This window comes from Pagrus major, chromosome 16 (assembly GCF_040436345.1).
Source record: "Pagrus major chromosome 16, Pma_NU_1.0".
NCBI lineage: Eukaryota > Metazoa > Chordata > Actinopteri > Spariformes > Sparidae > Pagrus > Pagrus major.
In genome coordinates, this window is record NC_133230.1 from 27,700,917 (window position 1) to 27,773,005 (window position 72,089).

The window sequence follows — 72,089 nt, forward strand, 5'->3', positions numbered from 1 at the left end:
GGATGAATAAACTCTCTTTGCTTGTGGTGAGCACCATTGAACAACCACCTGATTAATATCTACCAGATGTGACTCAGGCACAGCTTTAGGACAGGGTAATGTTTTGGCTTTATTCACGGTATGCTGAGTCACATTCACAGACTTCCTCTCTTACACTATCCTGGAAGTTGTTGTGCCACGCAAACAATTGAAAGGCATTGTTAAAGTGTAACTCTCGCCAAAATGCAACCTAGGCTTTTTTTGTGAATGTACCCGAGTCAAACCTTCATGTAAAAGCATAATTACGACAACAAAGCCACTTTTAAGATTTACTGTAGTTTTGTTTTCGGGTCAAATCATTCCCTGGTGATACTACGAGCAAAGTTTCATGTTGTGTCAAGTCTTCTAAGTGTTTTAAAAATATCGATTTTGATGCTACCATAAAGCTGCCCCTAGCACGCAATTGAAAATGATTTTGACCCGAAAACGAAACTACGGTGAATCTTAAAAGTGGCTTTTTCGTCATAATTATGCTTTTACACAAAGGTTTGACTAAAACATTGTGTACATTCACAAAAAAAGCCTAGGTTGCATTTTGGCGAGAGTTACACTTTAACTTGAGTAAACTTGTGGATTTCTTTGGGTTTGAACATTGTTAGAAAGGTCCACAAAGGTCCAACTTGCATTTACATGATAAAAAAGATTATTTTAATAAAGGTGAGCAGTAGAAGAAAGACATTTATATTTCTAAGTATTGTGAATTAGCATCACCCGGTCTTTTACTAACCTGCATTCATTTACTTTTGGCCACTTGGGGACAGTGTAACAAACTATTAACACAAACTTGACATATTATCACCTTTGCTATGGCAAATTCCCTTTTTACACGTCTGGCAGACACATAGCAACATTAGCATTCATATGGAGTTGTATTTGTGTCCACCTGACGTTCTTTTTTAGCTCTGTGTTTGGTCCCCACCAACCTCTGAGGGAAATCCTCCATCATATCAACGAGCTAAACGCTAACTCAGTCACCTGTTTGTCTAGTGTACATTTATTAGTGCTTTTTCACCTGCAGCTGTAAAATTGCCTTGAATTGAGCAGTGAGAGTGAACAAAAACAGTAGTCTTTGTCTGTAAAACAAAAGAAAGCTGGAAAAAGTTCAAATGCTTGGTAGAGCTCGAGAGAACCGCAGAGTCAAGCGCTAATTGAATTTGTCACTGCAGACAATCCCTTTCAGATTACAAGTAGCTTTAAAATGAAATATTGTACAAACACACTTAAATTAAGCAAAATCAAAAAGGCATTAAGTTTAGGTAATTAGGTTTGATTTCATGATGGTTATGTGGGGTTAATTTTTTAAAACTTATGAAAGCAATATATATAGAAATCAACAAAAGTGGTTGGTACAGGTAGACATACGGAAAAATAGAACAACTCAACAGAGAATCATTAATGCAGTCAATCATGTGCAGCAATATTTACATTTAACGCACAAAGTAGTTAAATTGAACGTGTTGTATTTTATATTTTATTCATTAACACCTATAGCAAATTGAGTTACCATTACAAATACACACACCCACACAAATACACAATAAAACACCATAAACACACCACACTGCTTTGATCCTGTGAATTTCCTCTTCCTCCTCTCCTCCACTGCTCCCTGTTGCCCCAAACCAGGAAACACTGGATTGATCAAATAAACAGCCGACTCAACACACTTTGATCTTTCACTACGCTGGCCCATCTCCACTTCCTACTTTGTCTCTCTGCCACAAATCTCTTATTCTTTTCCTTTTATTCTCTTGCCATCTCCCTTCTTCATATTTCCTCATATTTGTTCTCCCAGCACACTTTCTCTACCCTTCTTCTAGACTTTCTTGTCCTAAAGTGTACTTTACAGAAGTGCGTTCTCATTTCTTCAGTGTTTTCTATGTCTCCTCAAGACAGCATTTACTTGGTTCTTTTCTCCCTTTCAGTCAACGAAGAGGGTAAAATGTGTCCTGTAGCTCAGTTTGCAGTGGAAAGTCTGACTTGCGTGTTATTTTAAAATGTATAACATCAGTTATGTCGCACACAGACAGGGCAACCCAATCACCAGAATAAGTAGGTTTGTGCAAACCGGACATGTTGAACCATGTTTGATATCTTGAATGTTAGCATTTCTTTATGTCGCAGCTTTACGTTTCTTCAGGTTCAGTTTTCAATTTTATGGTGCAACAACACTGTGCTTATGGTCTGGTTAGGTTTCGGCACGAAAAACACTTGGTGAGGGTTACAGCCCTGAAACACCGGGCCGACAGTCCATCAACCGATGACAAGGCCATCAGTAAGTGTCTGTGGTCTATGTTTTCGTGGCATGTCCCTCATCACTGGCTTTTCAGCCAACTGAGCATGTTGAATTGGAAATGAAGGCTGTGAGAGAAATCACAGCTAAGTGAATCAGTGCACAAGAAGAGAAACAGAAAATAAAAGGGAAAGCTGCTTGAGCCTGTCACTGTAGTTTATCATACATATTCTCAATTAGAAGTGGCTAAATTAGTGAATTAGTAAAAATGATAGGCAAAAGGTGCTTTACCATAACAAGGATTTGTGTATTGGGAATCCAGAGTCTTCTGGTTTCCCTTAAAGCACGGTGCTTTCAGGCTTGGTAGCTTTCTCGTTTTGCTGTGATGTCACCAGCATCCTTTACTCTTCTACACATATTGAAGAAATGTTGATATGATCCGGGGAGTGTAAAAAATGTATGTATCAGTGATTTGCAGAAACGTAGAATGCCAACATTTTTATTCTGGCAACTGGACACGTTTGTGCTCCGACAAGGATGTGAAGGAAAAAAATTACAAATGAGGATGATGCAAGCCTCAGCTTTAGGGGGAAATTTCCTCACAACATGTCTAAAAATATGTAAATTGGCATTTTTGCCATGTCTCCCAGCTCACTCCTTGTCATCTCCGGCTCTAAAATCACAGAGGAGCTGTAAACCACCATGAATTTTAGCACCTGAAGAACAATTTCTCCTTTTTCCTTCCTCTCGCCATCGCTCTTGCTAAGTGTTCATCGAGTTTAAAAAAACATGTATTCCTCCTTTCATCTTTCATTCCTCCCATCCACCACACTCTGCTCACCATCCCCCTCAACTTAAAAACATGTATTCAAGCATCCCCCCCCTCTCTCCTTCTCTATCAGTGTATCCACCCTCCTCACCTCGAGTCCACTTTCTATTTAAACATCTTTTCACTTCATCCATCCATCTGCAGAGAGCGATTGAAGAGCATGGTCACAGTGCAGAGTGGGGTAAATTGGCAAACAGAGATGGAGGGAGTTGGTGAGGAGAAGGACCGCGACGAGAGGAGAGGAAATTAGAGTAGAATGGAGAGCATTTTGAATGTAAAGGGAGAGGCTGCCTCTGTTTACCTTCTCCACATTTTTATTCCTTCTTTCTCCACCTCGCCATCGATTTCTCTCCCTCTTTCATGGTATATTTATCCCACAGCTCAGTATGTTTACCCATGTTTCCTCCCTCCGCCGACTCTACACACTCATTCATCATCTAACTCACTCTCCCACTAATTCCCTCTGAGGTCTGAATATAAATGTTGCAAAAACCTGCCAATCGACCAGTATTGTGAGATCAGTTTCCTAAAACTGTTGATGCTTTTAGCTGCCTTGTTTTGAAGCATTGAAGCTTGATTCTAATAAGCGCTGGCACATGAAACTGCATTGGAAACAAGGGGAATTATCTCACCCAAATGGTAGATTTTTTTCACTTGGCCATGAGAAAAATACATTTCTGTTTTCATCTTCTCTCCTTCCATCACCACAGTATCTTACTTCTCTTTCCCAAAGGTGTCTCTGTGTTTGTGAGTTTACCTCCATCTCAGCCCTCTAACCATCTAAACGTGGGGGAGTAGACAGGGAATGAGGGCGGCTGTGTTAACATTCAGCCAACAGCTAATTGATCCACACAACACACAGTTTAGCAGTCTGGCCACAAAGTAAGCCTGCGACTCCAGTTTTACTGTCCTCTCTCTTCTACATTAATACCTGCAGGCAGCCATAATGAGAGGACTGAGTTCTCCCAGTCAAACAAAGGCTCCTTCGGAGAAACAAAGACAAAATCTATATCAAAATCTATCAAATATTTAAGGTTTTAAGATGGAAAAATTGGTCGCACTTTATTTTACACTCACTCACTGCTGAGATGTAATGAGCTGAATTTTGTATCAGATTAAACAAAAACGAGAAATAATATGTTCTTCACAGTAAACAAATACAGTTATACCCTAATTATCCCTAAGAAAGTCTCATAAGGGTCTAACAGATAGAAATTAAAGATGGATTTTGCTTTATCTTACAGTACAGTTCTGTTGTAGCAAACTATCCTAAAAAAACAGACAAAAAAACAAACTAATAAGGGTCTAACAGGGAGGAAATAAAGATGGATTGTGCTTTATTCTGCAGTACAGCTCTGTTGTGGCGTGTCACAAATTAACCTCTTAATTAAAGTCTAACAAGGCACCAACAATAGAAAATAAAGATGCAATGTTCTGGCACTTGACATATAATTTTTTTCATAAACGTCACTGGGCTCAGATAGTGACATGACATTAAATAGTCTGATCTGATGTCTTACACAAATGATATGGGAACAGAGCGTCACAGTAGCATGTGGCTATGTACTGACAAACTTCATGGAACACTGGAGAACATCCATGTTACGAGAGACTACAATGTTGTTCGACCTTATTTTACAAAAAAAGTACCCTGTAAGAAAGTCAAACTATGTTAGGCCCAAATAAATGCATTGTCCTCTGAGCTTTGTTTTGTCTGACATTACAGACAAAACAAAGTCATTACATGTGTCTATATAAAGCCTGTGTTGTCAAACCAAGCTATCACAGTTCCATGTTGGGAGCTTTATCCACTATGTGGTGTGTGATCACAGCATTATTTGGCAATAAGGATAAAATACCATCTAACTAATATATTTTTAATCTGAAATGTCATTGTATTTAATTTCTAATTAGGCTATAATCATGTAAAATTGTCAATAGTGTATCATGAGCTCCTTTTTGGTTAAACTATGGTATATTTTGGATCTAATATGGTATTACATGCAGTTTCTAATTAAAGTATGATTTAGGTGTATAATGTCTAATTAAGGTATAACTGTTTCTTGACAGTCCAATTGAAAATAAACTATTCCTAGTTTGTGTTTAATTTGATGCAAAATAGAACTTAATAAGTCTTACTAGTGTACTGTGAAATATAGTGAGACTAAAATAGTCATAACACATAACATTATTCTTCAGTTTGACCAGTTCATATGTTTAATATATTCTATTCTGTGCAGGAAAAAATATATATATGTGGCACCACACAGAGTATACCACTCAACACAGCCTTAAAAAAAGTATGTGATTTTGCTTTTCACATTCAGGGTCAGATAGCCTTGCTGAGGTGAATGGGAGGAATATTTTCATTGTCATGATTAAATCTTGACAATACCAAGAGGGCTTTAAGGTTATACACTTTTTTTGTGTTGACTTCCTGCTTGATGCTAATAATTTAAGTGTCTCCTGGAACTAGCTTCCAACGTTTGACTGCAGAACGCTTTGAGGTACAACCTCTGTAACCCTTTGTTTCATTTCTTTGATTACTTTCATTTGAAGGGCTGTCTTAGAATGTTTTAGAGAGTGTTTTTATCGACACACATAGAAACACATAATAGGCCTTCAAGTGCTCCATACGCATTAGCTTTACAATGCAGTGTGTAAGCAGCCATGTTTTGTTTGCATGCATAGGTAATGCTGCATCTTGGACACACGCTGTGTTGACAACACTATATTTACCGCAGATGTGTTGGAAATTACACCCTTTCCGCAGTGCAGAGCTTCATCCACTTAACTATTCATACCCCTGGTTAATAAATATGTATTCAAGCCTTCTTACTTCTTCCCTTCCTCACCACACTCCCCCTTCTCCCCAGCTGCCATCCCTCCTTCTCCATGCCTCCTTCATTCCCGTTTTCGTCCCACCTTCACCGTCTTCCTTATTGAAAAGAAAAGGAGAGCGGCAGTTTATGAAAAACCAGACAGCATGGAGTATTCAAACGGTCCCCGGGGGAGAGCTGCAGGAGAGTGTACACTTAAGGTGCTTCGGGGAGAAGGGGTGGAGAAACGGATGAAAGAGTGGCACAGGGGTTGTACAAACACCTCCCTCATCCTTTCATCCCTCACCCCCTAAAGCCTCTCGAGTGTATTTGGTGCTCGGCTCTGCCTCCGATTTCTAACATTTCGCGGTTTATGAGCAAGTCAGACATCCTCCGCACAGCATGGTGCCGCAGGAAGGTGTTTGTTCACTCATTTCACCCATTCATAGTCTCTTTAAGGCTCGGGCTGTGTGACTAATTGGTTGGCAAGTCAAATTCAAGGGCTAACTGCAACGCCGAGCAACAGTGTGTATTTTGTTTGGAGGGATACAGCAGAGCAGCTTCAAGGGAACACGATCTGCTACTGAGCCAGTCTCTTCTTTCTGCTGTCATCCTGTTGTTGGCTGCAGTGTGTCAGCACACTCGCAGAGCCTTTTTAGTAGGACGGCTTTGGAGTTGGAGAAGAAGTGAGGAGGAGGAGTTGGCTACCAAATACCGGCAGGGAATTAAATTAAGTCTAAAAATACATATTTATATGTGAGAGTGTTTACTGTATACAAGTCTGGGACTGAGAGTTAATCTTGTAAGAAGCTGTTTTTTTTCCTTTAGCAACTTTTGAAAGCAAAACATTCAGTTAGTGGAGTCATTTCTCAGAGAGTTTGCCTGGAATGTACAGGAAACACTGAGCTGCACCGACAGCTCACACTTCAAAAGTATGCCTCCTGACACACCTGGAGAGGAAACACTGTTTAATAAATGCAGCAGGAAACATCTTCTCTCCACGTCTTCTGACTTCGTACACTGTTCACACCTGATGTGGTGCTTTGTTGGTGCAGTGCTGCACACCAGATGTCAATCAGTGAAAGGGTGTAAAACCATCAACAGGACTGTGTATGTGCATAATGTCCTTGTCTCGCCCTAAATGTTTTCAGAAACGTATTTTAGCGTGCTGTTTAGCTGCAGCAGAGAACATTTGCAAACTGGAAGTGACCACCATGTTGTTGCTGTCAAAAAAACCCTGTAAAACAAGGCAGTGCCGATCAAATATGAGTCACAATCCTGTTCATTGTCTATTTCTCGCCTAAGATGTTTAGAAGAACTAATTTCAGTGTCCAGTCCATATATCTTACATGAGTGGCATGTGCTTCAATGTCCATATCTGCAGAATATGTCACAGATATTAGGTACAATGACGTATTGTTTGTTACCAGCCAGCAGCCTAACTGTTTCCTGTTCAAAATGGGGTACGAGTGAAAACCAAGCACCACCTAACTCGCAGTATGTCACCCACCAGCGAGGAGTTTATCGGTCATGTGTGATGCAGTGCATTCTGGTTGTTGTTGGTTTTCTACCTTTTGAGCAGAAGGGGATACCACAGTACCTTTTTCTGTCTTTTCTCTGGTCATGTAATTCCAAACAATATTTGCATCTTTCTACTACGACAGCCCAGTTTTCTTTAAGAACATTCATCTGTTATGCTCAAACACTCCAAAGGTTAGCTTTGACATTTATATCATGTCCATATGAGCTTTACAAGCTCCTTCTGAGACATGGAGAAGGAAATGAAACAGTAAAGTAAAGTGAGGCGCAGCATGACATGCTATGACTCATGTAATCACCTTTTTAATTTCCTCTCTCGGTGGCTTTCTAATAAAGTGAGTGTTAGGTGTGACTATTAATACAATTCCTGTTCACTTGTAATAAGTGTGTCGCTAAAATAAACTAGACAGATTGAACAATGGAACCAAAGCGCAGGTGTGGATACAGCCACAACCTTCAATCACTTCTGGAATGACAGTCTTTAAATTAGGTTTCTGATATTCTGAGAGTGTGACATATGTTCTGCACATAAAGGGTGTTTCATTAAATGAAATATTGGATGCAGAGTAACAGTGTGTTGTGTGATACACACCATGAATCCTGACAGCAGTCTGGTTTCAAATGTAGTTGAATTTTCAAAAGTTCTGCAAAAGAGATAAAATGGGAGCCACTGATTCTTCAGTCAGATGACATTAAACCAGGACAGAATAAGAGGAAACAACATCTTGATGGAATTAAAATAACAAATTAATCATTTAACTTCAAAGCAACCTTCAGCATTGAAGAAAACATCAGGAAATGGTGGCATTTCTTTTATTTGATGGAGTAATCTGAGGAAAGTTACAGCCTCCTCGATATGTTATCATCTGCTGCAGTTTTTTTGGTCTCTCCAGCGAGGTGAGGTGTCAGTGGATGTTTCAGTCAAATGTTACCTCTTGATTTCACTGGGCACATCTTTGTCACCTTGTCTGTGTGTGATTTTTGTGTTTCCATTGTGGTTGAATGGGCTAAGTAGTTAATATTTCTGACTTTGTTGTGCTGTAGATCCTGAGTCTACATAGCATTGTAACATTGAACAGATGCACTATGCTGTTCTGATGTCTGACTTCCTGTTGGGCTTGATATGCTCTGTGCAGTTTGGCTGCAATCCGCTTCCGTCAAAAATAGACCTGGTGTGCGTTCTCCACGGAGCAGAGCAGAGAGCTGCTTCTGGAGCGCTGCTGAAATGTGCCGTGATGCATCTAGAACGTCCACGATCAGCTGCGGCGGCCGTGTTTTCTGCTGTAATATTTTCACTCAGGTTTTTTCAATGCAATCATTTTTTTAATGTGAAATTAAATGTAATGTTACTGTAAAACAATGTATAACAAAAATGGGTTGGAAACGTAATTGTAATGTAAAATGTAATGTAAAAATGTACATAACGATGCCTTAGTGGAGTCATGCAAATATCTAGAAACAGTCAGGTTGGTTTCTGGACCCAAAAGCGGATACCAAGACAGGGGGACAGGTTTGAAGGACTTTATTGTTTTGCTCAGGTGAAAGGAGGATAGTGGCTCAGGTGAGTGGCACAGCTGGTGGTGCGGCTCGGGCTCACGGTACCGGGAGGCAGAGGTGGAGGTGATGGCACAGGTGAGTGAAGACGCAGGTGGATCCACAGATGTGTTTGTCTTGACGCAGAGGTGCAGGAGGCTCGGAGGCAGCACAGGCTCTGAGAACAATGAGGGGAATTCAGGATTGAGACATGTGGTTCAAACAAATCAATACGGGAGCAAAACGATGATGAGCGGAAACAATCTGGCAGCGAGTGGAGAGAAGACGGGAGTATTAAAGCCGAAGCTGATGAGTAGATGGGCTGCAGGTGTGTGAGAGGCAGGAACTCCAGCCAACCAGGAAAGCCATGCCCTGCCTGACACAGACACATAACACAAGCAAAAGACACAGAAAAACACCACAAAAGTCCACAATCATCACAAGAACAAGCTCCTTCCCTTTACCTCCTCTCTGTAATGATGTAAATCGATGTAAATGTCACTGCTTGTGCCTGTCCCTACAGTGTGAAACATATCTCAGCGTCAGCAAGTCATTTAACTGTTGCCTTGAGATTTTTCACAGAATGAAAATATAACCCTCCTCGAAAGAGGGACATTCAGAGTAGCACCTGGTTGGCAATCTCAAGGCCAGATGATCTTAAGTAATAAATATGATTCTGCCAATGTCCGACCATTACAGCCTTTTTCCCTGGAGTGAAGTTGTTGTTTTTTTTCTCTCTCTCTTAAATTTTCTTCATCCATTTACTGCCAAAGTGTTAATTTCACCTGGTAAAGCAGCGGTGCTTAAGTAAAATACATCATGGCTTTACTCGCATCATGCATAAATCACATACAGCTACACAAGTCCTTGACAACAAATGATGCCAGATCCACTTACACAACCGTTTATGTAAGCTTCGTCATCTCAAGGATCTTTCACTCATTCTGAGGATGATTTAGTGCTCTGCTCTCTGTCATGGAATGCATTTAAAAGGAACACAAGCAAAAACATGCTAATGTCTTTTTATAAAGAAAAAACAAAAGACTAAAAAAGTTTTACAGCACGATTTGACGACTGCCTGACTATTTTTACTTTGATGATTAGTTGATCAACTACTTTCCTGCAGAGTATGAACCTCATGCCCTCAGCCGGTAACTTTGGAATTCATGCTCAGAGCAAAACAAGATGTAGAGCCTCATTTGTTCCCTCTGCGCTCCATTTGCTTAATACAAGATGATGTTGCTAACTTGACACTTTGCACTTATTTAATAGGATACTGTTCAGAAATGAATCTCATTATTTTCCTTTGAGGTGATGTCGAGGTGATGTGTGCGTCTTCACACTGACACACATGCACACCCACACCCACACACACACACACACACACACACACGCATTCAAACAAAGTCCCACATGCACACTTCCTGCACCGCATACATGCTGCTGCTCACTTTCTCTCGTACACAAACACATCACCACAGTTGGCCAGCACATGCTGACACACTCATTAAGCATTCCTTCTGGCTTCATAAGCAAAGGAAGAGCTGGGTAGAATAATTTAGTTTGTATCCACACACACACACACACACACACACACACACACACGTTTGAGTAATTCTACTCTCGAGAAAGATCCATTTACTTTACATAACGTCCCTAGTTCTGATCCCTCAGTTTGACATTTGATCATGCAGACGTAAAGCAGAGACGAATACCTACACCAAAAATATGTGCACAACCTTGCACACACACAGACACGCACAAGAAGCACACACAGTAGAATAATTAGTGTTCGGTTCATTATACAACACCACAGTCCCTGAAGGCACAGATAATTCAGAGGGAACTCTACTGCAAGAACACATAATATTGTAGGTGTGTGCGTGTGTGTCTGTGTGTGTGTGTGTGTGTGCAGGTGTTCACAATACAAGATACACCTGCTCAGGTGCTCATATAACCATATGGTTTTATGAGCACCTGAGCGTAAGACAGGAGGGGGGATCTGGCAGTGACAAGACTATCAGACACTATGCTGGAGGAGCCCGATACACAGAAACCCAGATAGCAAACAGCTTCAATGAAAAACCTACAAATCATAAAAAAATGAGTAAGAATATGAATCACCACTTGACATTTCTTCCTTAAACTTCTAATAATGTCCTAGGACGTTTCCCAGGATAAACTGCATAAATTACTAATAATTATGGACATAATGACATTGTTCATTCGGTACACTTTTATTTAATTAATTCCAGTTCATTGCTAGAACTTCAATTAGTGCATAAAAGTTCAGCTGAACATTACAAATTTGGAGATTTTAGTTTTCTGTAAGAAATAAAAACTTGAACTGTTAAATTGAGTTACAGTCAAAAAGGGAAAACCAAGCACCACCATTAAACTGTGTGATATTGCCACCCAGGTGCTTTTTCAGTGTTCTGGCAAATTCCAGACCAATCAGATTAATTATAGGGTACAACAATCAGCACAACAGGTACATCCCAACAGGGGGAGCTCCATCCTTATCAAGGGTTTTTTGTCGAAGATCCCTGGTGTTAATTTTCTTTGTCATCACTGTGTACACTGCTACTCCATGATTAAGGGGAATCAATTCAACCACCAGAAGTTAGGTGTCATCATTAAGGTCAGGGGGAGAGTTATAGCTGACTGTAAGCCTGCGGTTTACCAGTTAAAATGCCCAAATCATTTGTATTAGTAGGCAAAGTGTATTCATAACCATGATGATAAATCATCGATGGCTAGGCACTTTTCCATAACCACAGTTTCAGTGAACTACATTACCTGGCCAATGAGGTATTGGGGTGGCTGTGGCTCAGGGGTAGAGCCAGCGTCCTGTTATTGGAAGGTTGCTGGTTCAATTCCCCTGGTCTGCATGTCAAAGTGTCCTTGGGCAAGATACTGAACCAACCAATACAAACTGCCCCTGACGTGCTGGTCGGCACCTTGCATGGCAGCCACCACCATCAGTGTATGAATTATTGTATGTTGCTTTGGACAAAACCGTCTGCTAAATGTAAATGTATCGAGGATGCCACAGAGGGGTGGTAACACGAGAATCCTGTTTCAAAGGGAAGCGTGTAGATTGATTGTGAATTTGCCAGAACACACGTTGAAGAAAGGCGTCTTGTGCAAAACCTCCCTGTAGCAATATGAAATAGATTAATGGGAGTGCCATCCTTGATTTTTCTTTTTTGATTAGACACTGCTTTAAATATTCAGCAGCCCGCATTCAAGTTCTGACGTAAGTCAAGTGCAGTGTGCCTTATTTCAAGGAAATTCCTCTAGAAATCCATGGCAACTTTTTCAAAACAACTTCAAAAAAGGACAGATTATGCTTTTTGGGCTTTTCCTATTGCTGTGTTATATATCTGTGCATGTAAAATGTCTGCACAAAGAGTCCACTCTATTCCTTCTGACAGAACACACTGCTCCTCAACTAAACACCTCATTTGTAGTCCAGCCTTTTCTTCCGTTACTTGTCTTTGTCACTTTGTAAGCATTTGCGTAGTGCCCACCTAGCGGCTAGTTTGGTACGGACTCACACAAAGCTAGGTGGAGCAGGGCCGGTACAAGTTTAAGATGTGGAAGGTATGATCATAAGAGTTAATATCTTATGATCGTACCAACACAAAAGTTTTCATCTACTCCCACCATCTGAGGATGTCAAGACCCAGTGAATAAACTTTATTTTTACTGATTTTTCTGATTGAAAAATGGAATGTGTATGTGCATTTCACTCCAGACTGCCTTGTCAGCAAGGGCTAGTAACAGTACAAGCTCAAGGATGGATCGATACTTTCTGTCTGTGACTTTTTTGGAAGCTGTAAATGTTGCCACTTTTTATGCAGTTTATTTTGTACTTTAGCCTGTTGAACTTGGCATTAGCATTTTCCGTGGCTAAGTGCCTAGCGTCTATTACACCAACAGACTGGAGCAGTGTTGTAAAATTGAGGGACAGTCAAGAGAAACGTCTGAACGCAAAGCATCTTTTAAAGCCAACTAAATAATGAAAGTAGTAGCTGTGATGCCTACACTGCTGCAGCTCAGCTAGCATTAGCTTTGTTGTTAGATGATGCCTGGATCCTTGTCAGGATTTGTGTGTCTTTCTGTTGCTCTTTGTTAATTTACTTGACAGCTATGCCCTGAGAATAACGACATAAAAGAAATGGTCAAACTGCAGATATTCATTTGTTTTGGCAACATGGTGTTACTGTGATTAGCACCCAGCTACTAGCTTGCTGTAACCATAACGCTATAATATAGAGGCTAAAACAGGTATTCATATTCCTTCTCTAACATGTGGTGGTGACATCTTTTGTTTAGAAGCGGTCCTTGTGGTGATATTCACGGTTGACATGCATGAAGGTGGTTTCTACTCAGACCTGTGTGAGTTGACCAATCAGGGCAGACAGGGCTTTCTGGAAGTGGGCCCTTAAAGAGACAGGAGCTAAAACAGAACAATTCAGACAGAGGGTTATTAGAAGTGCAGCTGCAATGTACAGTATGACGAAGATAATGTATTTTTTGAGCATTAAACCTATTCTAGTAGACTTTCAAAAATAAAAATATGAACTCAAAGATGAGCAAAGTATGGCCTCTTTAAACTACATAAACTATATTTACCTTTTAGGGACACTTACCTTTGTCCCTGTATTTAACATTATTTAGGATATAGCAGAACCATAAATTATATAGCATTAAACACACTTTCAAATTACCTTTAAATCACCTTCATAAGAAAAGTTACACTGAGTACACTGAATCAGTTGCCTGATTCTTCTCCTGTAAATATGCATACATTGAGCCTGATCCACCTCAATGATCTTACTTAACAGTTTGACATGGTTCCAAGCTTGCTCTTGTTTCCAGGTTAAGGTTGACACAGAAAGCCACATTGTAAAAGCACCCTTTTTTCCCCATGTCCGCTTAATTACATGTCTAGAGTCTCACCGCTACAGCTTAGCTCCCAGCAGCCTCAGCAAACCACCCAGTCTTCTAAGAGGAATCAAGCCGACTAGCCCTTTCTCATCCCTGTCTAGCCTTTAGCCTCGACCTGGATGTTAGCCTCCAGGCCATTGTCACCCTGGCACTCGTTGCTTGTTCTACTTGTGTATACAGTGTAATTCACACTGGAGAAGAGCGTCACACACATTCTTGATATGCAAAATAAGTGAGATAGACAGTGACATGAAGCAACAATGAGAAAGAGAGGGGGTAGAAAATAGGAATAGAAGGTATTTCTTTCAGAATGCTTTTGTTTTTGCAGTTGCACGTTATGGGCTGTTGGTGATAAAAGCTTTTAATCAGCAAGTTTCTCTTATTTCTTAGCTTCATTTTTGTTCCCCATGCTGGTCTCTGCTCTGGTGTATATTTGCTCCATTTCCTCAAGATTACCTGTCAGTGGACTCACTGTGTTGTATTTCTTTGTATTTCTTTCTGGAGATATAGTCTACAGCATTCTTGCCTTTGTGTAACCCAGATAACAAGAAACCCATCACTTTGTGTGCGTTAGAGCGTTTTTCTTTTTGTTTGTTTTTTTTTTAGCGAAAAGACCTACACCACTCTGAATTTAGAACAGCAAATGTAAGGCTTTCTTGATCGATGTGACCCGGCAGTGTGGAGTGACAAAACAGATATTTACTTACTTTGTAATACCCTTAGTTGAACAATAAAACTGAAGAGGGCAAACTGCAAAGTGATTCGATAATTCACATGGTTTTCACCTTCCACATCACGTTGTTTTCACATTGCATTGTGATACACCGTTGTTAAAAAGAATTAAATTTTAACAACTTTGAGGTGTCGTCACACCTAGAAACGACTGTGTATTGGCACGTCTCCACAAAATAGGCAACAGGAGAGGGTTGATGACATGGGGACTACTCACAGGGCAAATCACGTTCACATTACATGTTTATGAACTAACTGTCCAAGTTAAAGATTTAACCAAGAAGCCTGCCAAGCCAGTGACTGCCATTCAAGGCTGCGTTTCAACATGTGTAATTGTGAAACCACTGGACCTCAGGACAATCTCCAGACCTGTTTTTAGACACCATGTTGACGCAACATTAAATTGAAAATTTTCTACATATCTGTGGTTTGCAAAAACATTCATTGCCAACCTTTATGATGGCAATTGGGTTGGTGAATTTGCCATCTTGGACATTCTTTGTTCCCTGAATGGCTTTTATCAGTCACACTCTAGATTCATGTTGAATTTCACTAAAGATAAAGAATAAAGAATCTTTACTGATCACACAACCATGTACAACAAAGTGAAACTCGTTCTCTGCATTCAGTCCATCCCAGAGGAGCAGTGCAGTCAATATACATCACATAGAGAACAATTCCAGATCTGAGCCAGTGCCTTGGTCTTGGGCACTGAGTGGCGAATTAACCTAATGTACCTGTTTTGATTGTGGGAGAAACCAGAGCAACCGAGGAGGAGAACATGCCAAGTCCACACAGAAGCTGGGATTCAAACCCAGGACCTTCTTTCTGTGAGGCAACGGTGCTAAATGCGCTGCCCAAAAAGAAGAAAAAGAAGAAATTCACCCAGATTTCCTGTATCGTCCCCTGTGAGCAAATCCACGGATCAGAACAATTCCCTGTGGTTTAGATGAATTAATTTCAGTGTTTTAGATGCTGGGTTGACTGGTCCTTTACTCTGCAACAGATGGTGACTTCACCTGGAACCAAAGACCATCCAAGAACAGATGGTCTGTTTTTCAATAGTAGACATCAGGCATCACACACACTTTAAAGGTTTGCTAACACTTAAACATTATCCTGGGTCATAAAGTCTTCAGTTATCCACATTAATCTACCCATAATAAGGATTTTCTCTCTGGTCCACCCTCCTCTCATCTATTTATTCAGCCTTTCTAACAGTTTCCCACATTCTTGTAATGACCTCACTATTTTCCTCAGCTTGTTTCTTCTCTCTGAGGTACCTCTGCCTCCCAGCTGCTTCCACCAGATGACTCAAACTTCTGCTGAGGCTTGATCCGGTGGCCTCCATTAGAGCGCTCTGCCAGGTTCTGCTCCCCCGGCATGAGCCACGTGACACCGGAGTCTCAAGCAAAACTTTATTCATAAGTTCTGCACCTCATTCAGAATGTGGCGGAGTCTTTATTAGTAAGATGCAGTGTAAATGTCACGTATTATTACCTTAAGCCTCTTCTAAATAAACTGCACAAACGCTGCTGCTAAATCTGCAAAATAATGACAAAAAAAGAGAAATGAGAGAAACTGACAGAGAGAGGCAGGGAGGGGGAAGGAGATGGGGGCTGAAAGGGAGAGAAAACAAGGAAGGAGGATATAGAGAGGGATAGTCTCCTCCAAAGCCTCTTACCATTAAGCATTTACAGCTTAAGAAAGGCATTGGAAGGTCAGTAAAGGAGGCGTGAACAAGGATGTTACTGACACACTTTTAAAGGGGAGGAGGATCGCGGCTGTGTGAGCTCCTCTGTGGCGGTATAGGACAGCTGCACAGCAGAGGCTTTTTACACAAATTAAACTAGAAGAATCGTTTCCCCTCTAATCGTCTCGTGTGTCCCTGCAGCGACTTAGGTTCCTGTTTAAATATTCACCTGATGTCTCCTGGCGTCATCAGCTATTGAAATTTAAAACCCGGGAGGGAACCTGAATGTGATAGGAGCAGTCGTGGGGGTAATTTTGGTTTTAATCCCACAGGAGTTTGTATCTCACTCTCTTTAATTAAATTACTGTCATGATTAGGCATGTCAGTCTTGGTGACTTTATTACTAATAATTTAAAGTGTAACTGTTGGGACCCACCACTGCTGGAAAATAAACACTCAGACATGCTGACAGAGGTCAGTAATGATTCACCATCAGTTCAGTCAATTCAATTTGCTTCATTAAAACAGCACTGTCTGATAACCGGAGTGAGAACATCCATTTGCAATTGCCTGTCAGAACAGTTTCATGTCAAACAATTTTCTGTAATTTGATTGCAAACTGAATCAGTTTCCTGCATTGATGTTAACTGATTGTGACTCGATCCATACTGGCTGTGGCCCCCTGGTCATCTTGTTACTGTATGTTTCATACCTAGGATAGAGGACTTTGTGGTGTTTATGATGTGTGGTGCATGTGTGTGTCAGAGCCACGTCTCACTGCTGTGATCACACTACAGTATTTGGAGCAGTAGATGTTAAAGGCACAGTTTGAATTTGTGTTTTTGACACTTAACTAGCACTTGTAGCAATTATTGTAATACTGTCTATGAGAATGTGCTGTCACACCTAACCTGTCTGATTTGACTGGAACCAACTGTGGTGCATTTACACTTTGATTAGGTTGGGATTTGAGCTGTCAGGTGAACTCTGGTGCAGATCGAGCAACTGTACCAAGATCTTTGTTCAGTCCAGAGGTGGGACAAACTATTGCTACAGTAACATATCATATAACTTCCTCTGGACAAACGTCTAGTGATACACTGGCGGCAAATATCAATATTTTAATTAAAACATGCAGCACTGTAAACAGAATCCCCTACTGATTTGCATCACCAGCGTCAATACTTCTCTCTGTGTGGTGGTGTTTATCAGATGAATGGGGGTAAAATGAATGGAAGTTAACATACTGGCGGTGAAGAAGATTCTCACAGAGGGATAATGGCGGACAGCAGGGGAAAGTGAGCCAGAGACCCACCTCATCTTTCAAGTGGAAAGTCTGAACCCACTCCTGCTTTTACAGCATTGATGGGACAGTGAAAATCAATAAAGACTGCACCATATGCAATAACTGTTAACCTCTGTAATGTAAGTTGATGAAGTGTGTCCAGGCCTACATAACACAAGTTGGTTAAGTTTGTTAAGCATGAACTGTGTATTTATGTGTGTATTTGCACATTATTTGTGTTTATTTTTTCATCTCAGTTCACGTCAAATTCTGTGAAACACATCTCTCCTGTACTTTTGCCTTTTTAGGGGTGTTTTGTATTCTTCACTTAAACAGATATTGTGATGCATCATCAGATGACTGTGAATCGTATTGTATTGTGAATTACTCTGTGATTCCCCTATTTCAGTCAGATGCAGTAGATAGTGACAGAGAACAGACCAATCACAGGATTTTGTGGTAGTGCAGTTATGATCTTTGCACAGCTCCGAGAGCTGAATTACTGTTTTATCCATCTGCTGTTTACGGGTACTGTCAAGGATGAGATCTATATAATTATGCATGATCATTTGGTAACCATGGTAACACATAGGTATGCATGTCAGCAAGTGAGTGCTGAGATTTTCCCTCAGTCAGACAGTTAAATGAGTAACATTGCCTCCTAATATCCATATCCAATAATGTCCATCATTATTCATGACATAAGTATGTGGTGCACTTCATAATAAACAAATGTTGTCCTTTTCAAAACCTGGTGCCTACATCACCCACAATGCAACTTAGCCACTGAGTGACATCACTATAGATAATTTATCAGATTAAATGCAGCTTCCTCTGGAATCACAAAAGGCTACTGCTTTTTTTCCACATGTGCAGTAGTGAAATGAATACTTTTACTAAAGTCAAAAGTCTGAGTACTTTTTCCACCACTGCCCCTTCACTTTGGCTGCCCTTGCAATTGCCTATGATGCTCAAATCACGTAACCGGATCTAGTTTTTGTTAAATACCATACAGTTGATTTTCTTCTTTTTTGAAAAATATACCTTCACATAGCCAGAGCAGCATATATCCAGCTTCTTTTCCACCCGTGTCCCTCAACAGGTTTCCTCAAAGCTTGTTCTTTAATTTGTCCCTAGGTTTCAGGTCCATGTTTTACGACTGCACTGGACATTAACATCTGAGCATCTTATCATTTTAACAAAGACAAAACAAGGACTATTTTCGTAAGTACTCAGAAACATATCCCGTGAGTCTTAGACACTAGCATGCTGTCCAGGCCTCATGGGAGCACATTTACAGAATTGTCACACTCATTTAAATGTGTTTGCTGTCAGGGAGAAGTGGGAGGTTTGGAAATTAGATTCTCTTCTCTAAATTAGCATCCAGACAGTGTGTGTAGGTCTGTTTTTTTTGTTTTTTTCAGCTGAACATTGATGTATCAAATCCTAAAAAGATGAATGAAGATGTGAGACATCAACTGTTTTAATTAAAACTACTACACTGTCCTGATTTACAGTGGGAAATTATGTTTTCCAAACAAAATGATGCAATTACTGTATGGAACGATCAATTGATGCCATGAACAGTGATACCAGATGAGAAGTGATTGTGACCTCCCATAAATATTGTCTTTCCTGGTAGAAAGCAGCAATCACAGTGGGAAAATGGATGATGGAGTCATTACTGCTGCAGCTCCGAAAGCTAATTAAGTGAGAACCTCATCTTCACTGCATATGCAAAGATCAGAACATTCCTCTGAAGTATATTTTCAGCATATACACATACATAAAAACACACTTTTCCATTTCCAGTTTTCATTTTATCCCTTTTTTATTTTACACAACATAACAACACAGTACATGTTGTCTTTTTCTGTACAGAAGCTTTCCGGGAGCTTGTGACCAACACAGGCTGCAGTATACCAATGTCAGTGAAAAGCTCACAGGGTTTTTATGCTCTTTTTTTTTTTTTTCAATTCTTCCCTTTAAAAAATATCAATTTCATAAGAGGTACGTTGAAGTCTTCGTCTGTTGCTTTTCGTCTCAGTTTGTGTCTGTCTACATGTCGAGAAACAGCTGTACTCCTCAGTAGGTAAGAAAGGCTATGTGTGAAATCTCTCTCTTCCTGTGTTTGTCCTCATCCCTCTTTTCGCTGAGCGTAGTGGAGTCCTGGATCCGGGTTGTGTCACCTGTCAGAGGGTCTGTTAGTGCAAAAGAAGGCACCGACTGCTATTCTCTTGCCACGGTATGGACACACACTTCTTGTGGGCATGTGAGCGTAAGAATGGTGTGCTTTTCAGTTCTTGGATTGTTTTTTTTTTTTTGTTCTACTTTTTTCCTGTAATAATTCCCTTTTGGTGTTTTTTTCAGATAAGGTGAGTGTGAATCGGGGAATAACGTGGCGAGCCCATTGTCTTGTTTTCTTTTTGTGCTATAAAGTGGAACCAACGAGACAACTGGAGGACGCTACGAGACAAGGCGAGATAACCGCTTGCTGAATGAGCAACTTGCAAAACAGATAGGAAAACTGTCAATGTGAAAAAACTGTAAACGGAATACAAAGAATTGTGAAGACAAATTATAAAAAAAACAACAGGCCGAGAAAAAAAAGAACGCTCAACACTTTCACCCAGAAACACACAATCATCAACTCACACGTCTAGAAACAAAGGTTCAAACATGAACACACACATACACACCAAAAACACACAACACACACGCACCCCATTGTTTGTTAGCCTTCACTCACACACCTCTAAACAAATTTAAACTAACACACACACACACACACACACACACACACACGTAACCGCAGGCACACACTCATACAAAAGATGAACAATAATGAATAAACCAAAGTTTGTTTGATGCTTTCTGTCTCGCTCGAGCTCAAACCGTGCTTTCTAAGATCCAGTCCGATTCACACCGCCCTTTGTCCGAGTCTCCATCCCCGTCTTTCGGGAGAAGCATCCCGCTCATTGATTGGCTCCTTTTGTTCCGCATTATGCGCCCTATTTTTGGCGCTCCTCCTCCTCCTCCCTGATGGGACGAGTAAGTCTTTGAGCTGCCTCCTTCACTGAGCGAGTACCTCCTCCTCGCCCTGCTCCTCCCTCCCTCCTCCACGGGGAGAGTCTGGTACTTGGCGGAGGTGGAGGCGGAGGAGGAGGCGCGAGGAGCCCTGCGCAGGATGGGCGTCTCTCTGAACCGGATGGAGGGGACGGGACTTGGCGTGGTGAGAGGGCTGGAGAAAGAGGAAGGGGCGAAGGGAGGCGGGGTTTGGTTGAGAGAGGCGTAATTGTTGTTGCGGTTGGTGTTGAGGTTGAGGTTCTCCAGAGGGGTGGAGGGGAGGAGAGCGGAGGAGGCGGCGGAGGAGGAGGAGGAGGGAGGGCGAGGGGAGGAGGTGGGGAGGTTGTCAGGAGTAGCCGATGGGTTCGAGCAAGCCGAGCCTGGCTTACTGGGAGCGGGCTTCCGCTTTGGCTTGGAGAGTGAACCGGTGGCGGCGGTGGGCGACGAGACGCCTGCTCTCTCTTCACCCGCTTTTTCCTCGGCTCCAGCTGTCGGGCTTCTGGCTGCCCAAGGCTGGCTGAGAACTGACGTAGCTGTGGAGCAGTCAGGCAGGGAAGAGTCGGACGACTGTGTCATTGTATCCTTCCCTCCTCCTCCTCCTCCTCCTGCTCCGCTCCTTTTCTTTGAGCCTCCGGAGAGGTCTTCTAATCCGATTGAACCATGTTTCGAGACGCTGGGAGTCACAGTGCATCCCTGTGACTGCTGCCCGTTGGTCTGTGAGTGAACGTTGGTCATCGACATTGAAACGCCTTTACCGCCCTCACCAGGGTTACACACCTGTGGAAAAACAGATGGAAGCAGTGAGCTGTGGGCTGTTTTTTTCATACTGAAATAGGGCAGAACAAAATGGCAACAAATATGACCACATTCACCTCATTTTTCATAACGTGACATAAATCAAGTCACCATTTCACATAATTTAAAATGACCAGGAATTATGTAAGCTGCAAACGGATAATTAATAATTAATATATTGTGCAAAAAATGAACACAAACATCAGCCTCGTCAGTCCAGATCCTGCAGTGTGAAATGTTTGCGGCCTTGGGTCACTGTCATGGCTGGTCACATTTAGATTTGTTTATTTATGTATGAATGAAGGATTTATGTTTAAAAGATTAGAAAAACTAACAAAAAAAACAGAATGTGAAAAAGATAGAGGCTGCTGAGCCCACTTCGGTGGCCAGTGGAGTGCCCATTGCTCCGAGCTACCGGTCTGTGGAGATTCAGGTAAGCGTAGGGCAACTAGCTGCATGGCTAACTGAGCTAACTAGCTAACGGCAGCTCATAGCTACAGCCATAGATATAGCTTCAGAAAACAGTAATTATTATATCATTTTAGTTCAGCAAAAGTAATGGAAGCTCAGTCCCAAGATGAAACTAGACTCAAAGTTATGAGTTAGGGTTAAGCCAAACAAGCGACTTTCATTTTTGTTGATTCTGGATGCCAAAGTAGACTTAGTGCCGTATGCCAGCAGACCACAGAGCAGCTTCTTTCTTCAGGCTGTGAGACACCTCATTTCATCCTCAGCACTCTACCATAAAAATATCTTTTTATTTTATGTCTTATCCAACCTGGATAAGTGACTAAAATGACTATATGGAAATGCCCACTCTTCATGTTGATGGTCTTGTTTGCTTTTAGGTGATATAGGGGCAGCAGTATTTAACTGAATACCCCTTCATAACCCTTTTAAAGTTCCTTTTGGTACGTTTGAGTCAAAATGATGTCCATGAAGTCAAGTAGGAAGTCCAAATTGTGACCTATTAACTAATAATGATAATGCAACTAGTGGATTATAGAGCACCAGCAGCCTCGTAGATAAGGACTATATTATAAAACATTAACATCCCCACTTCGACTCCAGTGTGGCACCTGTACACAGGCAGCCTTGCTCTATTACTGTGCGCTTAAGATGCATGGAACAAACAATGACAAAACACATATCGTCTATTTTTGACCTATTTTTATTTTTTATTTTTAAAATATTCAAAACTTTTTATGATTCATTTTTTTCTTTTCTTGTCTGTAATGAGCTTCCATAGAAGTCAGTAAGACATGATAATTCTGTAGAGATGTATGGAAAGTGGGATTTGATTGGAGGCTATATGTGGTTGTTGTGGCAGTTGTCTGAATCTGTATGTGAATAACGCCAATCTTCCCACATAATGAAACGCTCTCTCCTCTTATTCCTCGTCCTTTCTGACCAGAGTGGATTAAGCAAGACAGGCAGGGACCCACCTTGTACCGTATCATCAGGATGATGATGAAAACGAGCACAGAGGCCACTATTATCCCTCCGATGATGATGATCATAGTCCCGCCGAGGAACTGCGACTGCATGAAATGACACCTCATGTACTCTGACTCGGTGGTGAATTGCACACAGCCGACCACACGTGTTGCTGTCAGAGAGGTGATGACATCATCGTAGATGGCCAGTACGCAGAGGTCGTACGCGGTCCCTGCTGCCAGGTTGTTTACCAAGAAGTTCTTGCTTGATGGGGGGATCATTCTGTGGTGGAAGAGAGGAGGGAGAGACAGGAAGCACAACCGATTAGTCTTTCAGAGCAGCAACAGGGGAGGCGCAAGAATAAAGTAAAATGCACAATAAGTAGGAGTGCACTGCTAAGCTTCTGGATCCTAAAATAGACCAATGTACGGACAACATGTACACTCACATATCGTGTATATATAATAGCATTTCTGGATTTCCTCCAAACACTTTAATTTACACGACTTTGCACTTGTTTTTTGGACACATTTTCATGGCTTGACTTAGGTCCAAAGAAAGTTCAATCCCTAGAAAATCCACCATGGCGTTACTCAACAGTAATAGAATGAGAAAACTTTGACACCCGACCTCCCCATTCACTGTCATTTGCACTCTTCAAGTATTGAACCTGCAATAACTCATTTTCTTGGCCACTTGGAGGCAGAAAAGAAAAAAAACTGACACTGCGTGACCTTTTCAGTTTCTATGGTGAACATGTTCGCCATTTGTTGGCTATTTACACACCCACCTATGAAACATAGCAACATTAGCATTCATTTAGAGACATAGTTGTGTCCTTGTGATGAATGCGAGACAAGTAATAACCATCCTTTAACCAACTCCTGAGCTAATTATCTGACCTATTAGCTGCTTAATGTGCCTCTATGTTCAACGGATACATGAAGCCTACATATGAATTTGTTGTCATGCGACAAATCAAGCTTTAGCCAAATTAAAAGTACAACCTACATAATAATTGTACTGTGCTTTGTTTCTAAAGACAAAAAGAAGAGTGAAATAAGAGTAGAGAGCAGTAAAAACCCAACTCAACAGGGAGGGAGGAATGGAAATGATTAAGAAGCAGTGCCCTCGGCTCCTGTGTATAGATGGGTGCTGAATCCTCAAAAACAAAAAGCCAAAAGTCATCCCCAGAACATGAGACCAATTAAATGATTTATTATTATGCGGGGGTTTTGGGCAGTTGCCCTTCCTCAGGGTGCAAACTGACAACAAAGTTCCATACAGGCACTTTAACAAAATCTTTAGCATTCAGGTTTAAAACATACATGAGGAACAGTGAATCAATCTGGATATTCTTTTAGACAAATCCAAAGGTACTTTGCCACTTTGAGTTGAAGTTGGTTGTTCTTCATTGGATATTTGTCACATTGACGAGAGGATTTGCACATTTGTCCTTCAGTTTCCCTTAAAGGGCTTGTCAGCTTTCCTGGATTTGCTCATTAAAATGCTAATGAAATTCCTCATTAAAACCAAAGAAGGCGTCCAGCTCACAGCTTGCGGCCTCGTGTGCACTGAGAGCAGCACAGGGCCACTTTGGCCAGGTTAAGCATCTGGTTTAGAGTTCGAGTTAAGTGAAGGTTAGGAGACATGTTAAGGTTTAATGGCTAGTATTAAGAGCTGAGGAATGAATGTAGCGATAGGTTATTAGGGCGCCCTCAGGGGGATAACTGCACAAGGCTATAGGATGCTGTAAGTGTGTGTGTGTGTGTGTGTGTGTGTGTGTGTGTGTGAGCATCTATATGACCCCATGAATACTAATGTGACTGTTTGAACGTTGGCTGACCATGAGTGTTCTCCCCTTTGCTTCTCTTGATGTTTTCATCACTATAGTTGTGAACCTTGATCCTATACTAACACACACACACACACACACACACACACACACACACACACCAAGTGACATTGAAGTGAGCAGGTCCTCTGGTCACGACAAGCTCATATACAAGCAGCTACATTTGTATACACACAGACGGAGATTAATTCCCCTGTTGCTGCTGTAGCCGGGGGTTTCATTTGTGTGTGTATGAATGCGTGAGTTGTTGTGTGTCGCGTTAAACAACAAAGCATTAATATCTTTGTGTAAAATAATGTGTTTGTTTTAAAACGCTGCATGGACTGCACAATCTTTTTCTTGCAGGCTTAAACACTGCTACGCTCTCAGGGACACTGTTTACCAGCTCATTAATACTGTATGTTTCTCAGATGTGCATTTCTGTGTGTGTAGAGAGAGAGAGAGAGAGAGAGAGAGAGAGAGAGAGAGAGAGAGAGTAAACAGCTGATAGATATCCAGCAGATTTCTGGAACATTTTGTGACTGTGAGTTGCTGCACCTTCTGATTCTTCAATGATTTGGACCTTAGCCGCTAAACACGCACATAGGCAGATGGTACACGCACGCAAACACCATTGTCATACTTAAATGTGACACACACACAACTTAACCTCCTGATGCATGCATAATGTATCTCGGACGTGAATGCCTGTAGTCTGACTAGATAAACATATTTTAATTCCACGACTCACAGACCGGACACAGCTGCAGTATTGCTAGGCCTCATATATTTATTTTAATAACAATGACAACGAGAATGGCAGTAGAGTGCATACCTCCGCCAAGGCCCAACAGTACTCGTTTGTACTCAGTTATAGATACCAGCCACAAATGAAGGACCCCATTCAATTTTGGTAAGGATCTGATTTTTGTTAATTTCTCAGCTCATTCTGGCTGAGAACCATCCTCCATTCAAGTTCAAGGAACTGACTGCTCTTTTTCTAAAATCTATAGACATAGTAAATGTATTTATATTCATATATTTACAGTATATATAATTTATTGCTCAAGACAATAATATAATTATATATATATATATATATATATATATATATATATATATATATATAAATATATATATATATATATATATATATATATATATATATATATATATATATATATATATATATGTGTGTGTGTGTGTGTGTGTGTGTTCTGCTGTGTGTTCAAAAAGAGAACAACCCATTGATTACTATGAATTGAAATGTGCTCTCCTTTGACATAAAACAGATACATTTTAAAGGGACACAGTAAATTCCAGGTGGTTTAAAGAAATCTTTGAATTATGAGTTGTTCTCATGTAAAACTACATGGAATTGTTGTTACAACATACACATGGGTGACAAACATATTTAAAAACTGATACAAAGAGGCCCCTGATTTAACGGCAGAAGACTGGTGATAATGTTTGATAATGTCACCACGCCGTGTGTTCCAAGACTTGTGTAGGTGATCCTGATCTGGCTGTGCTACGGCTGTAACACCTTTGACAAACGTCTGACGGACACATCTCTCCGTATTGTCTGCCTTTGTGGTTGCTCAGACTGACCTCCCAATAATATTGTACTGATATGATATAATACAAAAATCATAAACTCACAGCAGAATCTATTGTCCACTGCTACTGAAAACACAGAGGTGTCATTCAGTCCCTGTCCTGTGAGGACCATGGGTCCAAAAGCATAATGAAAAAAAGCTTAATATTATGATATTTTTCAACTATATGAATGTTAACATCACGAAAAACATCAAGTAAGTTAGGCTCACTATGATGTCTTTAGCCCATCAGACGTGCTCCTTTGTAAATCACAAGAGGAATATCACACTGTAGGAAATGTTTCAGTACTTCTTACAGTTTTATGTCATGTTTTGAAAATACGGTTGATATTGGAAAAAAAAAATGTATATAAATGTATTTCATGTTTGATGATGGAAGGTGCTGTCCAGTTCTAGCTTGCATGACGCCCTGGGCGAACCTCACCTTCAGCCCCTTTAGCCTGCTAATTGCTTTAGTTGTGCACTATTAGATGAATCCCCTGCTTCACTGCTCCCCTGCACCAGTAGGTGAACCTATCCTACGCAAGACAAGTGAAAAACAAAAATGTTGCAACTGTTCTTAATTCCAAAAGCCTTGCATGTGTTTTTCGGTTTAAAATCTACGAATGTGCAGTAATTATGCACCTTGCTTGAGGGTTTGTTTTCAGCTTAGCCATGTACCCACATGAATAAACAAAACTTCTTTCATCCACCTCAGAAACTTCTGCTTCCAAGAAACCGTTCGCTGCAGGTCTCCTGGACGCAGCTCACATTCCAGTGTTTCTAAACAAAACCCATCCGACCAGACGCTCCGACCAATCAAACTCACGTTGCACAGCTAGTTTTCATTGTCGACGTGTAAGCCAAGCTGTCATCATCTATAATTCATACATACAAGGAACAATCAAGATATTGATCATATGTTTGTGTTTGGACCTGGTTCTGCTGCATGCTGAGTTCACAAAATACATTTTCATGCAAATGAGCGGATCTTCTTTTTTTGTCTCGCATGCGATTATTTTTTGACTCTGTGAGCCGTTAGCATTGTGAACTCATCCAAACTGACTCATTCATTGTGGCTAATTTCTTTGTGTCTGAGCTGGATCTTGCTGCCAGCGTTTGAAGCCCTACAGTGGGCAGATGATTGCCTTGGCCGAGACTATTACACTAATCTATCTACGCTGCTCTGCCAAACCCTCAGCCCAGGGCGCCTGACCGTGTGTGTGTGTGTGTGTGTGTGTGTGTGTGTGCGTGTGTGTGTGTGTGTGTGTTTCTGAGTTTCATTACACAGGAGAAAGTGTCTGTGTGCATGCTCCTCTATGAGTATGCATTCGTGTACCTATGTCTGTATGTGTCTGCAGTATATGTGTGTTTACAGTAGATGCATGTGTGGGAGTTCCATTACAGTAATCTACTCCTCCCATAACAGCCTCCTCTTCCCAGTGGCTGTCACTGTCTCTGGCTTCCTGCCAACATTCATCACTGATGCAGCACTACATACTGCTAAACCCTTACTGTGTGTGCATGTGCACGGATGTGAGTTCATGTGTTTGTGTGCGTGTTAATCAACTCTAAGTTTCCTCACCCAGGCCGGGACAGAGCCAGGAGGACAATGCCATCTCCATTAGTTGCTCTCATCTTTTTGACTCGAGACAAATGATTGCCTCCATGCACAGAACAGGGAACTATGATACCAGATTATTCTATTTCAGGCCATTTCACTTGATTAAATATTGGACAAAGCCTACAGGCCACAAACATGCATTATTCCAGGAGGGGAAAAAAGGCATTCATGGCAATGATTCAAAACCAGGGCTTCTGGGTCGAGCTGGAGTCGAGCGATAAGAGGCTGGGGCTTCTAATAACTCAGCTGTGGTTCCCCCCAGCAGCAGAGCCCAGTCAGACCATGTGTGACCACAACTTCCAATGTTTTTTAAATGATATTCACTGCTCCGGGCTAGCTCATTAGTAGTTTCATGTTGCTGCAGGGGAATATGGTTTTTGAATTTCATATGTAGAGTGGAAGTTGTCCAGTTTTGAAAAACAGGATTTGGGGCATTATGAATTTAATTTTCATGTATTGTGTGAAAGTTCTCTGAGAGGCTCACACCAGGCAACTGTGCAACAAGTATTACACTTGGTGTCTCCTGTGAACTTCTAAACATCATATGACATCATGTCATATCCAAGATATATGAAGTGTATGATGTATGAAGTATATGAAGTCTTTTAGTCTTGCATAGAATGAAATGAGCAGATTCATGCCTATCATGTTTGAACAGTAAATTTGAAGCTACCACCATTAGGCAGCTGGCTTAGCTTAGCATAATGACTCGAAACAGTGGGAAACAGCGAGCCTGGCTCCATTGGAAGGTAGCAAATTCCACCAAGTCCCTCTAAAGCTCAATGAATAATGTGTCCCTGGCTATTTCTTGTGCAGTGACTTCCTGGAGTGTTAAGGTTAAGCTCAACTAACCAGCTTGTGCAACATTGCGATTGGGTCTGTACAATGACATCACACAACAAAATCCTGCTAATGAAGCTGTTTCAGCTGTTAAATCTTCTTGGTAAAAGCAAAACTGTACACATATCAATGGGTTCCTGTAGTATTCTACCACTACCCACTCACATTAGAAGTGTTTGAACAGAAAAACACAATTAAATTTCACTGCAATGTTGCCCAAAAAGGGGTAAGTCTAAAATGTGGGTCACAGATTTCTAAAAGTAGGTTGTCCAATTATTTTTGAGAAAATGGTATTCAGTGCTTCTGGCTAAAGCCTCCCATGCTACCAGATTGCAAGCTAGTCTAAATTAAATAGCCTGAAACATGAAAAACGTTGTCAGATAAGCCAACAAAACAGCATGCAAAAGCAGCTGTGGGTTTTAAAAAACTTTCCTTTACACTGCACTTCTTAAACATGTGTTCTCTTCATATTCTCACGTGCTTCTTTTTGCTGTTATATAATGCAAACACTTAGTGGCAACACGATTCATTTCTTTCATATTCCATTTCTTTTTAAGGTTGGTTTTCTCTACAATTAAGCTGACAGTATCACATGACAGCACACCACACTTTACGGCACACAAGTACAATCAAACCAGTTCAGAATAACTGGTTTCTGGGCACAAAGAGAAAAGGATTAATGGTAGTTCAACTTCTGCCCCATTACTATTGACCTCAAAGCTAATGTGGCTTACACAGCAGATGGCACAATGCCATGCTAATAGGTCTGAGTCTCTCAGGCAGACAGAGAGCATTGCAGAAGCTAGCTTCTTATCTCTGTTTTACCATGCATAATGCCCCTGATGCCAAAGCTAATGGTTAACAAGCACCCACACAGCTTGTAGTCAGAGGTGGAACAGGGATTTTGAGCCCAGGCCAGGTGGGCTTTGCTAACACCTCCCCATCCATTTTTATTCATTAGAGCCAAATTCAGTTTCAGGGAGAACAGAAGCAGTAAACATTAGCCACCTAGCTGGTCTAACAATGATTTCACAGTTTTATTATTGATGTGGAACACTTCACAGTGGTGGTAACCAAGTCATAAAATTAGGAAAATATTTTGCCCACCACTGAACACACTGAAGAAATTACAATTGTTATTATAGTCATAACATTACAGTTACCAATTAAACACGATGCCACCTCATTTAGATGCCAGATTGTTCAAGCATTATCTAAAAACTATAATTATCCCTACCCTTTGATTTGCTTTCCCCAGAATCCCCAGCACATACCAAAACAACTGAGAAGAAAAACAACTTGAAAGTTTAGCTTCTTTATGTGGAACCATTGCCTGCAAGAAATCCTCTCTAATCAGTGAAAAAAGACGGCGAGAACATCAAACATGAGTTCTATTTGTTTTCTCTTATCAGTCGATATTAGAATCTTCCAAGGTGAGGCAGGGTACAGGTTCCCACAGCCATTTTGGAGGGTTTTGAGATATTATGGTATAATGAAGCGTAAAAGTATGAATAAAAGATCTAATGAAACAAATTATAATTTTGAAATGAGTTTAATGAATATCAAATTCCTCTGAGGGGTCACACACCCAGCATTGCAGATAAAAATCAGCTTTAGCAACTGAAATCTGCAGTAAAAGACATTTAGTTACACAGAAAAGTCAAGCGTTTAAAGCTTGAGGGCGAGTTGTGTATTGGGATGAAGCCTAAAGAGATCTTGATATTACTTTGATATGATATTGATATTACTTTTTGGGCCAGATCGGCCATGCCAACTTTAATGACCAGGTAAAGCAGTGGTAAACCATACGTGCAGTTAATGTGTGAAATCAGTCATGACAAGTCAGTAAACAGTCTGTCATCTCTTGAATAGTTTTCACATTTTAGGTTCCTCATCCCAGAACAAAAGGAGGATGAGCCACACTTAGCAACATCTCATGACTGCTGAGCTCAGTGCAAACAAGCATAGCAGAGTAGATGTCAAAGTGCCATGCAACTAAAGCTGTCCCAGATGTGGGGAAGATGTTTCAGCACTATCTGTAGCTGGGTGTAGTCCTCCATCTGCCCAGCTCAGCTCCATTCCCCCACTTTAGCTGAGTCATCTACATTTCTCTTTAATGCTGTGGTTGGCTCCTTCCTTCCTTCCTCCCTCCACACTATCCTTTCCTCCTGTATCCATTCTTACTTTCTCTCCTTTTCTCACGGAAGTACTTTTTTTTCTTCTTTTCTATTTCTTCCTTCCTCTTAGTCATTTCTATTCGCTCTCTTTTCCTGCTGTTGGGCCATTCTCCTTTTCTCCTGTCATTTCCTCCTTAAGCCATTCCTAACTTAATACTTACCACCTTATGATCCTTCCTTACTTGCTCCTTTCCTTCTTCCTTCAGATCTCGTTTTACTTCATTTTTCCATCCATCTCTTCTTCTTTGGTCCTTTTCACCATACTTCCTGCCACTGTCCTTCCTGTCTTCCTCTCTTGCAGTCTGTTTCTGGTATACATTCTTCTCTCCTTGTATTTTTCTTATACCTTTTTTTTTATACCTTCCTTGTTTTCTTTGCCTTTCACCACCCCTCCTTCCCTTCAGAATCATCCTTGCTGCTGTGGCACTTCCCTCTTTACTACATGTCTGCGTTTAAAACCCCATAGACTACTTACGACAATAACACTGTTACGTTGGGCTCACGATATGTTTATGGTGCAATAAAATCAGAATTGGAACATTACAGCGGGATAAAGGCGGGTGTTTTTTCACGCCTTAAGCACAGCTGAGCAAGGTGCTATACCTGAGCCGCAGGGACCATTGGCGAGGATAAACTCCCTCCTGCTGGTGAGAGACAGAGCGGCAGAGAGAGAGAGTATGCCTTTTAAAAAGCCCGGACTCATCCCCCCCCCCTCCCACCCCGCCCCCTGTTGTGTAGCCTCATAAAAAAAAGCTTGCCACACAATTTGCTTGATGTGTAGTTTTTCTGGCAAATGGCAACCAGCCCCTGTAGCTCGATGGATCTGCTGGAGTGGAAAACAACGGCTGAAAGAACATAGAGGGAGGAAAAAACAAAACAACAGGCAGAGCAGAGGAGGATAGAGAGAGAATGGGTTTTGTGTGTTTGTTCTTTGGTAACTTTGTGAATGTCAAAGTAGAGTTATGTGTCCTATAAAAGCGAAACAACTTCAGATTTGGCAGATATTCTGGAGCCTTTATATCTGCAGGCTTTTAGCAGATGAGCTATATTCCATCCAAGCCTTAAATGAACCAGTTCTCCTGGGCTTGTGCTTATTGATACAAGTATGGCAAACAGAATCTCAGTTGTTTATGGATTCACTTTCAAAGTTCAGTTTGGTTTAGCTCCGAGGTTTACTGCTATTCTAATTCCTTATGGAGCAGCTGATCCTCTTCTCTGCAGTTTTGGTTCATCAGAGGTATAAGATGAACTCATGAACATGATTTTCATGTCATCACGGTCCTCAGAAAAGGGACAATATACAGTATCTTAGACAGAGCCATAGCTATCATTGAGGACGTGTTCATTGTTCTGTTTTTTTATCAATTTTTTTTTTGTCTTTAAAAGTCATTTTCGATTTTTCTTATTTTATTCTGTTGTTATTGTTATTATTGAACACTAAGTGCATGCTTTACTTCATTTCACTGCACATACTGAATAAGCCATCCTCCATAATACTTTACCACTATAGGCCACATCTTTTTATGAACATGTGTGTTTTACCTTGGTAGAGTTGACACCTTTTAATTACATTTTAATTTACACATGTTGGGAATTCCATAAGCTGCTCCCATGATTTTGGTGGCAATATATTTAAATGTATCTACTTAAAGCCCATTGAAAATAAGTACTCCAGGATTTGAATCCTGACAGTGTGGCTAGGACTTGGAAATACCCTGAGAGACCAGAGATTCCCAACCCGGGGGTCTGACACTCACAATAATGAATCTAAGGTGTTGAAAGAGTAGGAGGAAATAACTAAGTCCTGCCAAACGAATTCCTTTCTCTGTTCAAGGCACACATATCTTCATCAGCCTTTTAACCATCATCATTATTTAATCTATTCATCGACTAAACAATACACCTATAAAGCCTGTAATTTGTGCCGTCATTCTTTCTATAATCCAACAATGGCCTGCATCCATCCAAACCTTAATTAAAGGCGATGATTGTCTCTACATCTGAAAAAGAGCACATTCTACTTCGTGGCCGCTTTATGGTCCCTGTCGTCAGCGCTGTCAGTGAGTTTTACTATCATCATCGACACGGCTGTGAATTGTTCAATAAAACCAGCGAGGTGTAAAGGCCAAACACTGCATCCGACTCCTCATCCGTGATGGGTCATGTGTAAAAGGTAAGCACATTATTTCATCGACATCAGCCTTCCCTTGACCGGACCCTGATATGAGGGGTTAACAGCTGAGGCTGAGATAAGGGCTGTGTGGATGACTCAATTTAGTTCCTAACAGATTGCATTGAAGAAGGGAGAGAAAGGGAAAAATAGGGATTCCATTCTACAAATACTCAGCAGTGTTAGCGAAAGAAGACAAAACATGTTCCTTTTTGCAGTCTTATAATACATCTTCATATTTACAGCTTTTGCCAAAGACGACAGTCCCTACCACAAGGTACAATGAATTGCAAAATTGTAGTGCTCTGGTTTAATAATAAAAAACCCTGCAATTTATTTTTTTCTTTGCTACAGTGAATGGGTGAGCAGTGAATTTTGTGCAGAAAAATGACCTGAGAGGAAACCAATTTCCAATGTTCTTTGAGAAGATTTTACCACAATGATGTCAAAAAACTAAATCTTTAAAAAGTCGGAGGCAGTGTTTTCTCCCCTGCCCGGCACGTTTTAGATGTTCCCCTGCTCCAACACACCTGAACGGCTCATTATCCTACTGCAACAGAGCTTGATGACGAGCTGATCCTTTGAATCGGGTGTGTTGGTGCAGGGAGACATCTACAGTTGTGGTTAGCCGATGTGTGCTAGCGAGTCACAGTGACATGAACCAGTGTCAGCAGTAGCAATGTAGTGTTCGTTAGCTGGCAGGGTGATGGAGTGTGGCATGCAGTCATCCCCTCCAAGCTTAATGTTAGCTGTTCTCCCCTTATAGTGTGTTTCACAGATAACAGCTCCGTAGTTAGTTAAGATATGACAAACTCCTAGTCAAGAAATGATTTGAATGAAACAGCCCTTGCGTTTCTTTTTCTCAAATAATACAGAGAATCATTTGTTTTTCTCCAAAACGCCGTGCAGACACTGGCACACAGGGAGCATGTTAACCAGACAACAGCCAGGGTTTCATATTATTGCACACAATCAATATTAAATTAAACCTTTGCTTGCTGCAGCTTGTTAAGACACTGTACATTTGTGCCTGCAAATCAACAATTGTCGCTGTTGCGATCAGAAAATTGCCCTTCTTCAAATTGCTATTATTATTTATACAATGATTTATTTACAGCTATTCTTCACTCTCCTTACTCACAGTCAAAATGAGAACACTTGGATAAAAAAATCAATACTTTAAGCTAATTTGCTGTTGTGATGGGCTTTACTACTGTGACCGACTAGGCAGTAGGCCCGCCTCTGGAATAGAGATACAGTACTTAAGCAGGAGGACTTGGTGTTAAAACACCAGTACTGTATCAGTAAACATCTGCCTGTCTCGAGTGTCCTTGAGCAAGAAACCGAATCCCTGTCAGCTCTGGGAGAGCTGTTCTGCAGCTGACCCTGACCTCCCTGTGGAGGGGCTGCAGGGTGGGGTTTCCCTGCAGAGATCAATACAGAATCCTGTATGACAACTATAACATTTCAGATGTGCAGCATATTGCATGTCCAGGAGGTTAACATAACTGAGAGGAAATGCCTGTAAAAGCTTTAAACTATTAGTCACTTGTTTATGCAGTGAATTCACAGTGTGGAGGAAGCATGAACCCAAAAGCTTTATGGGGAGCAGGTGGGGAGCGAGGCGGAGAAATGTCAATGTGCTGCAAATCAATAAGCTCTTATTGACCCTGAAAAGTAAGTGCCCTGTCCGTGACAATAAGACCAGTCTTCCCTTGTCCGTCATTCTCTCTCCCTCCGACTCATCGTTCCCCCTATGCTCTCCACTCATCTTTTCCCTTTCTCCCTCTTTTGTATTCTCTCTCCCCCTCCTTCCCTCTTCTGTGTTTGGATAATGAAAAAAAAAGAATCAATGAGTTGCCTCTTTGTGCCAGCAGAGGTGTTGAATGGAAATCAATCTGCTATCTAAAGACAAGAGGGCTGCGAAATAACACGGAGAAACACAAATGACTTCAGCGCTTAATATTGGAAAAAGAAGAGCCAGAGGAAGAAAGGAGGATGAAAAGAGAGGAAGAAGGACTTTGAGTGGTGTGACAGAGCGAGAACGGATCAGGGTGGGTGGTGAGAGGTTGTCCAATCACTCCTCCTCTGTACACTAACAGGAAGTTATTTGTTGCACTCTCAAATTTTTCACTTTCCTCATAAAATCTGGTGCACAGAGTATAGACGAAGCGCTTTGTAGGATGATAGTGCACATGCAACTCCGGCGTGCTTTTGTAAATAAAAGTGAGAGGAAAAGCAGAGAGCGATGACGTTATCTTTGAAAGACAGACAGCTTCGAGTCCTATCGGCGCCGTCTCTCCATGATGCATTGTCTGAATGGGTTTAAGTGCTGATGAATAATGTACAGAGATTAGGAATAATATGCGAGGCAGATAACAGCAGCAGATTCTTCTATGAATGATCGCAGTTTGAAAGATATATATTGGTGTCGTCAAAGAGAGATAAGGACTGTAAAAAGATCAAGCATCCCACATTCACAGCTCATAGTAAAAAACAATCTGAAGAGAAAGATGAATTCAATAACTATTTAGAGCATTGTCGTCATCGTGACCCAGACGGTCAGCCTCAACGCTCCCCCAGCTCTTGATGATAATGCGTACTGATGAAGTATGGATGGGGATTAGTGGTGATATGAAAGACAGATAATACGGGCAGATTTCCCTACGAAAGCTCTGCGTGTTTGTTAATTCCCTCACCCCCATTTTACCGGAGTAAATATTTAGCTCAAATAACAATCACTCCCTGCGAGATCGATCTAATCTGTGTAATCCTGAGCAAATGGCAAAAGTCAAGAAGGACTAGCAGAGCTCTTCTGTCAAGGCCGTGCTGGTGAGTCAGCAGCAGCACGGGGTGAGCAGTGTTGTTAATGCCAGGCTTGACTGAGGATCATGAGCTTTCTCATGTCGCAGTTTTTCTGGCATTTCTGCTGTCCAGCCCTGACTCATCCGTGTTGGTCTTGTTTGCCATTATATGAACTATACGTATGTGCTATAATATAATAAACAGTGACCTGTAGTGTGTACATTTGCTCAAAACAGTACTAACAGTTTTCAACGTGACCTGATTTCTGTTTCTGACAAGGAAACAATAAGGGGCGATGGAAGAAAAATGTTATTATTCTGATTAATTTGATGATACAGTGGCTTTTCATATATTTTTATTTTCCTTTTACTTTTCTGTGATTTACATTTACGCTATACTTTTTTTTTATTTTTGTCATTTACAAGACCAACACATTGTAGCTGTTTCGGGTACCCTTGTACTTGTAGCCCCCATGCCCTCTTAGAGTCCCCGTAGAACCCTTAGAGCACTCTCGTAGCTCTCTTGAAGTGCCCCCTTAGCAGTCTTATAGCGCTCTCATAGTGCCAGCGTCCCAACAGGATCATTAAAATTGCATTTAATCTACTGTAATCTAATCTATACAGCTGGGACTTGGGTAATTCTCCACCTCTACATTAGCCATATCATGCTTCTGTTTCCATTGTGTAAACCGTCTGACTCTACAGTGCTGAGCGTCATGGTGACGCAGTGATTCTGTCAGTCTTACCTGTAAACCAGCGAGTCATCTTGGCTCCCATTGTACTGTATCTGGAACATCCTAATGCCTGGAATATTCCTCTGGAAGTTGAACTTGATCAGCGCTGTTGATGACGTGGCCTCAGCTGTCACCACCCTCTTATCCACACCTCCCTTCACGTCGCCCGTCACGTTGCTCCCGTTGGCCCCGCCTCGGGTAGATGTGGAAATGTCTGACGATCCGGGGTCGGGCTCCTGGATGTTGTTGGTGTTGTTGGAGATGTGGGGGAGTTTTATAATAACCAGGTCCACTGTCTGGTGGGCTTCACCAGCAGGGTTGGAGGAGATGCAGGTGAAGGAGCCGGTGTCTTTCACAGTACTGATGAGGATGTCCAGAGTCCCGTTGTTGTAGACCAACGTTCTGGAGGAGTTAGATACCAGTTTGCCTTCAGGAGAGATCCAGTGGATGGCCGGCTCTGGGTCACCTCTTGCCTTACACCTTTAATGAGAGCAAACCAGTAGAATGGAACACGTTAGAAACAAGACAGTGGAGAGTGAAAGCACAGCATTGCTTGGAGGTGGTTTCTGGATTTTTCCCTCCTAACAAAGATGAGAGGGAAACGGCCTTATCTTGATCTACTTTATCTACTCTGTTCATTTCACATTCATTTCAGATATAATACGCCTTACCAACATATCCTCACTCCCAACTAGTCAAATATGGGAGCTTTGGTCAGTGGCCCTAAGTTTCAAACTGTATCTCTCTTTAGCTTCAGTTGTACATGTGCAGTGCTCCGCGGTCAAGATAGCAATAAGAAATCCAATTAGACTTTCAATAAAAGAAGTCCTAAATGATGTCCATGAATGATGCTCGAGGGGTACCTGCAGCATCATAGTTCATAGTTAATCCAAAAATATTCATTTTACTTTTCATAGAAGGCAAAGAAAACCTCTCAACTAATAGTTACAGCTTTAAATGAGTAGTTTTGTGAGTTGAATAAACTAAATAACTACGTGTGGCCCATTCATAAATGTTAATATTGTACAGTCATGAAGCAGAGAACTTTAGACCTTATGACAACGAGGACGGGGATTGTACAAAAAGGAATGAAGGAAAAATGCCTTCTATTCAAACTTGTGTAATTTTTACAACGACCTTTTGCTCTATGTGCATGAATAAATTGTAATGTGTGGCACTAATAAAGTACAGTTAAGTCACCAAAATTGCAGAGCAATGGGAATTGCAGGGCACAAGTGTCATTGGGGTCATAGTAACACTTCTCATTTTCTGCAATTACAGTGAAGAGCCATAAACATAATTCTAAGGGAAGTGCAGTAATCTTTCAGGGGACTTTGCTGCAGGGTCACACTGCACGTATTCTCCAAACACGGTTGAGAATGCCTATTATGAACAAAAGCGAGCTCCAAATTATATGAGGTTTAATGTGTAAGTGAAAGAGGACAAATGAAAGCAACCCAAAGTCATGCATTCAGAGGTGTTATAAAGTATCAAATAAAGAGTCGGTGAAAATAAAGGCGGGGTAAACCAGAGGATAAATAATGTATTATCAACACCTAACCATCTACCACTGGCTTTTAATGGCTTTTTGCAGTTGAATTCATTAAAATGGATGCTGCACAAGATTGGAAATGTTGGGTGGGTTGACCCTCTGATAATACTTATACCTAGTATATGGAGCTGAAGACAAGACACAATAAAGGAAAGAGAATAATAGCATCTCATTGATTTCCTCTGCCCCCTTTTTCCAAATTTCATCATAATATTTGAAAACATAACATCTATCATGATTGGAAGCGTGTGACCAATATATATGCAAATGAGGTAATCATTGTCTCTCAGACCTGTTGTTGTCTTGATTTAGTTTTGTCCTCCGTAAAAATTTTTGCATGATGTCCCTGTCTTGTGCTTCATTGAACAATAGGGCATTTCTTACCCCTGAGTGGCTTGTAAACATAACGCACGACTACAAGAAATAAAACACAGTTTGTGTATGGCTGTGTTTGTGTGTTAGTCAACGGTGAATAAGATAATGACAAAACTTTGTTTAATGTTACTGATTGCATGTGGTCGTACTATTTTTTATGCATGTCCATACAAAATGGATACCTGAGTGCAACTCTCTGCCCTTCAAGCACCCTCATCTCATGGGAGTATCTGGTGATGAGCGGAGGCTCGCAGAGGAACTCCTCCTCAGGGATAGACCAGAAGTATCGGCCGGACAGGTGCTGAGGTGAAGCGCAAGTCTCCAGGTCGTCCTCTCTGTACAGCCTCCGCAGCCACAGTAACTCACAGTTACAGTGGAGGGGGTTCCCACCAAATGACAGCGCAAAAGACGAGGAGGTCATGATCCCCGACGTGGCCAGGACCTGTTAGTAAGAAACAATCATTCATTATTTTTATTTTTTTAGAAACAGTAGGAGTCAAGCTAAATGTTATTTTCCAATAAATGCCTGCTTTACACTCCCTTCTACATTAAAATTTTAAATTTGCTTCAACAGATATAGTATATAGTGATTTGACTGTCACAAATTTGAAAGATGCCCCACTGACTACAATTAGGTAAGTATCCCAATATTTGCTCTGCAGGGCTAAACCCTGCACTGTTAACTCCATCCCATCAGTAAAGTGAGAATGGAATCATTCACACACACACAACTGCTACTGTGCATTTATAAGTTGGAACTAAAACATTTAGCTTGAATCCCACACACAAGAAATTGTAAGTAAGATAAAATTCTTGATTGTGTAATTTTTCTTAGGGTATTTTTTAAAGGGTAATTTCACCCAAAAATGAAAATTCAGTCTTCAGCTTCTCACCCTCATTCCGATATAAAGTTGGGTTTAGTGTTGAAGTCCACAAAACATTTCTTGAGTTTCACAGCAAAACAGTGTTGCGGCATTCTCCTGACCGACTTAAGAAGATGGGATCCCAAATTGATTTACATGATTATTGACACCCTTTTAAAGTTGAAATTGTCACTGTAGCTTCTAAGCTAAAAGCACGATTGTGCACCCCATCTGTGCTGCATGCATGAGCTCGACTGTACGTCAAGGGTGTAAATAATGTCTTTTCAGATCAATTTGGGATCTCGGGGCATCCAGATACCTGGATTATGCTGGACGAGCTGTAGGGAGCCATCACTATTTACTTCAGTTGTTTAGGAGAATGCCACAATGCTCTTTTGCTGTAGAGCAGAAGTAGATAGAAGTAGAATACCTGTGCCCGCTGAAATAATGGGTCTGGTGGCAGCTTTTGGAGTTTATTGGAGGTGACATCCAGCCTGTTGAGCTTCTGTAGCAGGGAAAATGTCCCCTCTGGAATGAAGTCCAACATGTTGTGGTCTAAACTCAACGTATGGAGGCTGGTCATTCTCTGCAGGGACAGAACAACAGAGAAATGTATTGTCCTTTAGCCTTTCATTCGGTTTTCAGATTTTAGGACATTAAGAGAAGTACATTGAGAAGATTACGAACCTAGGGATGTGGAGATAAACAGATTTAATACTTCTTTGGGCTTCCCAAGATGAATAATCCTGGTTATAGTCCCTGTCCTTTTAATCTCTTACCTCAGTCCTTGATGCACAGTAGTGACGTGAAAGATATTAAAGTTTAATTATAGGATTAATGTGTCTAAAAAGCCAACATGTGGTTAATCATTTGAGACACATTACCTAATAGAGCACCTATTTATCAAACTTGACTCTAAGTACTTGGTCATCTCAGGTTCCAAAGCATTTTAGTGGGCTGATCCACAGAGGCCCTGACATTTGTATAAAAATTGCTTGGCACTGAAAATGCTGAGAAACTAAAAATTCTTCTTCAGTGAAAAGATCAATGACAAATGTTTGAAGGCTAATGAATACTCCACATAATGGCCTCTGTTCAGTCAAAAAGCCCTTAGGATCTCTTTATTTTAATCTCAAATAAATGGCCTAAAAGGTTTTATGGCCTTTTATTGTGCTTGAGATTGCCTTTTTTACTGGCCTCTAGCCAGACAGGATTGGAGGGCTGCTGCAGTTTAAAGAGATCCTGACCTGGATGGCCTCCCAAGGAATAGAGTCCAGGTTGTTGTAGCTGAGGTCCAGCTCTTCTAGTGCCAGCAGGTCGTTGAACGCTCCCTGGTGGATGAGCACCAGCTGGTTGTTGTTCAGAATGAGGTGATGAAGCTTCGACATCCCACTGAACGTATCATTGCCTATCCTCGTCAGTCGGTTACTGAGGATAAGATGGAGAGAGAGATCGACGATACTGAGTACAACAACTCACATTTATCAAGAGGAGCTCACGCAAATACATCACATACATATGAGTATACAGCTGTATGCAAATCCATACCTGTTGAGGTGTAGAGCTCTGAGGTTTTCCAGATCGGCAAAGGCATGAGGTGTGATGAAGGAGATGGTATTTCTGGATAATGTGAGGTCCACCAGCCGTGTCATGTTGGCAAAATCTTTCCTCTTTACACTGTGGACACAGAGGACATTAAACTAGACACAAGACAGACATATGCCATCTATACATCCAGCCAGACAGAACTTTGATTAAGTGAAGCTGTCATGGTCAAAGTACTGATAAAATTGAATTTGTAAATGTTAAATGGAGATGTTGCGTATTTGACAGTCTTTCAGTAGTGTTGAACACTTTCAACATTTTAAAGCAAAAATCAAAGCAAACAGAATTCACACATGGTTTTCCTTTTATCCTGTGCAGCTCATTCAATATTTGTGAGTGTGAAAAACTCTCCACAGGCTACAAACCAGAGAACCAAGGCTATCAGGAGAGAGCCTTGAGCTGCTCCATTGACTATGAACCGACTATGACTTACTCTTGGGCCCCCAAGAATGTGCTTTTCTGAAAACTGAAATGAGTTTTATTTCATTCTAGCGCCAGCGGATAATGTGTTTGGATCACCATTAAAAGCACCCTGGGTGATGCCGCTCTCTCCAAAAACTCTGCGACTTACTCATCTTTGTCGGAAAAACTCCCGGCTTTGGTGTCCAGTGATGTCATAGATCACTGTCTCCGTTTCCAGTTTTGAGGAAAAGTTGTTCATTCTCACACATCAAGACTGATGACTTTCCAAGGAAAAGTATATTTAGTTAACGAGGTATGAATGGAGTGATATAAATTAGTTGTTAAAGACTGTTAAAGAACTTTTCATCGTGCAGTCAAACTATCACACACATATTCATTCCTTTAGATGTTTTTAAGAATTATCCACACAGCTTTCAGAGTTCAGTGAACACATTTGGTGAAGACTCAATCATTAGCACTTTAATGACCACACGGCCCCAGAAAAGTATGACATGGAGGGTCCTAACAAGTCACTATTTCGGACAGTTCAAATAGTAGCAGTTTTAGTGCAAGTATTTACAATATCCTACTGTATGCTACACTTACAGTACTTGTAGATATGGAGGCCCAAGTTGTAGCTGTGACTTTTGCTGCTTTTACAGTTATTATATAGTTAGTAGAAACAAGGACCAGGCCTGTTAGAGTTTTTATTGTTGTAACAGCATAGCAGGGGTGAGACCAAAATAGTGCCACATTTAAAAGTCCTGTTCTTGTTACACAACCATCAGTTTAAAGGCTTGTCTCTGGCAGGGCCATGATAAAACAACATTTAATTGCTACTTTTTGGAGTGACATTAAGACTAAACACTCACTATATTAGAGAGTTTTATCTCTAATATTGAGGTTTTCTTTAATTAATACAGTATAGTATTGGTGAGTTCCTTTAGCCAGAAGTCCAGAGGGAAGCAAAGGAAAGTTGGGATATTGTTGATAGGTTTTTAGTAGCACTGTTGAACCAGCTGGGCAAATTTTGGAGAACATTTTTGAATGTTCTGCAGTTTTATACCCTCACATCAAGGCAACCTGATGAGGCTGTTCAATTTATGACTACCTAAACACTCCAGAACACTCCATATGGGTTAATATGACACAGAACATTGCAACACGTTCTCACTCCCAACTTGTCAAATGCAGCAGCTTGGTCGGCAGCCTTAGGCTCAGACTGTGACGCTTCACCTATGCTTCTGGCATCAGTTTTGCAAGTGCATGGCTACAAGGTTAAGTTATCAATAATACATAACATCCACTTAGACTTCCAAAATAAAGCCCGCTGAGAAACAGTTCACATTTTATGACATATTATGACTTTTGGACTGTTCTTAACATCGTGAAATGGTCAAGATTTGATTAGGTTTAAGGGTTGCGTTTAGGAAGAGATCATACTTTGGGTCAGAATAACTACATTAACCAACCCCTTCTAGCATCAGTTAAGCACATGACGGGCTCTGCAGTCAAATAAGCAATAATACACATGCAACATCTGGTTAGACTTTCAAAATAAAGCTTGCTAATAAACATTTCACATGGCATGACCTTTGGACTGTTATTAATGTTGTGAAATGTTGCAGGCACAAAATTACTTGGTTAGGTTTAGGGAAAGATCATGCTTTGGGTTTAAATAACTAGTCACATCACCTATGTAACTAACCTAATGTGATTTGCATGACTTAACATACTTACTTAACATAACTTAAACATAAATCCATTTTGACACTTGGTCACACATGAGAGCAAACCCTGGTCTCCAGGGAGAAAGTCCCGTGTATGACCCATCCAACCTGCACTGGAGGTGTGCTTCCAGAAATGATGCTACAGTGGTAACTACTGTAAAGCGTCAAACTGTGAGGCATAGGGCCACTGACCAGGCTGCTGTATTTGACGCACTGGGCACGAGAACGGGCTGGAATACTGTCTCTGTCTCTAAGAATGACTTTATTTTTTGTCATAAAGTACAGCAACTGGTAGAAATATTTTTTTTACATTACAAAATGGTCCACCGAGAGAGGATTATCCAATAAGAAAGAATTGGTGGTGCTCCACGTCCCTAGAAGGACACAAGGGATTTATTTTCAGCGGACATTATGACCGGAGGGATTGAAATATTTTGGACTTCAGCAGACTTTCATGGTAAAAGAACAGTAATAACTAGATAGCTGAAACACTGCACCAAGAATGTGCCATGTATTTGATTGGCCATTGCAGTGCAATTTGGCCTGGTTAAACTTTTTCCACCCCCAGATAACCATGAAGCACTTCCACTATATCAAAGTAGTGGTCTCATTTACATGAATGAGGCTATGGTTTCACGACATCCAACTGTTACAAACTTTGTACTGGGACTTATACTGTTAAGGCAGGAACAACAGCAGCAGTGTGAGTATTAGTGGTATAATGTTCTTGTTTCTTGGTGGCAGTAGTATGATTGGTGTGACTGTTACCTTGTGACAAAGTTGTCAGCCAGCCGCAGCTCCACTGTATGCCTATCAATGTTCGGCGGTACAAACAGAAGACCTTTCTTGGCACAGAGGGTCGCCAGGTTGGGTGACAGGATCTGACATACGCAGCGCTTCGGGCATATCTGTGCCCGCACTGCCATGGCAACTGCCAGCATCACACACAGCCACAGTCTCTCCATGGTTACCACCCCACCTGGACACAACACCTGAAAAATGAGACAGAAGACAGAGACAAATGGAGTCGTTAATGACATTGGACTTTTTCAATAGTTACTTTTTCAATACAAAGAGTAGAAGCCATTCTGAAAATGAATAATAGAAAAGACAGACAAAGGCATTTCCTCCCAGTCTGTCTGCAAGGTTATCAGTTTGCAATTCAAGGCAAAACCTGTGTGCTTCACACTGCACACACACTGTGTTCACTCTGTTCACTATCATTTTCTCATGCAACGCTGGACTAATAGACTGCTTATCACCCACCGCACTTCCTTCTACATCTACTAAACTGTAGGCCTCTCTGAATGCAGAGAGCTGTAGGAGAAGTGAAGTGTATAAATTAAAGGGATGATGATAAGTGCAGTATGGAGAAGGATGACTTGCACTGTTCCAGGACTTGTTGTCAATGCAATGTGTCAGTATGCATCAACAGTCACTACGTGTGGGCACACATGGATGAATAACCACGGAACATGTGTTCATCTTGACACCTTGAGTGAATGTGATTCCGATGAAGTTAAAAATCTTAATGACCAGACATGAGCAGATGAACCCAGAGGCCTCTGAACTGAATCACCACCAACTTTTAGGCATCGCTAATCAAGCCAGAGGAGAGGTTTATTAGTCATTTATAGCTCGGCAGTGTTGCTATGCGCGTACGTGCACACGCACACACATATACCCAGTCATCATTAGTAAGCAGCAGCGCTTGTAGTTAATTAGGAAAGGTTTAGAGAGAGAGAGGGAGAGCAGGGTGAGGCAGGGAGAGAGAAAACGCTCATTAATGACAACCTTGATTGGAGTTTGAAGGACATGGGAGAATCAGGATTAAAGGGATCACAGTGCAAACACACACACACACACACAGACACACACACCCTCTCGGTCTCTCTCACTCACACACACATTCATGCACAGATACATACAAATTAATACACACACAACACAGGCTGGGTGAGGGTGAAAGTTAAGGTTTTTTCTCACACTTAATCATATCAGAAAAATCAATGAAAAGATTTTGCATTAAAACTCAGTGACTCATTTTGTCAGTGAAGAGATGCAATCAGACAAATCCTGGAACTAAAAGGTTAAAACAAGTTGCAACTACTGGCTTTAATAATTGTAACAAATATTTTATTAATGCTTTATGGATCGGTATAAGACAGTGATCATACAAGCAAGTGATGCATGAACGATGGAAAACAGAGCACGATGTGTCAGTATCAGGAGGCACTTCGATAAAATAATAGATGAGAATACAATATTTGGAAAGCAAAAATACCAATTAAACCAGGCTATTTAAATGAATGTGTACATGTTTATCTGTCATTAATGTCATGAATTGATTCAGTAGTGTAATAAAATACGCAAGTCACACTAATGAATGACTCTAGGAGAGGAAGAGATCTCATCAGCGAGCTGTGATTCTCCCTCATTAAGAAGCAAGCAGTTGAGGTGTTAAAATCAAAAAACATTTTGGTTCAATTTAGCCTCCATCTGTGGTGTGAAATCATTACTGTGACATCTCTGCACTGCACTTCCCAGACACGTATATTCTGTCAGTTAAACTGCGTGGCCTGGACTCGCAGCTGTCACTGCTCGTGTTAACCCTGCTTATACATAAACATAAATTTAATGACTTGCTGTTTTAAGACACATATCTGTATCCTGTAAAAACCAGCAGTCTGGTCAGCTGATCTACGCTTCTAAGTTTGATCCTGTAGTTACGCCATCTAGTGTCACTTCTTGAAGCACTCCACTAGTGCAACAAAATAAAGAGTGAGAGAAGTTTTGGCTGAGTTGTGTGGCAGTTGGATGGGTCGTTTACTGGACATTTCCTCTGCATGCTGTGGTTCACCTCCTGAGTGTGATCAAGAGTCAAGATTTATTTGTTTTTAAGTTTCTTAAGTAAGTTAACATACAAACAACCTAACGTGACATGGATTTCATCACTTATGCAACTTACATTACTTGACTGAAGGCAGTTACTTTAACCCAAAGTATGATATTTTCGTTGATAACAGTCTGGGTAGCGCATCATAGTTTGAAGCTTGTGGCCACTGACCAGCTGCCATATTTGTTGAGTTGGGAGTGAGAATGTTGTAACCGCAGATTAATGAAAATAATAGCTTTTGTGCAAATTAGTAGATTTGGGACCACAATGGAGATTTATGTCACAGAGGAATAAACTCTATCAGGATTCACATACACAGAACAATATTTATTGTTAGAATAAATGTATTTTTTGTTTTTACATGGGATTTGTTTACAATAATAAAAACAAAATATAGAATATTTCCATCCTCATCATTCAGTGCCGGCCCTGACACTGTATACCAGACCTAATCTTGATAAATATAGTAGTTGTGATGGTTTGATGGGCGTCAGAAGACTCGTCTTTGCAAACTGTGACATCACAGTGATGGACTAACAAGCCATTCCCTCTCTCTCTCTCTGTCTGTATCTCTCTCTCTCTCTCTCTCTCTCTCTATCTATTTATATATATATATATATATATATATACATATATATATATATATATATATATATATATATATATATATATATATATATAATTTCTCTGTATAACTACTGAGCTACGATGTTGGAGGTTAACTCTGTTTTATTTCCTTTCCCTCTATATTTGAATGCTTAGACAGAAAAGCAGACGGACAGAGCGGCAGCTAAATAGAGCGCCGCATGACTCACATGCACTGGCGCCCCATTAAGAGCAAGCGGGGCGAGCGAGTGAGAGAGAGAGCGAGAGAGAGAAGGAGAGAGACGGAGAAGGCTCATGACCCTTGTGACACGAAAGCAGATATCAGCTCATTAATTACACTGAGAAATGACTGTAATGAGAGCGAATGAGTGAGAGAGACAGAGAAATGGAAAGGAAACGAGGGAGAATTATCAGAGAGGGAGAGGAAGAAAGAGAGATCAGAGAGCGAGCTAATTAAAATGAGTGCTGAGTTGTGAAAGGAAAAGGGGGAGAGGGACGAATTTCATTTAGCGAGAAGAGATGAGCAAGGATGGATGAGGCTGTTGTCGCACGGTCACGCCTGTACGTGACATGCAGACCATATACAACGCTGGCTATACAGGAAAGGACGCATATGCTACATGTCACTCGTACACATGGAAAAAGAGATTACACCAGAATTGAGCTCAATTTCACAGAAACCCCTCTCCATACACCAGATACTGACTCGGTGTAGCTTGAGGTGACATGTAAGACCACTGGGATCAAATGGAATGGTGAATTAACCAAAGGGATTATGGGTGAGGAAGACAAATTAAGCTCTGTTTGTAGCGGTGTGTAAAATACGATTCTGTTTCACACACGTGTGTGTGTGCTGCCCGCTTTATCCACCTTCTTTGAAAGCCTTCCACACTGACACCCCAGTTCCCTGAAGGTCTTCCATGAAGCCAGTTTCACCCCTGGCTCGCTCACTGATGAGCAACTGACTTCCCGGACAGCACGAATGGATTCTCCCCACGCTCCATATACTGAAACTGATCTAATGCTGCATTCAAATCTCACGGGGGGATAACCAGCGGAACGACTTGGCAGTTAAAAGCAACGGCTTGGTAGTCCTCACACATACAAAGTCTTTTGAAGCTGCCAAGAAGCATTAGTTGAAGATTTCTGTCAACTTTGTGTTTCCTGATCAGATTTTTCACACTTTAGGTCAGATGTGTTATAGCAAACCAGACATTGCAACATTCTTTTAAAAAAAATCCAGTGATTTTTGTTTTTTGTGAGTGTTCAAACCCTCATGTTAAATGTAATCTATGAAGGCTGTTGCTCTGTCATCAGCTTAGCTGTGGTTTAAGGTTTAAAACTGGTTTAAACCGTGTGTTGTCTAGAACAAAATCATATTATATCTTAAACCATGGCTGTGTCAAGGGTAAAACTGAACCCTTACTGAAGCCTGCGCCCAGTCATTGCGTCCAGTACAAATCACCCAACTGTCCCTTAGAATTCATTGTATCTGAGCTTTAAGGTCATTGGTTTCAGCAAAAGGGCCATTTCATTAATTTCCCACAGTGTCTGTTTTTTCTTCTTGTATGACTTCACGAATCAAACATTTTAATTTTACATTTAAAATGTAAACATTTTTTTTATGAAAGAAAGAGGGTTAAAAACAAAGTAGGTCAATATATTGACTAATGCAAAAACAAACAAACTGCAGTTTTCTTTTAAAGTAATACTTACAGATACTGCAGTAGAATGTAAGGAGACAGACTGATAAAAAAAAATCACAAACAATAGACTACAAATGATAAAATCCACACTGTACAGCATATTGTTCCAGAGGAAGGCTGTTTAAAATTATTTCCTCAGTGGTGAGTGATATAGTGGGCTGAACCTGAAAATCAGAAAGCTAAGACCATCATTTATGACCATTTTCCAAGCGTGAGAACTTTCTGCCCCTTTTGACACAGCAATCAAGTCCAAAGTAGCACCCAGCTGTGATTTATCCTTCTGCAAGTTTTGATTTAGCCAAACCTTTAATAAACTGTAGCTAAGCTAATCAGATGCTGAGCGACAGAACAACAGCTCCATGATGCCTCAATGGCTGAAGAATCTCGTGCTGTGCTATTGGACAAACACATAGAATTGTACTTCTAATGCAGAATTCAAGAGCAGAAACAAAAGCTTTCACATACACCACATTTCTCAGGCAGAATTGTGGAAATGTGATAACCAAAACAGCTTGAATATAACAATGTGATGGACTGCTACAGCCATAAGAGAACTTGTGTAAAACATCTGTCAGTGGAAACATCATATAGCTTCCATTATTCTTTCATTAGCATCCAAAAGTTGGAAAAAGTTGGAATGACAAATTTATTGTCACAAAGTGTGAAATAAAACAGAAAGGTAAAGTAAAAAGTAGGAAAACAACTACATCATCCTAAAATATCATCCATCCAGGGCTCTTTATTGATGATTGTCAGGTAGTTTACTATGGTACTTGTGTTGTTAAAATAGATTAGTCATGTCAGAGATATGAAAACACTTCATATGTTGAAGTGTTCTTCAACAGTCTCAATGTGCTCAGCTCTGGCTGAGAGGAGCAAAGTTGTTTAGTGCAACGTACCATTCAGCTCCAGCATCCACACAACCATACTACCTTAAAAGATTTAAGTGGCATAGAAAATGAGTTCATTACAGACACTATTTCATAATAGACTCTCTTTGAGATTACTGTACAGATATTTCTAGGATAGTGGTGGAAATAAAGACGCTTATGCAGATTTGTCCTTCATTAGTCCGATTCCTGCTGGCTGCAGCAGAATATAGTAATAAGAGATTATTCTAATGCAGAGAGTATCTCAGTCATTTCATTTGCCATGGAGCTTTTGCTCTGTTGTATTTCAATCACCTGTCATGGAATATAGCATACAGAGATTAAGATAATGTACTCTGTTGTTAGGAATGTCGATTGTATTATTGCTGATATGCATGCATGTGCCTCCCATGATATTTATCATACATGTCAACATATTACGTAACACCATTAAAAACGTGTATGCAAAAAATCTCCTGATCTTCATCAACAGATGGAGTTGCCTATTTGTAATGAAAAAGAAAGCTAGGCAAACTTGTGATATGATTAAAAGCTCCGTACAGATACTGAAAGGACCATATGGTTCGACTGTCTTCACTGTGTCCTGAGAATAAGTAGTAAGGTTGAACCTCAGATTGAAAGGTTGCTTAAACACGACCTAACATGACATGACAGCTTAGTAAATGTAACCTATCAGAGTTTGCTGATGTGGTTCTTTACATCCATAATGTGTGCACTTTATAGGAATTTAAAGAAGTTGTTGATAACACTACATGTGGCAATCCATCTCCCCCAAATCATCTGCCCCCTCAAGTGGTTGCCAATTTGTGCGCTAGCTAACGTTGCTAACCTTTACATTGTAAAGGCCCTTAAAGGTCCCATACGATGTCCCAAGTTGTTGGGATTTTCATTCATTATTGCACCTCAGTATTGACAGGAGATGCACTTTAAATACAATATTTTAGACAATCAAGACAAAGTTTGTGCTGAGTGCAATTATTTTGATCACTCTGCACACAGATTTCAATTCAAAGCATAGAAGAGGTTATAGTATACTGCCCTTGCTGCTAGAAAATCTTTTAGCTCCAGTTTTCCATTTTATTGAGTGAATTAATAGTTTCCATGTTCTTCGGCGCCATCAAGCTTGTGCCTTGGTTGTTTTTCTACCACCATCTAATGCACAACAAAAAAGCACCACTACCCTCACCACTTAACTAACCCGCTGCCTTCCTGTTCGCTTGCTTCCACTCTTACGCTTTGATTTTGTGTGTCCACTGGAGTAAACCTTACGCTTAAACTAATGGCTTTACCCACTCGAACAATGGGGTCAGCAGCTGCCTAAATACATCACAATTACTCCTTATTCAATTAGTGCACTTTGAGTCTGCTGCACTGGGCAAGGCCAAACACACACATAAATACACACATAAACACACACACAGAGACACACAGGCTAGCACCAGGAACATTGAATTGGCCTTACATAAGCACATGAGCAACCGGCCACCAACATAGAAACAAAAACACAGATACACAAACATAGGCCACACACATAAGCAGACAAATGAAAGGAACCCCAACCACACAAACAATTGACCCTCATCTGCCTGGTGTTTCACAATGAAGATGGACTATGCTCTTAATGGCTACATACATCATACCTTCTCAAAAACGTAGGCTAAAGATGTAGGCAGCCTGTTTGGCTGCTAACTTACATACTTTGTTCATTTGTAATGTTCCAGAAGTAAGGCTTTTGAGATGAATGTTACCTAATATGTTAGCAAATGTAAAGCTATCATGGGTCATGTTAGCTAGAGTAGGTGGATTGTAAACTTATTACTACCGCAGCTAGTGTGCTACATAGCTGGCATGCTGATGACTGCAGAACATAAACACATATTTTTATCCACTACTTCTGCTCTTGTGTGTTTGGTTTTGAAAAGGCTAGAAAAAAGACATCTCTATCCAACTCGTATTACAGCCCCCGCCACGCTGCTTCACCATGAAATCCAAAGCTTCTCAGGCCTCCCGTGCCTCGTAACAGTTGCCAACCTATACTGAAGAATTGCTGTTCAGTGAAGGGGTTTAGCCGACAGTCAATTCCAATCCTTCCACTAGTTCATATCGAGCCTCGAGTCATTTTGCACATGCATGTGTTTATTGCATCAAGGCTGAGAAATCTTTCTTTAACCTGCCTCCACGCCTCCAGCACTATGTTCCTTCCATGACTGAATTGGACTTAATGGATGAAATCAAACCAATGAAAGGCAGATAGAGCCAGCTGGATGATGTATGGGAGTACATGAGCTGCCAGGAATACGAGATGATCACCGCCAAGGTCAGTCTGATAACAATGGAACACACACACACGCTTAAACCCTTAACCACAAATGCAAATGCATGTTTAATGCACACACACACAAGCACAAGTATACACCAGATGTATATTCAGACACACATGCATCTCTTGACTATTGATTTTAGATCCAATACTCAAACACACTCAAAGGTATTATGTGTTTGACTGGGAAGGAAAGGGAAGCAGTAAAAGATAAAAAGAGAAAGAGACGGAGGAAGATGTGTAATCGGAGATCTCGGTGGTGAGGGCCTAACAGTGGCACTTTAAGAGCCTGATTCATGGTGATGCTGTGTAATATCTGGTCTGAAACACTATTTCCACACCATTACATCACAGCATTGTTTTTCAAAACCCACCAGAGTGCATCCATCACTGGTTATCTGATATCGTGTTCACAAGACAATTTCTATGTCACAGCATTACTACCACTATCCCTCAAAATGCATATATGTGCATGATCGATACTGACAAGTATCTGATGGGAAATGGTTTCTCAGCTCATTGTTTCATGAAGGATCAAGGATTGTTGGTGCCATCATTGAACCAGGATGAAAATAGAAGGGAGCTATGTCAGCTGCATTACACCCTATCCTTAACCCGTGTAAGCTATTCTTCAGTACAGACAGAAGGGTATATGTCATAGAGGGCAGGGGAAGAATGAATGCAAAATCATTTTCCACCCCACTAGCAGCTGAACCAATCCTGTCTTTTCCCCAGTCGGATACCCAGGTGGCAGCACAAATCTCTCATTAGCATGTACAGTTCCTGCACAGGACCTGAAGCTCCTCTTTGACAAGACTGAGCTGCCTATCCCTCCAGGGAACGCTTCTCCTGTCCATGACCTCGCCATTACCCCTGAGAACTCAGTGGTGTTCCTGGTTGGAACTGCAAGGAACCCAGGTGAATCTATTTTTAAAATGTAGCACTCTTTTAAAGGTATGGTAAGGTAAGGTAACGGTATGGATTTTGACATTTCACTTGAAAACTACCACTGTGCTCTCAGCAACACTAACAAGATGTAGCCAAAAAGTATGAGTTCTTTTTGATACATTCGGATTGAAAGCGAAACCTCGAGGTGATGTGAATGTATGTAAGGTCAATGTAAAAACATGAATTGATCAGTCTTTCTGAGTCGTCACACACATACTTGAGTGTGTTTTGTGAAAGCAATCGTCTGTACTGTAAGAGGAACATCTTCATCGGCTGAAAACACAGGCAGCAAAAAGACACTGCAGTGTTAAAATTTGTGAGAACTCGGAAAGTTGAGAACCTAGCCCACCTTCAAACGGGTACGTATTGTGCAAAATGAGTTTCAAAACATGCGTAGGAGGAGGGAGGAAATATTGGGATATAACAAAATCAAGGAGTGTGGCATTAAGTAATAGTTCACATCTGATTTAACCCATAATCCTCAGTATTTTTGTCTCTGTGGTAGCTCATGCTCTGAATACAAACAAAGCTTCAAGGTTTGCTTAGAAATGTAGTGCCAAACAGCCTGTAAGCGAGGTCTCAGTGCGAGCTCTCATACACCCAAACAAACCTTCCAAGGGTTAAAAATGACTACTGCAAACCAGAAAGGTGTGAAAAATGCCTTAAGAGGTGTTAGCTGTACAGTACAGCAGTGTCTTTCATAACTCACGCTGAACAAGCCAAAGCTTTCTTGTCTTGTGAGTTTCTTTGCCGTGGTATGTGTTCGTCCTCTAAGAGGCCAGACGTGTTTGATGTTGATAAAATGACACCTTTTATTTCACCCTGCCATCCAAACTGCCACAGCGCATGGATACATTCCCCTGCCGCAGGCTTCAAGAAGAGGGTGAGACACGTTCCATTTCAGTACAAAAAAAAACATCCTATTAATCTACCCTGTTTTTAAAAATACACTTTATTCTCCTAGGCATTTACACTGGGGAAAGAACTAAGCAGACTCGATGTTTTCAATTTTCTCACACATACAGATTGAAACACAAACATGAAGATATTTTGATTTTAACAATCAGGTCCAACTGAGACCAAAACTGCCAAATACACTTCCTGTCTCAGTCTATCTCTCTCTCTCTCTCACACACACACACACACACACACACACACACACAGAGAGAGAGCAGACGTCCACGTGCACCCACACATTCACGCCCTCACAGAATCTCAGGGTATATTTGAACTTGGATAGTATTAGGAGGAATACTGAACGGACTATTTGGAGAGGACAGACCACATATTCAAGCTCAACTGATATTTTATGTTTGGCGCCGATGCCATTACAGATATTAGGAAATAAAAAATTTGATATAGATATATCAGCTATTATACACACATTTTTTGCAATGGTCCCTCAAATGTGGTTATCAAACATTTGTGACAATGGAGGCAGGATATTTTATAGTTTAACAGTAAGGAGGTTGGGTTTTCACCCACGTACGATTGCTGGTTGGTTAGTTGGTTCATTTGTAAAAATTTGAAAAAACTACTGAACTGATTTCCATGAAACTTGGATGGAGGATGGGTCTCAGCCCAGAATACCAAATTAACTTTTGGTGCGCTGCCAGATAAAGGAACATATCCAGGATTTTTTTCTTACCTTCTTTAAGGGTCCAATTTGAAAGAAAGTTGATTTTTGAGTTTTATTCATAACTTGTCAAATACTGACACTTTGTAATTGTAGGTCGGGTTGACTGCCATCCCAAAGCATCAGTATTTGATGAGTTGGGACTTCTTGCAAACTGGACCGTTAACAATGCGAGATGTTGCGAGGTGTCTGGTATCTATGAGTGAGAACAATTTCATGTGGATGCAAATAAAGATCCAGATCCATTATTTGACACTGAATTGGGCTTGAGTGAACTGAAGAGGAATGTTGGACCTTGGTGGAGGTATGCGCTCTACTGTGGGCCATTCTAGTTTTTACTGAAATGACACCATTTCACTGAAACAGTAAAATTACTGAGAATAATAATTATAATGTATCCCACGCATCTTATTTTGCACTCTAATAAAAGAATTTTCAAATTTCTCGGTTGATATTGGCATATCTGTTATTGGCCAAAATTGGCCAATTATATCCAAATTCGCTTTGAATTGGTAATGTATCAACGTAAATGGCAAACGGTCTTAACAGTTTGTTGACCTGTAAATGACTTCAAGCAGTAACAGACTGTTTTCTTTGGTCTTCCCATATATTCTACATTTGGTAAAAATACTGTCAGTGTGTAAGTGTGTTCAAACTATTCTACACTGTTTGAAGCCCATGTGGGAACAGATTGAGTGTATACTTATTATAAAAACTAAGTAATAGATGATAGCCATAATCAGCATGAATATTTTATAGTCAGGATTTGCTGTAGTTCTCAAGCAAACATACTAGGGTTAAGGAAAAGTCAATCGTGAAATTTATAAGAATATGACACAATATGAAACTCTGATGTCAAAGAAAGTTGACTGGAAAGAAGATCAGAAAAAATACTAAAAGACCGGCAGGAATCAAGATGCTCTGAAAGGATTTATTTTCATAATGGGCTCTCAAGGGTGAAAAAACTATTAATCATGAATTGGGAAGGGGCAATGAATATTTTATTTAAACAGTCTAAATTGGGTCAAGCTGATTTATATTAGATTATAGAAGAGACTGACAGTGACAGTAATGGACTGAAATGCAGTGTATGGGAAAGAAAGATCACATGAGACTGACGGAGACAGAAAAAAAGACAGGAACAAGAGAAGCTCTGGACATTTGAGTGTCCAGAAGACATTAGGCAAACTTTTGAAATGTCATCAAATAGCATCGTAGCTAATGAAAGGAGTCTTGGCACTACTTTAAAACATTATAAGTAATTACACGTCATGAATTATTTACCTGAAGTTTGTAGTGTAATTGTATATTCATATACACTAAAACAATATCATTTGATTTAATTTGTCGCTTTGGGGCAGCGGTTTAAGCTGTGAACACGACACTGACATTATACCCCCCTTATAAAGATGATAATAACTTGTTAGCTACACAACCAGCAGAGACAGCAACATTAGGAGTTGTGTTTCTGGCCTTTGATAAATGTAAGTCCTTTCCCTTTTTCTTTTTGGGAAATATCTGACTACTTAGCTAGAAATGCTCCACTATGTTCAGAAGCTAGTTGCTAATTGTATCTGCCTGCCTTTAAAAAGTAAGGCTGCAGGTTGGACAGCTAAACAATCAGCTGAAATGTACAGTAAAGCTCCAGCTGTAGATTCAGGTGATAATTATCTGCAAGTTCATCACTGCGAGCAATGCTTGTCACATTACATTTCACATTGTCATTTCATACATTGTTATTATGAAGAATATTGCTTATTGCTGCTTTAAATCTAAAGCTTGATATGTGCACTGAGTAAAACCTGAAACATTCCTAAATCTGCACCAAGTTTAGGCAGGTTTAGTTTAGTAACTTAAAACATGCTCTATGATACATTTCTCAGGCGATCTACCTCGATAAAGAAGTCTTTATTTGTTGTATTTCTTTATTTTTCCACCATTTCTGCTGTTGTGAAACATAACAGCAACCAGTTTAACTTGCACTTCTTCTTCTGTGATTGGTCAATTTGGGAAGAGTGACACTAAATTGCTTGCAAGTTGCTGCACCAATATAAAGGTAAGTGCTGTGAAGAAGGCACCTAATGGAAGCCTTTGGTTGTGAAAGGTTGACTTTCACTGAATGGAGCGTTTTCCTCTTTCATAACTGTAACAGCTGAAAGCTGTGAGATATCAACTTTTTTTTTTGACAAATGTAAAAGTTATTTGAAAATTGTATAAGAAGCTGCTTATTTCTAGGAGCTACATAATCTCATTAAAGCTTTTATTGTTTTAACGTATTTGTATTTGTTCAGTTACATGTACTGGTAGGCTGTAGTTTACGTAATCCCAATTTGCACACTCATTCATTAATTCATTAGTAATCTCATTTCCTCTCCTAGTGGCTGTTTGGAAGCCTTGTAGTATCTACTAACAGACTGTAGCATCATAACTCGCCTCCACTCTGCACTGTGTGGAGAGCTTAACATCTGACACTGTGTGACACCCTTTGAGTAACAAACCTACAGCGTACATCATTGTCAATATGCGTGTTTAAAGTCCTAATTAATGAGCTATTTGTGTGTGTTATGTTAGCCTGCAAATGTCTCTGTTTTGCCAATAAAGCACATTTGATTTGAATGGATGGAGACAGAGAGCAGGAGAGAGAGATAGCTCGAGAGAGGTGGGAGGATGACAAACAGTTTCCATCATCATCCTTGAGGCAAGAAGAGGCTGCAAGCTTACATAAGGATACGCACACACATGCATCTACACACACATACACAAAGACCTCGTTTTTGTTTGTTTATATGCAGATTAGTAAATGGGGTTGGCCTATGGAGCAAGGCATTGTGGGAGGCCATGGCAAACATATTATGGCATTAGCTTGTAATGACACATTGTTCCTGTACGTGTGTGTGCTCGTGTGTGATGTCTGAAAATAGCCACACACAAAATGGGGCATATAGAAGCATGAATGTCTTTGTCTCTCTCATGGCCATGCCCATATATAAATATATATATATATATATATATATTATTGAGCCAATACATATCTCATCTCATTTTCTACTGTATTGGCGGCAGAGACAGAAGGAATGTGTGAGGGAGAGAGAGATTGTAGTTAAAATGATAACCAAGAATCGGTCATCTTTTCATCTCCCAAACAATAAAGAGTAAAATGGTTAAATTCTCGCTGGGTAACCAAAGCGTGGCGCATCTCACTGAAAGGATATTTCTTACAGGAAGAGCTGCCTTTCCTTCCAAAATGTTCGCCCACCCTACTGCTTTCCCCTCACATGTCAACTATTGACTTTTTCTGTGTCGGTGCAGAAGCAATCGAACAGCTAGAGTCTCCAACACGCATGCGAGACAATCCCCAACAGCCCCCGTAGTTCTGAATGTTACCTTGAATGTCAATTGCTTGAATGTTCTATTTTTGTCAAACTGGATTTCCACTTGAAAGAGGATCCAACCAGACATTAAATTTGCACAGAGGAGTCCACACCAATTCATCTTGAATTCTGAAATTCAAATCAAAACTGTAACAACACACTGTACTATGTACTTTATAATACATAGACTCAAATTAACTGTAACTTTGATTGGAAAATATAATGAGCTACCATTCAGGTATATCTGTGAACACGTGCTGCTAATGTCTTTAACATCAATATCCCTGTATGCCATATATTCATATTCCTTGTCTGTATGTTGCACTGTTATGTTCTTGCTAATGACAGCTATTAACGATCTTTGTAGGAGATGTTCCATGCAATTAGTAAACAGCCCCATTTTAGCCAATCACAATAATCATTGACTTTTTGAAAACAGCACCATTACTGTCTCCAGTTATTACATTCAACAGAGGACAGACAGGCTGCTGTCAGATTGTTATTTTATTGCTATGATGACTCATTGCAACAACTCTGTACTTGCTAATTAACAGATACTTTGCTCATTCTTTGCAATGCTACGGTAGAGTACCACCAATATGCCGCGATTAATGAAACTAAAATTAGTAGAGGCCCTTTTCTTTGTTTTCTACAGTATATGTTATGGCTTACACGCTGTTTAGTAGTTTTCCAGATATGAATAATATTCAGTTGGCTTTAAAAAATGTAACATTTTAGTGAACCAGTTACAGGGAGAGAGCCTGGGATGAGAGAAAAAAACAACAACATCCAAACAACCAACCAACCAACCAAACAAACAAACAAACAAAAATCCTCTTCAGTTTTTATAAGTATATATGTTGCATTGAAATATATAGAAGTACATATAATGTCATAAGTGATGTTTTGATTTTGTTTCTTTCTGTTACCACACAAAGTCAATCTAGCATTATCTCGAAATCCCAGGGCATGGGCAAAATGTTTGTCTCCTGTAAACACACTGATTGTAATGCCACCTCTCCTATTTACTGTAGGCCTACTTATGCCACTCCTTCATAGAAGCTTGTAAGTGCACCTGCTTGTTATGTCAGTGTCATTGGGTACCACGTTGGTTTGGATAGTTTTGGCTACATGATAAAAAGCTTCCTCCAAACATGTATGTTTTTTGGGCGACTTTATAAAACGTTGTGCTGACGAAGAAAGTCAACATTAAACATACCATTGTCACTCACTATATGAGTGATGGGCTTCACACACGTTTTAATCCAATCACTAACGATCACATTTGCATTTACACATTGCCTTGTTTTCCCAACTGTAACAAGTTTCTTGTTGAGGGGGCCTTCTTCTCATTTGCACATGGCTCAATAATGACCACCATTATCTCTTAATTTATAGTCATTATTTACCACCCGTTACCAATTACCCGGTGGTAATTTACCTTAAATCTGTCATGGGAAGTCAGTCAGAACACAATATTGACAGCCCCATCAACAGGAGCTCGGTGCTGACAGCCATCAAGAAGAAAGTTGATCGTTAAGAAGTATTTCACTTCATCGTCCTTCCTCTTCTCCACACTGCCTGAAGTCTCTCCTTAGCTCTGAGATTTTCCTTCTAGCATTTACATTTTAGCCCACATTGAATACTCTGAAGGCAATAATGCCCTGACCTTTACAACTCATAAAATAAGCTGCTTGTAATGTCGGTGACCTGTGAGCATAATCTTTATTCCAAGCACACCTCCTGTGGTCGTTTATAATACTGGCTCCTTTTTCATTCATAGCTATTTATTGACACCAATAAGAACATCCCATCAGGTGCTCAGGGGGCGAAAAACTAACCACAGTGAGACACCAGATGATGGATATGGGGGATGGCGAGGATAGTAGGAATGGAATTATGCAATTTTCAACAAAAGGAGACCAGATCGTACCTCTTTTTGATACCAATGCCAACTCTTGTATTTCAATGATTGAAATTGAAAGCTCATTTCAACAAAACTTTGAGTTGGAATCAGGACTGCTACACCACTCTCAATAATTGGGGGAAGTATGATAATATCTTGTAGCCAGCAGTTCATTTATAGAAGACTACATTTTGAGAGTGGAATGAAATTTGTTTGAACCTTTAGGGAAGCCATGTCACCAAAGATGTCCAACACACTTATTAGTCATTGTGACCTCACTTCACTACACACTGTAAGAAAAATGGTCTTTCCCCATGTCCCAAAAGCATTTTTATGGCTAAAATGATTTTAAAATCCATCTCTCAGACTTTCTTGGGATTAGGAAAGTGTTTCCCAAAAGCACAGTAAGTGAAGACTCTATTTTAAGATGCTCCTACTTGAGTTAGTGTTCATAACATCTAAGAGTGTTGTAAAAGGCTCTGGAGCCTGCAAGAGGACCCACAAACTCCAGCACGTTTCATTGAAATATTTTGTGTATTTTGTTCATATTTAGACATCATACCATCTTTTCTTGTGTTTCTATTTATAATGTGAATGTCTTCCAATAAATCTAATACAGAAAAAAGTGCAGAATGACATCCACACTTGATGATGTGCATCATCTTGTCAGAACCGCCAGTGCTTGATTTTGAGTTGAGTAACGTCTGCCTGCGTGGCGCAGCGGCAACATTAATCCAAGTTTACTTTCTTAAACTTCCCTGCACCCAGCACCATGAATCATGCAGGGCAGAGAGCTGAAAGTCGACTGCTGGCTGCACATTAAGCTTCGCTTTCATACTGAACGATTCCAGGCATAAAAGCATTTCTTTACAACACATGCACTTTGTGATTTATGTATTTTTGATACACGGCTTGGCTTGCAGACAGTTAAATGCGTCAAGCTACTTTAGAGTGTGCTCAGCATTCTCATCAAAGCCAACATTAGGGGGCTATGGGTGCACTTGCTCCTAAGTGCTGTTTTGGAAAATGCCTAAAAATGTGAGTATCGATAGAAATGCTATTCAAAAATGCCCTTAACGTCTAAGTTATCTGGAAAAGGGGCCCGGACATGACCAGTCCAGTCTGTGATTGACTTAACCGTGGACTCCTCCATGGGACCTGCTCTCAATGTATCCTCCATCCTGTTGTTATAAAAGTTACTAAATAAATACTTTTTATACCTTTCTGCCCCCTGTGAGCCACGCCGGAGGATGTACTTCAGACGTGGTCAAGTTTGAAGCAGACTATGAAACTGCTGGTCCCAAGTCGGCCTACTGAGATGTTGACTTGCTGAAAATAACTGTCTTGGCCTTGTAATTTTCAACCGAGGTGCTCAATAAGAAATGAGACACAGAGGGCGAGAGAGGGGAGAGGGAGAGACAGACAGAAAGAGACAGGTAGAGCTGTGGCGTGCTAGCAGTATGTTGCAGGAGATGGATTTGTGTGTGTGTGTGTGTGTGTGTGTGTGTGTGTGTGTGTGTGTGTGTGTGTGTGTGGGCTTGGTTAAATAATTTACACTGATTCAAACATGAGCACACACTTTCATTATTTACACGCAGCGTATTTAACACACAATCACACATATACACACACAAATTTAATGTATTCAGTGTTTTAAAAAATAGTCAGTCGCAATGAATTACCATAAATTTTTAAGAAACAGAAAGAAAAGGATGGGGGGAAAAGAAAGTAAGTAAAGGTGAATCACAGCAAGAGACATGGATACTAAGAGAGCGCAACTCTGGGGAAAATATTAAAATTGCATAAACCTTTTTCCCAATGTTTACCTTGCACCGCTGCGTCCCATCGTGTCATAGCAATAAAAATAGTCATTCAAAGTGAACACAGTGGGTTGTGGTCAGGTCAACTGCTGTTTTCCAGTACTTTCTTTCCCCCCCAAAACTCCTACTATACTTACGCAACAGCCTTTTATATATGAATTTAATAATTTATTTTGACTCTAGTCTGTCCAAAGCTACAGCCAAGGTGCCCTTGAGCAAGACTGGGGCCTCCTTGCCTGATCCACTAAAGCTAGAAGTAGTAGACTGAGGTTGGCAGCTCCCAGGTGCCATTGGCGCTGAATTGTATGAATGTAAAGCAGGGTTCTGCTGGAAAAAAGTATGAACGTATGTATTTTTTATAGGAAAAAATCTGTATATTTGTAGCACTTCCTCAAACTACAGTGCACTTAGAAAATACAGCAAAAAGAGATTAAATCAACTGCAGGAGCAATGGAAGCAAGGTAAGAAATGTATGGAAACATTACGTGCAAGATAGCAAACAAAGATAGCTGGAAAAGCATGACTAGGAACAATCTGAAAACTTTTATACTGCATTGGTTCAAAATCCCACAGAAATAATAGACAAAGTGCAACAAGATTGTGAAGATTCGCTGCTTCAGACAGAAAAAAAATATGAGAGGTGTGATGATGTATGAAGAACTGTGGCTTTTGCCAGACCCAGCTGTGCCAAAACATCCTAAATGTACAGAGACAGTGAACTACTTCAGGAAGTTGTCTGTCATTGTTATTCCCTAAACTTAACGACTGTGTTATTTACATGTCCTTACAATGCAGCTCTTTTGTCTTACTGTATCAGACCTAAAAAAATAAGCTGCCCAAATCAAATCAAAAACAAAAGTTTATGCACAGTAGCACATTTTTAAATAAGCAGAGTTGACAAAAGTGCTGTACAAATTAGTCAGTAGCAAAAAGGCACAAATAGTGGTGAAAAGGTACGATAACAACAATACAAGGCAAGATCCAAAAATACATGCTGAAATGTTCAACAAAAAAGCTTTTAAGAATAAATTTAAAAAAATATATGAATATAAATTCTGAAATAATAAAACCACTAAGCGCAACCAAGGCTTTTATAACATGTTCACCTTCATTTTGTTCTTTAATGTGTCAGCCAGATCTCACTTACCCACTAACCTCGATTGTGAAACAGTTAAAAGCAGCTGTTCTGAAGATCTAAGAGACCAGGAGCTGGAGAACGAGTAGAGAAGTTCTGAGATCCGCACAAACAAAGAAAGACTAATGTCAGAATGTTACGTTAAATCTTTTTTTCATATTTTGTTTGTTGTCCCCAGCACCACAAAGATAGGAGATCCTAGGCGTGGTTACTCATTAATTAGTTTGTATTAATTAGCTGGATGCCGAGGGGCATAACGAACCAGCAGACAGATCTACATACATCTCTGTTGATAATGAAGAATCCCTATCAGCTTCAATTTAGCACGTTGCAAAGAAGAACTGCAAAGACTGTTCAGTTTTGACACTGGTCTTAATTTGGCCTCAGGTTGCTTTGGTATTACATTATTGACTTGGATAAGACTGAAACCAGTCATAACACTGACATGGATTTTTTAAAATCTGGTCTATACAATCCTGTTGACAACCATGACCTGAACAAAAGGCTAAAATAATGTAAGCAGATACAGTACATACTTCACTGCCTACATATAATCTATCTGGTGAAAGAAATGTGGAACAATGACCTCAAAAAAGGAGGAGATTAGCAAATCTGGGTAACAATCTGGACAATGTAGTTAAACTGTCTCGGATAAATATGCTAATGCCAATCAGCAAAATGTTGCATCTACTGTACAGAGCATCAAATATTGAATTTATAACAGATCCTAAAATGTTTAATTAAAGTCAGATGCTAGTTATCTGGAGAAGGATCTTTTATTATTCACTGCAGGTCATGTAAGGCCATCAGTTCTAATGAGCATAAACAGATCTTTTGCAAAGGATTCAAATTTGCAGTTTCATCAGTTTAAGACTACAGTTTATAGAATGAAGTTCGATGAAGTATTTTTGTGTTTCATAAATTGGACCCATGTAAGCATCCTGTCAATGGCAATGTCACAATTTAAGTTTGTTAGTGTTTGTTTCTTTTGTTCTGTGTCAGGTCATGTGTGTTTCTCACTGTAATTACAATAAGGTCAGGCGACAGATGTGTGAGGTTTGCACCAATAGGTATAAATTGATATAAATGAGAATATTCAGTCCACTTTGATACCTGAATCTGATGCAGTTAAACCCCACACATGTAAACATATGTGTGCTTGTGTGTATGCGAGTGTAGGCATGTGCCACGTTGCCTTTAATGTGTCAGAGACTTATCAATAGCTACTGGCTAATCACCACAGTATCTAGGTTAAATACAGATCACCACTGAATGCATGTGTGTTTGAGTGTGCGTTTGTTTGCATATGTTTGCACATGCAAACATACACATAACCAACACAATAACTAGGCTAAATACAGCTTGTATGTGTGTGTGTGTGTGCATGTGTGTGTGTGTGTGCATGCGTGTGGTATGAGTGCATGTGTATTAGCCCTGGCATAAAAATACCTGCACGCTGCTGTGTGTGATCACTTCATAATACCTGAGAGTGTGACTAATCTAAATTTATCCATCAAAAGCTACTTGTCACTTCACAGTCAGAGAATCATTCACTGGCTACAGTGAAAGATGATATGTGTGCGTGTGTGTGTGTGTGTGTGTGTGTGCGTGTGTGTGTGCGTGTGTGCGTGTGTGAAATATAAAAAGCTGCAGAATTAGAGTCACCCTGTGATTTCTCTGAAGGTTTTTATCTATTAATACACAGGCTTAAACTCGTAACAGATACCATTATAATGTGAACAATCAGCCCTTTAAACCTCATCTGACATCCCCATAATTAAGGAGAATGGTCTTTGAATACTATGAAACAATCTGTGTTTGTTTACATTGAATTTAATTCATAAATAGTTCTTGGATGAAGGGAATAAGGAAACAATAGCAGCTCTTCCACTGTGTGATCCTAAAATAAGTTGTTTGGTTCCCTTTGAAAATATGTTAAATCAAACCCCATTAGCTGGGAATATTTTGCCTCAAATAGTGATACTCTAATTTGGTTCGACAACCAATTTCTAATATCAGCTGTAGTGACATGAAGCCGGGCCGAGAGATAAGAATGCTAGAGAGAGGATCAAATATGAATCACCGGTGTGGTGGATGAATGCTGTGTTTGCGTGTGTCCCTCTACAACTGGAGCTTATAACTCAATCTGTTGACCTCAAAGAGCCACATTTACTGACACACTGCCTCTGAGAGCTGGTAACTGGATTCACCTGCTCAATAAGGGAGCTAAAACATTCAAATGTTCAATAAATTATAGTGTTGTAAAGTTATAGAACTGTTCTTTTCATGGTGGTTAAGTTTAACATAACTGCTATAGTATTACAATAGCCATGCTACGCGAAGACGCTGAGTCTCAATTTTAAATCTGTGATATAACCGTAAGTGGAGCTGGACAGACTGTTAAGATTTGACGGTAACAAGAAAAAGCTCTCTCAATGGAGCTGAAGATGCAACTATTGCATAGTGCAGGAATGTTTGTGTGCTACTGAGGGCAAACAACTGGCTTGTTCTTATACCATTCAACAAATACAGAAGAGGTAGGTGATGTCTGGTAAGTGACCCCATACAAACCACCTGTGAAGTTGTAGCACATTTCCATGCAGTATCATCACTGATCATTTAGATTCCACAAGAGTAAACCAACATGAGGGACATGATGTGTGATGATGATGACATTTGGTGAGAGGGGCAGCCGTTGCCAGTGCTACTTGTTAAATTCTGTCTTGGCAAGCTAGCTGTTCTTGGGGCTTTTGTGAAAATGATGCCGTGGAAGATGTCCACCATTTGCTACGCATACCCTGCATTTGGTTGATTGCCTGCCACTTAATTATTTACTTGGTAAATAATAACTGCCACTATTTTTGGCAGCTGAGCCAAACAGAACCAGGCAACAAGTTGGCTGGATTGTATTTACACATCTCCAAGAAGGATATGATTCGCCTTCATTTACATGAATCGAACTTGACAAATATCTCTGGCAGTCCCCAAGTTTAGAGAAGCCATTTGCCAGGGAAAATCGCAGGGGAGTTTGTCATAATGAACCTGAAGGATGGATATTTTTATATTCTGATCTGGGAAAGGCACATAGGGTTGTTTTTCTGATTTAAAGCTACAGTGTTCAGGATTTAGGATGATCGGAAATGGAATTTAATAATCATAACTAGAATGGCACTCAGTAAAGCACATCCCACCACCAAGACAGTCCCCTTTAATTCAATTGAGCCTTATCAAATATCAACTAAAACATATTTAAATCCACTGGATCCTGAACTTTTATTTGGCTCAGCATTAAACTGTACTCACTCACCAACCAACCAACCAGCCAGCCAGCCACTAGTCTCCCCAGACCACTAGTTGTGGCTGTGTTCACATGGGTCAAGTGTCACCAGTCGTTAGAATTACTGAAGCAATCACAACCAGACCCCAGATATACCAGGATCAGGCTGGAGATGTCTCAGGGGATGCAGTTCCTCTGTCTTTAGTGGTGAATTCTCAGATTGAGCTGTGGATACTAACACAGAAGAGGCATGTGCCACTCAGGGACAAACTGTCACAATTCAGGTTGGGGTCAAGATCACATTAAGCTGTGTGTCTCTCCTAGGCCTCTTGGTATCATTATTCCAGGCTGTTACACTACATACTGTAAATGTGCCTGGTGCAAAGGTGCCACTGGGATCTAAGGCTAAGCTTGAGCATTTCCCTAGGGCTATGGCGGTTGCCTTCAGGCGGATATGGTTAGCCCTATGCTCTTGGGAGAGTAAAGAGAAAATTGGCAGAGGATGTGCAGTGAAGCCAGTGATGCGTCTACAATTGGCGGTGGCAGATCCCTGCCTGACAGGATGGAAGACTTTGCACACAGGGCTGGAACACTTGGCCCAGGGGTAGCACAGTATATCAATGTCTTGAAGTTACGGGGAATACTGCTATCCTTCTGCCATTTACTTAAAAACCTTCAATACCAACATGTCTGGTAAGGACAGATGGTATAGTTGCAGCATCTTACATCAATGCAGAAAAGTCTCAACACAGGCGAGTAGACTTTCCCTGGAACAAACACTGTGTCTTACCAATGTCCAAGGGCCATTGCTACCAGTGTTTTCAACAATAAGCTTGAATATCTGTTCCATCCAATTGTCTTACACGCTTAACAAAACACCTACACAGCAGAGTGGTATTTTTCCCCCTCAACATTAATATTTGCTGTGCTTCGTATGGAGCTATGTGGTTTCAAAACAACATGGTGTGATATTAACTCTAATTACCAGTGATAACTTGACATAGGGCTCTCACCACCCACTACACCAGTTTTGCTTGCTTACTAGATGAAATAGTCCAACTGTAAACAGAAAGTGAGAAAATGTTGGAATTAATAGGTCCGTCAACACACAGTGTTAGAGGCATTAAGCCAAGATAAGGATAATATTTCAAAGATACTTTAACATTAAGCATTACACCACCATTCATAATACACTCGTATAAAGACTTGAACTATAAAGTGTAACATATGCAGATTTTTTAAATGTATCATATTTAGTCCAGCCACTACTGCCAAAGAGTCTGTAAACTAGGTATTTACATAAACACACACACACGAGCACACGAGCAAGCGCAAGTCATTAAGAAGGCGTAGGCAGCACTTTTCCTGTTGAGGGACCTGACAACATATTTCTCCAATGAGTACAGTCATCTACGTCCATATTTGGACAACCACAGTGCACTTCCTGTCTAAATATTCCGCAGACATCAGCACTTAACAAAGGCGTGATAGGACAGAAGGATGAAGAGAAAAAGACAAAGGGCGAATCACGGATGCAGTGGAGCATAGAGCCGCCTAAACTCTTTGTCAAATATCCATCTGTTTGTGTGTTTATTCATTTGTTTATGTAAGGATTACATTTATATTTGGGAAGGCCTTTCCTCCCAGGAAACACTAAAAGACGCACTGCTACTTTGTGCCATATTTGCCATATAGGTGTGTGCCAGTAGGTAGTCTGAGGATGGATAATGTGTTTGTTAGACGTAGTCTGTGTATTGTGTTTAAGAAGCTGTGATAGATAAAACGAACATGGGGTCCTTTCACTGTTTCACCACAGATAGTGCTAACAGCGCAAACTTTCAGTGTTTCGAAAACATGGTCTAGTCTGCAGCTTTGTTTTTTTTTTGGCTTTCCATTATGATATAGAATCTAGAGAGCTGAATGTAGACACTAACACATAGTATATAAGACAAGTGTACGCAGACAAAATCTATAAAACTCTCCACAAGAACACCCAAAATATGGTGAACAAAGGTTTGTGGTAATTTTTGAAACAATGGGTTCGTTATCTCTGAGAGTCGATAACTTTCAGTGGCAGATTGTATTAGTTGCAGCTAGCTGGCTGACTAACACTAACTTTCTGAGTTGGCTGAAGGCTTTGTCCCCTACTGACTCATTGATGCTTCCAACTGAACAGAACCCTGTAGAGGGGTCTTAAAAAATGCATTTGAAGCGACATCCATGGTGCCATGCTGTACAATGGTGCTGTGTAACGAATGAAAAAGACTGAGAGTAAAAATTGCAGGTCTCAGAAACAGAGACATGATGACAGCATGAACATACAGAGCAGCATTGTTCATATACTGCAGGGTAGAGGTAGTCAGCTCTAGTATTACAGTACAGTACTATGAGAAAAATGTAATATCTTACACATTGCAATTGATGGTACTGTACATAGGTCACATGAATAAACAAGGTTAGATTTATGCTTTATTATTTGTAGTTTCAAACAATATGTTCACTTTAACCCAAATGTTATACAATAACCACTAACATTGGACAGGACGCTGCTAAGGATGTGGTTAAACTCACGGTTGACAACTTTTTTGCATCTACTTATCATTCTGAAGTGAATTCTGATTGCACAGTGTGATGGCTAAAGAAAAATGGCACCATCCGTGGATAGATTGGTTCCCTGCACACCTAGCTTTCACTGTGCATTTCATTCTGTCGTCAGGTCACATTATGGCACAAAGGAGGCGAGTCTGCCATTACGCAACCAAAACAGGAAAAGAGAGTGTTTTCCCACATCGCTGTCTCCAGGTCACTGGAATAACTGTGGAAGAACAAGAATAACTGTTGAAACTCTGCCTGCAAAAATGCCCCTGCTGATGGAGAACACAAAGAAGGTGAAGAGGGGGAGTGATAGAAAGCGAACAGATGAGTATTCATTAGATGGAGAGTTCAGGTATTATGTCAAAGTCTGTTCCCTTGCCGATGTGTCCCCTCAAGAAAGCTCAAAACCATCATTCTTTCTACTAGATCGGTAAATAACAAACCTGCCTACTTATTAGGTGTTTAACTCTGCTCTTTCAAAGCACTAAGATCAGGGTCTCTAGGTCAAATGGTTCCTGCTGGTAACTCTGTGTTTGTGACAGCGGTGCCAACAGTAATACCACAGGGAACCAACAGGAGAGGGGAAAGTTGAAAGTTGACTAATTCAGCTTTAAGCAAACTGTCAATTATATACTTTCAAAATTCTCCTTGAACAATCACACAAATTCAAGTAAGCTGCTGGCTGGACAGCTCTCTGTCTCTGTGCAGTGACCCTGTTCTTCTTCTGGTATTTTATTTAACATTTCTTAGGTGGCTGTGTGCGTGTGATCATGTGCCGAGGAGTAGCCCTCAGACGTGGATACAGATACAGACATAAAAAATTATCTACACAGCTCAGGCCTACATTTTACACATTGGCAAAGTAGAAAAGCCTCTGGAATGGCTTTATGAGGGGCCGCAGCTTCTCACAAAAAACCCTACAAATAATTGGCAAAACATGTTGCATTATGCAAGGTAAAATGCAGCTTTAATTAGGGCAGTACGACCTCACAATGAACCAAGAAATCGCCAGTGTAATCCTTTAATCACCACCAGAGAGCACATCTCACAAAATCCAGCAGTACACACTTTCTGTTAGGAATTCAGGATGTGCTGGAGCATCTATTTTTACCAGCGTGAAGACAGGGAGGTGAAGATGCACACAGAGGGGTAGAGACGGAGGGGAAGGTACACAGATTGGCATCGAGAAGCAAGCCAAGACACCGAATGCAGAGATAGAAAAAGATGACGAAGGAAAGAAGGAGAATGAAACCTTGTAATGCCGAGCCAAGGTGCTCAATAAGAAATGAGGCGAGAAGACAGACGGAGAGGGAGATGAGGAGTGGAAACAGGCTGAGAGACAATGAAGAGAGATGAGATCTGCCTCACAGGAAGAAGAGGAGGGGAAATCTGAGAGGAAGGAGTAAAAAAAAAAAAAAAAGTGTGCACAACGGAGACGTAAGCTATGAGAAAGCGGCAGACATGTTTGGAGCGACACATTTAGCTTTAGGGAAGGAAGGGTAGCATCTGCAAGCTGTCTGACTGAACACGTTGCTTTTTACAGGGAAATGGGGGCATCTGTGGGACAGTTTGACGTGCATTAATGAAACAGCTAAATTAGAAAGCACAGCAGGGAGTAGATTCAGCAAATTTGAAATCAAGCCCATTCCTCTTATGGCTGCGTACAAATTCCTTCAAAGCAACGTCCTAAACAATGTGTCTTTAGAGCAAACACATACAGTAATGCTGCTAGGCTGCCTCATGTACTGCAATTCTAGATGAGGCACAATGTTTTCACATCAGCAGAGTGTGAACTCATTTTACAGGAAGTGGTCCATTTCCAAAGCATATTATTGTTCTGAGATTCTACGTTCCAGGATGCCACTGTTTCCACTTTACACTGGGTATAGCACTTACAGCCATTTTGTGAATACAGTATACTGTGGTTGTCTGTAGTAGTTTATTTTTCAATAAGTACTATATAACTGCTATAGGTTTAAAGTCTCCGAATAAACATTCTGATGAGATAATGAAAGGGATCCTGTGTGTTCACTTAACTTTAACACACATGTGTAAGGCGCCATACAGAGTACTTGTATGTACCAGCTGCATACACAGAGTCACTTAAGGCTGTGACAGTGATACAGATGGATACAGATGTACTCAAATCACCAGCAGCACGTTGTCAGACAGGTGACGACAACAGAGAAGACACAGTGATGGATATGAGGCTGAGAGAAGCCGAGGGAAATGAAGTTGGAATGATGGAGTCAGAAATAAAAAGAGAGACAAGGGCGGAGGAGATGGAGATGGGACGAGAGACGGAGTTGGAAGGAAGCGAGGCGACTGGGGAGAGAAGATAAACTTTGACGAAATCCTTATTTGAAATGTGAAGACAGTGAAGAGTTCAACGTGTCATCTCAGTATACCTCAGTGATAGCGTGGGGGACCTGTACTCTAAGTAACGAGGGTTCACTATGCGAGTTCTTCTGGTAAAATACACAGAAATACTGTTTTTGTGTAATGTCTTGTATGGAAACAAAGACAGGCCATAATTAGTGGAATGAGGGCAACTAAATATCTAATTGCAAAATGTTATCACTGCTGAAAACCTAACATTGAAATTGAAATACCATAGAATCTACAGCAAGCAAACGTTACGCTTAGATTCAGCGTCAGTCGCCAAAACAGATTATGTGCATCGTTGAGGTCAAACAAACATGGAGCATGCATTTCTTTGTTTATGAAACATTTGATAAGCTGATTTTTTTTAAGCATTTTCAATCCAGTATGATAACTAGATGCAGTCTTCTTCCTCCCTCCCTTTGCAGGCACATTGCAGCATGCCTTGTAACATTTCCACCTCTTGTTGATGGGCGGAAATGAAAGTGAAATCCAAAGTGAGTTATTTTAACTTGCGTGGTCAAGTGACATCATGTACATCACATAACTGAAGTGACATTCGGTACATAATATGTTCATAACTGTTGTTACATAAGTGACATAGTTTTTTTTAAAAGCTGCTGTATTAAAATGTGTTTAAGTGTTAAAAGCTTTATTTTCCAACAGGCAGAGAGCAGGATCCTCTAATTACCCATAAATCCATGGTGTCCCAGCCTACAGTGCATCATTAGAGAGGACATGTTGGTGTCTTTACGTCAACACTCGTTCTTTGTGATTTGAAATGACGTCATAGGCATAAAAAACACAGAGTGGAAACAAAACCAGCCTCTGTCTGGGTCCCTAACCTCGCTGTCTCTGTCCATTTCTGTCACCCATCTGTGGCTCCTAGCCTGGCTGTGGGCTTTCACTATACAATAAACAAGTATGGCTACCCTCACATCCTGTTTCACACACTCCATTTCCTGCTGCCTACGGTGAGAGGACAACAGATAGAGAGGGAGAGAGTAGCTGAGAAATTCTGGAGGATGTCAGAAATGATATGACTGTTTGCAACGCGATGAGGTAGTGATAGAGACAGAAACTCACTTCCCATACAGAAGATAACAAAATCCTGAGGGGTCTTCTTTGTGAAATACTGTTGCATCTCAACAGAAGGAGAGGACGGAAACAAATGAAAAACAAAACGGCCCTAATACGGCGGAAACAAGAGGAAAATGAGCAGCTTTGTCTGTTTGATATAACATCCCTTCAACCAAGTGTGAAGTAAAACAAGTAGTGTTCTACTTTCTCTGCAGCAAATCAGTGCCAGACTAAATGTTCTAATGACTGTAAACAAA

At 40.6% G+C, this 72,089-nt stretch overlaps 1 protein-coding gene across 1 annotated transcript; it reads right to left on the reverse strand.

Annotated features, from left to right (window-relative positions):
- Nucleotides 1-20,547: 20,547 nt before the first annotated feature.
- Nucleotides 20,548-44,232, reverse strand: lrfn5a (leucine rich repeat and fibronectin type III domain containing 5a). The gene is made up of 8 exons (XM_073483985.1): nt 44,033-44,232; nt 41,076-41,204; nt 40,775-40,955; nt 39,958-40,113; nt 38,847-39,106; nt 36,750-37,217; nt 22,965-23,238; nt 20,548-21,501 (listed from the first exon to the last, which is right to left on the reverse strand). The coding sequence occupies exons 1-8, from the start codon at nt 44,227-44,229 to the stop codon at nt 20,548-20,550; spliced, it is 2,619 nt and encodes an 872-aa protein (XP_073340086.1). The 5' UTR covers nt 44,230-44,232.
- Nucleotides 44,233-72,089: the final 27,857 nt, after the last annotated feature.

Bases quoted from the DNA above. Each gene is read 5' to 3' on its own strand.
- lrfn5a (XM_073483985.1), bottom strand. From the start codon at position 44,229: ATGGAGAGACTGTGGCTGTGTGTGATGCTGGCAGTTGCCATGGCAGTG. The intron at 40,956-41,075 runs GTATGGATTTGC...TCTTATCCTCAG, and splicing joins AGAGCTCTACACCTCAACAG to TAACCGACTGACGAGGATAG. The intron at 23,239-36,749 runs GTAAGACTGACA...CTTCCACCACAG, and splicing joins GATGACTCGCTGGTTTACAG to AATGATCCCCCCATCAAGCA.